This window comes from Dreissena polymorpha, chromosome 1 (genome assembly GCF_020536995.1).
Source record: "Dreissena polymorpha isolate Duluth1 chromosome 1, UMN_Dpol_1.0, whole genome shotgun sequence".
In the NCBI taxonomy this organism is placed as follows: Eukaryota; Metazoa; Mollusca; class Bivalvia; order Myida; family Dreissenidae; genus Dreissena; species Dreissena polymorpha.
In genome coordinates, this window is record NC_068355.1 from 204,905,922 (window position 1) to 204,978,010 (window position 72,089).

Consider the following 72,089-nt stretch of genomic DNA (forward strand, 5'->3'; position numbering starts at 1 on the left):
CATTATTAGGGGATACACACCATAATTGACCCCTATAAACAACCCATAAATCGTGCTCGCGTCTTATCAAATCTATTATTATGAACATAAAACTTATAAGAATTTGTCGATGCCAGAATGCAGACAACATTCGGATCAGAGCTTGAAATGGTTTGTAAACTTTGCAAGCATCGCGACGTCATTATCTGAAAATCAAGCGCCGCGGCGTAACGGATTTTGAAGTCCATGCACCGCGGGCCCGCTGTGCTTAAACCGTCTGGGGAAATGCCTGAATATATATATATATATATATATATATATATATATATATATATATATATATATATATATATATATATATATATATATATATATATATATATATATATCTCAAAACCGAACATGTTTGTGTTGTCCGCGTCATTAGAAATAATGACGTCATTTCCTGTTGAGAAAGATGGCTATGATGCCATTGTGCGAAAGCATCTTGCTTCTGTATTAATTTTCGTCTGAAATTTTCATATAAATTGTATTTATACCCGTGATAAAATATTTACCACATAACCAACAACATAAAGTAAAATATCTCTTTAATATTAGTTTTTATTGAGATCAGAATTAAAGAAATTACGTCGTATTGCCGCTCTTTATGTCAAACTGTCGTTGTGCCTCTTTTATTAAATTAAAAAAAATCCTATTTAATTTTACAAAGTGTAGACCATAATAATAGAAAATATAATATCATTGACAATTTAAATTACAAACTTAATAAAAAAGTGATATAACATAATATCTATATAACTCACAATTCGCCTTGGTAATCTCAAATTATATAATAAAGCTTAGATCTGGGAAAACGTGGTTTCATGCATGTGCGTTAAGTTTCGTCCCAGATAGTCATCTGTGTAGTGTGTAGTCATCCTTATCAGGGACGACACTTCCTGCGTTTATAGTATTTTTCGTTGAAAATAAGTATTATTTTATCTAAACTCAAATCAAGTTACGATGGAAAGTGATGTCCCTGACAGTTTGCGCACTTGCATTAAGACCCTTTTTCCCAGAGCGCGGCTCGTTTTAATATAGAAAAATATCATAAAGGTGGAAAGTAATGCCCAACATCAGGATGTGCGGACTGCACAGGCTAATCTCTGTGACTACTTATTACGTTTAAGGGGCCTTTTCACAGAATTTGGCAAGTATTGAAGTTTGTCATTAAATGCTTTACATTGATAAAAATTTTAAACATTTGATCTTAAAGGCTCCAGTAAAAAAAACAACAAGAATACAATTAAAAAAAAGGAAAAAGTTACCTTCATCTGAACCACTGAACCCTGGAGTAAGTCTATCGCTTAGACCACTCGGCCATCCGTGCTGATACAATTAGTGATTTATTTTATGCTTTATATAAGCAATCCTCGTATTGTCCCAAAACTAACGACAACAACAGAACTCTCAAAATCATTTAATCGTTTCGCGTTGCAACGCTTTATAATTTTCAGGTTTTTAAATCGTCAAAAGATGCATATAATGGATATTTTAGAGCATGGTTAATGTTCAGTAGTACTGTTCCCTCACAAAAATGATAACTACAATGAAACTTTGCGAATCTGAAACAATAAAAAAAAAAAAATTGTCACTTTACCGAAACTTGAACAGGTCCCTTTAAGCCCTCTTTACCTGGAGCAAGACTCATATATTAACCCATTTATGCCTAGCGTCCAGAAAAAATAGGCTTAGCAAACAGCGTAGACCCAGATGAGACGCTGCATGATGCGGCGCCTCATCACGGCCTACGCTGTTTGCTTTAAGGAATTTCTGTAAGCAATATTCTAAATATGGAAATAAATATACTAGACATCCCCAATTTTGAAAATACATTGATCCAATTTAGAAGGATGGGGGAGTCAATAAATGGGTTAAAGTCCCTGCCCATTCAGACTTCAAACAAACTTTACAGAAATCGCTTCTAATGGACATGATACCGTTTTCATAACATTAAAACACGTGCTGATCAAACAAAAAGATGGCGTGAAAGGCACAAATTCGCTCACCTCACAAAGACATAACGGAATTGACATGTTCTTTGCAGCCCAAGATAGCATTAGAACAAATGATGTGACCAAGTATCAAGAAAAGTGAACTATAAATGTAACTTTTAGAGTGCTAACAAGTTTTTTGCCATATAAGGAAAATTGCCCCGGACCCTAGCGTTCATGTTTTTCAACCAACCGGAACCATTTAGAGTTTTAACAAGGCAAATGTTGACGCTGCACAACGCAAGCCGGACTAAAGACGATCGCAAAAGCTCATCATAAGCACAGTGTGCCCAGGTGAGCTAAAAAAGGCTAGAAAATTACCAATTGCGAAGTTTCTAGTAAAGATCTCTCAATAAGCATTTTTCTGATGTTTATTGATATTTCTTGTTTCTATTCATGCGATAGCTGATGACGCTTCTGGAGTAGATCGAGTAAGTACAAGGAGTTCGTACCCTGCGTATAAATGGATATATATTCGTTTCGCACCAAGTTCTTATAAACACGAACATAACTAAATGTACTACTTAAAAATGAAAGAATTTTCAGTGACTAAGTGTCATATCAATCAATCGGAAATTATGTTTTTTTCGCATGGATTTTTTGATCGGTGTACATGTCTTTTAAAATACTGTTGATATGATACTGGCACATCAGTACATAAGAACAGAAGTAACTATGCGTATGTCTAAATTTATATGTATCTAGCCGGTCTGTCTTTAATTTCTGTATCTTTGTCCAACTGTCCTTAAACATGTTCTTATATTTCGCAGTGACTCAGTGGGAATGGTGTCGGCCTAGCGTTCGTCATATCTCTCTCAAGGAAACAATATAGAAACTAAAAACAGCGGAGTGCTATTGGTCTTTGCGTTGATAATTGAAAAAGGAGATTTGGACAAAGTAAATACAACTCAGAAAAAAGTGTTGTGGTTTTGTTTATCGCCATAACATGATTTGGTTCCACATACAATATCTACTGAGGATATATCTTAAGGAACTGTCGTCATTCTGAATTGTATCAACTTTTAAATGAGCCACGCTCTCGGAAAAAGGGGCGTAATGCAAGTGCGTAAAGAGCAGGCCCAGATAAACCCGTGCAATCCTAACATTCACTCGGTAATCACCGACGACACTTTCCGAAACTTGATTTCGCTAATAAGATACTTCGTGAAAACGAAAAATACATTAAAGCGATAACTGTCGTCCCAACTTAGCATGTGCTGCCAATCTGGAACGACACTTAACCAACATGCATTAAGTCACATTTTCCCAGAATGCGGCTCAATGGGCTGAATGACCGACATTAGGACACGTATTAAGTGTTAAAACATGGTACTTTGAATGACCGACATAAAAGGACACGTATTAAGTGTTAAAACATGGTACTTTGAATGTTATACAAAATATAAAGTATTATACATAAATGTGTATGTACATTGAATAAAATGTATAGAAAATCCACAAAAAATAATTCGACTGCACACGGTATTTCTTTAAAAAAAAATAGGCATTTCGTCAACATGAAGTGAGTATATACAAATCTTATGATATGGGTTTCGTAAAAAATTACTATGCTTTTATTGTACTATATATGTATCACGACGTTAATTCTATTTCCAGTATTTCAAATTAAGTATATACTTCATCGCGAGAAGACCTTACCTATTTAAAATACCTTTCTAGATTAGAATAACATATTATTTTCTAAATCTAAATGTGTTACTTTTCATTTCAAGAAAAAGGATGTTAAGATTTTGTTTTTCTGTTTTGGTACTCCTGACATAAATTTCCTGCAGTATTTTTCCGACGAAACAATTGATAACATTTTAGTTAACAATGTGTCGTTTTATTTTTTATTTAAAACCTAAGCTGAAGTACTATAGTTGTTGACATTTACAAAACAGATTTATATGCGGAATATTACGCTAGTCAATCGAGTGACTTGTGTAATGACGTATCACACGAGATGCGAGCCTCGAGTGTGACGCGAAATAGCACAAGCCACGAGACTGATACAGTCTTACTTGAGCCATCAGCGTAGTAACATCATTAAATAGTATAGCGCCTATAAGTATGTGTTATCACTATGATTATTCACATGAGTGAAATAATACATTGAACACAAGTTTAATATCAACTACACATAACATCAACAAATAAAACAATTACTATGCATGAAATGAATACACTTTCTTATGACTGTATCCTATCTTCCAAACGTAACAGAATATCCCTCTGACATCAGGGGAACAAATTAACTATTTAATATTGTTACAAAGTCTGCAATTTGAGACATTTCAGCACTTTTTCTGCCAACTTTACTGTATACAATGCATTGAACATTAGCAAGTATATTTATAAACAACGCTGAACATAAAAAAGGACAATTTGGCAGAGTTGTATCCTAAATAAATATGCCATTATCCTGAAAAAAGTAAACAAACTTCAAACAAAATGTTTATTAACGTGAACTTTTTGTATCATCTAAGAATTTAAAAAAGGTTACTCTATAAAATACTCTATATGTACAATTATTTATATAGATCCGAAACTACATAATCTAGCAACAAATGTATACAATAGACGGCAAGGATTTTGCAAACTGTGCATGATCGCCAAAAGGTCAAGTTTCAGTTACTGAAAAAAGACATTAATCGGATACATAAATTTCAAACATCAGGAAGACTCTGATTTCCGTATTCAAGCCCCCTCCCTTCATAAATTACTGTTATATGGCCTGTGGAAAGCATTGAATTCGTAAAAAAAATCTCGTACAACATTATGATGTTTAACACTTGCTCTGAATAATGCATGTTTGCAACATAATCTGACGTATCTTATTTGCATCTTGGCCATTTTAGTATTATAACAGTTTATATTACATCCCCCAAAAAATACTTTGATGAGTGTAGCACAATGTCTGCAACAATTATTTAATAGTGGATACTAAGTAAGGTGTTTTCACCTAAAAACTTAACAACATGTTACTGTAGTACAATCCAAATGCCCTGAACCAGTTATTGTCTATTCAATCAATCTTTGTACTGGCGGGCAGTAATATGTCTTGGTCTAAATGAATTATATGAAGATTTTGTGCTAGCTTGATCAAGCAGCCACTTTGCATGAATGATTCAACTGTCAATGTTAAATGTTCAATAGGAAAACCATGCTTAATTCGTGTGAGTAAAGTAAAGTGCCGGGTAGAAAATGCAGTCCTTATCAGTGACAAAACTCTCTGCTTTTAAGGAAATTGTGTTTAAATGTAGTCTTTTCCGAACGAGAAATCTAGTCTGGGCAAAAATATCGTCCCTGATTAGTCTTTGTGGACTGCCACTTAACACACATGCATTAAGCCATGCTTTCCCACAGACAGTCTATTTGCATTATACAAATAGCGGCTTGGCTTGATACACGTTCATCAACCTCTAACCCTTCATTGAAATACAAAAGCACCATCCTGCGTTTCTTCTGTACACTCCCTAGGAGCGACAACATCCACTATAAATGACTTCGACTCTAGCCGATACAGGTATGGCATTATTTCATTCATCATGTTTTCTTAAATCCTATTAACTTTCCTCACTGTCCATCCTCAACACACTTCTAGTCAGCATAACTTCTGTTCTGCTACACTTGCTTAAAGGGATCTTTTCACGCTTTGGTAAATTGACAAAATTGAAAAAAGTTGTTTCAGATTCGCAAATTTTCGTTTTAGTTATGATATTTGTGAGGAAACAGTAATACTGAACATTTACCATGGTCTAATATAGCCATTATATGCATCTTTTGACGATTTTAAAACCTAAAAATGATAAAGCGTTGCAACGCGAAACGATTGAATAATTTGGAGAGTTCTGTTTTTGTCGTTAAGTTTTGTGAAACTACGAAGATTGCTTAAATAAGGTATAAAATACGTCTACTAAGTGTACTCGGCGGAATAGCTCAGTAGGCTAAAGCGTTTTTACTTCAGGACTCTGGCAGGACTCCAGGGGTCACTGGTTCGAAACCTGGTCCGGGCAATGTTCTTTTCCTTTTTTTACTTTTATTCTTGATTTTTTACTGGAGCTTTTACGATCCAATGTTTACATTTATCGATATAAAGCATTTAATGAATAAGTTAAAAAATGCCAAAATCTGTGAAAAGGCACCTTTAAGGTTAAGGCGTTGAAAACTGTTGATGTACCTGAGGTTGTTTATTTTGTCTGGGTAGGTTTGATATCCACCATAATCGTTCCTTGCTAAGATTTCCTGCTCAAAAAGGTGGGTTCAATGTTTGTTCTTGAACGATCCAAATATTTAACGTAACCTCGTGATGTTGCTGGGATGCAAGACATTTTGGGCTCACTTTGCGGCAAACCGGACGGCCCCGGATAAGAGTTGATATTGCTACCATTTGGCTGAGGCATGAATTGGTCTTTTGCATTCAAGTATTTTATTTCCCTGCTGTGTTAAATGTTTGGGTTTACTAGCAAGTTTGGCTGCGGGTAGTTGCTTTCTTGGTTTCTTTGAAATCGATGTATCACGTTGACGTTCTAGATTAAGCATCCACTGCTTTTGATTTCAACAATAAAGATAATAAAACATGTCACTTTTCAATGAAATGTTGGCAATGAAATTACATTGATTTCTTACAAGTTTTAAAAACTATTTATTGCCATGATTCGCTTGTTCAGAAAATACAAGCGTAACTTCGCCTTGGTGATCTTTGATGCATGCGACAGTTTAATATGTTTCACTATTTACTTGACAATAAGAACTTATGTAATTGCACGCTTCAAAAGTGGGAAAGATTTACTGTCTGTTATAATGATGTATTTACTAGTTTCGAAAGAGTTGATGACGATCTAATCATAGTTTACGTATCGAGAGACGTGCTCGGCTGTAGATCATTGAAGCTTTACATGTGGTTATTGACCTATTACTGAATTCCGCAATTATAAAAACGCAAAAATTCTAAGACACACAACATGTTTCTTTAAAACAACCGATTTCCATCTATTTTGCATAATACTTGATAACAGACTAAGTGTCGAAGTCTTAGTTTGAATCGTCAACATTAACCAAGAGATGTCGCATAGGTTTCACATTATAGGAATGACGAGCAAGCGTGTGCACACGACAACGAAAACAAACCAACTTTTATTTCAACGACAAATCAGACGAATATCATATGCATTTATATGTCATTGATACTTGAGCTATCCGTTTCCGACAGACTAAAGTACATACATTAATGCGATGAAGAGAGGACGAGCGGAGTAAACGGGTTTGATAATGATAACTCCTAATTTATCAATTGCGTGGTATTTACTAAAGTAGATTAAAGCATCTGTCTGATATAATTTCCCGCCATAAACATAGTTTGACCTTGGCGTTTAAGCGTGATGTTGTTTACTCACTACTTGACTTCCCGTGTTTAAATTGCGAGCGTGACGATTGGTTGTATCGCTTCCGAATTGTTGCATTAACATTCCATATGCAGATATGACAAGCTGCATTCATAAATACGATTGAGCCGCGCTCTGTGAAAACGGGGCTCAATAAATGTGCGTTAAGTGTCGTTCCCGTCTAGCCATGCAGTCCGCACAGACGTATCAGATACGACACTTACCGCGTAAACTCGATTTTCGTTAAAAAGAGACTTCCTTTAAACTAAAAAATAACATCAGAGCGGAAAGTGTCGTCCCTGATTAGCCAGCGCGGACTGCACTTGTTAATCTGTGACGGCACTTTACGCACATGCATTAAAGCCCGTTTTATCAGAGACTGGCTTAATTGAACTTATGGCATACTAAACATAACCAGTGGGTAACCCGTTTTGTTTGGCATTCCCGGACATTCGGCACCCCGCAAATGGTTCGGACAGGACATTGGCACCCGATTATATTGCACATTTGTATGGTCGGCAAATTTATGAGCTGCCGATCGTTGGGTAATGCAAAAAAACGCATTGAGCCGATTGTCCGGCTGCCGTTGTTCCGGATACCTTTATAGGCTTTAGACTTAAGTGTTCTGTGTGTCACACATTTCCACTTTAAATAATGTAAACACGATTAGTGACACATTTGCTTTTTATCTAAATTTGTTCACTTCTGTAACAAGTTTTGAACTTTAGAATCCTTTTTGCAACTTTTAATAAACTACCTATGCGCGTGAAAACTGAATCTTAACTCGAGCGTTTGTAATCACGCATATCTATCATTCACGAAAGGTCGCTGGATTTATGTCCCATAGCTTTATGCTTCAGATCAGAGATCAGAGAATGTTCGCTCAGTTGCTGCTATGAAAAGTTCAAATTGCCAACATGCTATAGAAGAAAAAAAGTAGAATAAAAGAGACATAGGGTATGATTAATAATTTGCAAATACGGTCACATCAGTCGGGCGATCGCGTAGCCGAAGCCAGAGGCGTTGTGTTGCTGACTTCCTCTTGAGTTCTGATGCATTCAAGTGGCCGCAAGAATTATGATAATTATTTTCATAATGAGACCCTCGCTTCTTTCATGATTTTGTTTATGTATATGACACCTAAATGCTTATTAGATACACAAGAATCGTCGCTTAATATGCATGACACGTCGCTATCCCGGGGCAATACTATTTACTTGGGTTTGTATCCCTTTTTAGCTTTGAAAATGCCTAAATTCAGATGTTTAAAAAGATATTACGATGGTATTTGATGCGTTAGTATGATAAGGATGCTGAATAGTGAATGCTAAGATAAAGTTTGTATAAAAACACCTCCTGCATCGCAGTAGATATAGTTTCACTAAACTTAAGTGCACGAAAAAACAGTGATGCTACCTGGTTGCAAACGATAGCATCGTAGAAAACTTCGAAATCCGACAATGAAGTTATACAATTTGTGTTTTGCTTACAATAACGTACTCAATGGCCAAATAATGTGCATCATTCACGATTGGAGCCGAGTCATGCGAAACTGTGCATTGTGTGATATGCGCCAAGCGTAGCCCAAGACCAGTCTGAGCATTCGCGCCGTGTAATCAAGTGCCTTAAAGGGACATGTTCACATATTTTGGCATGTATTGAAGTCTGTCATTAAATGCTTTATATTAATAAATGTAAACATTGGATCTAAAAAAGCTCTTGTAAAAAAACAAGAATAAAATTACAGAAAGAAAAACAAAACCCCATAACTGGGCTCGCGTTTGGCGTACTCTCTGGTCAGTCTGTTGCGCGAATTCACTTAATAAACGACGACAGTCCTCCGTGGGGGATATGTTCATCCCCTCATCATATTGTGTGAAATGTTTTTATTCACTTTAGCGTCATGAAAATATATGTACATGCACGGATTCTAGATTACAGAAGAAAAACTTAATATATATTGATATATCTGTTTACTACGTAACGTAAGCTTTCTAGTGATATATAATTTGTCAAAATCGGCCGAGAAATGAAACTATAATTTAACAAAAGACGTGAGTGGGTACATCAAAATGTATAACCTCGGCGCTTCGCTGTACGCTAATCGTAAAAGATCGATAGCCACAACACGTTAAAACGCGCGGTGGTAAAACATAAAATGTGTATTTCTTGTGTTTAACTCGCTATAAATCCATTAATAACAACGGGAATATACTAAAAGTTATATTTTTTAAAGAGGAATTAATAAGCAACAAGATAACGTATAAACCAATAAAATCGGATGAATAGTTTTTGCATAAGATTGAATTTACTACAGTAAGGGTCAAATACTCGATTCATCTCCTGTCAATATACACTCCGTGGTACATGATAATATTGTTTACCACGAAAAACGTTCCTAACTTTCAAGGGGCCTTTTCACGTTTGCGTGAGTTGACAAAATTGAAAAAAGTTGTTTCAGATTCGCAAATCTTCGTTTTAGTTATATTTGTGAGGAAACCGTTAAACTGAACATTTACCATGCTCTAAAATAGCCATCATATGCATCCTTTGACGATTTAAAAACCCGAAAATTATAAAGCGTTGCAACGCGAAACGAATTAATAATTTGGAGAGTTCTGTTGTTATCGTTATATTTTGTGAAACTACGAGGATAGGTAATATGAAGTATAAAATACACATGTGATTGTATTCGGAAGGATGGCCGAGTGGTCTAAGTGTGAGATTTTTTTACACCAGGGGTCAGTGGTTCGAGCCCTGCTGAGGGTTACCATTTTTTCTTAAAAAAAAAAATTCTTGATTTTTTAGTGAAGCTTTTATATCCAATGTTAAAATTTCAATATAAAGCATTTAATGACAATCTTCAAAACATGCCAAAAACTGTGAAAAGGCCCCTTTAAAGAACGTATTTTAACATACAACGAAAATTGGCAGTTTTTAACAATTTTGTGTTTTACACTTAAACAATACCAACGACAAGATAGGGACATCAAACAAAGTTAATATAAAATGTTAGAAAATGCTATCGAGGTATAAAACAGTTGCAGAAAACGAAATTTATCATACTTATTAAGTTCCCTATTATGAATGGATACACGTTCAGCCTCGTTCTGGAATTCTGCGAGTAACAAACTTCGCGCCCTAATCAGTTTTTGCTTATTGTGCAAAAAGGTCTATAGCTGTAAGGTTATATAATTTACACAATGATATATCTTTATGCCACGAGACTTAATAATGATAACACATTGATTTGGTACTTCTCATGATCATGACAAAGCGAATGCCGAATTCTCACTACAGCAGTAGAATTTAAGATTAACAGTGCACTTTACGTTTTCTCTGATGCCTTGAAGTTGAGTTGGTTTGCTGTAAAAGACAACAACAACAACGTTAACACACGGTTGTGCCCTCAAAGAGTGTTGCAAACAATTAAGCAAATCAAAAAATTTCCATCTAAACCCTTAAATTCCAATAGGAATTGAGGCTTGAAGAAAGCAGACAGACAGAAAGACAGAAAGAAAGACAGAGAGATAGTTTATTCAGATCTTTACAATTGTACATTGTCTGCATGCTTAAATACACATACTATTCTCTGTCTCGAAACAAGGCAAAACAAGATAACATTAAAGAATAAAAATACTAATAAATACAATCGATGGTAAGAACACTAGGTTCTTTCAAGGCGGTACTGAAGTTTTATGAACAGTATTATTAAGTATTGTATTTCTTTTAACAAAAGCTTCTTTAATAAATCTACAAACATAAATTATTGATTTGTCACATGAAACTAGTAAGTTGTGGAATTTATATACAGATGGGTTTATATAAAATGAACGGCTTATACAAGTTTTTCTTAACTCAGTGGCATATACATATTAAAAGGGTATTCATCTTCTAAATCAAAGTCGTTACAACACAGAAATAACTTGTATAACTTAAAGCATACTACAGGAATAACCGCTGCAAGATTTGACGTCGGCAAGAGGTACAAAACACTTGAGTCGAGCACTTGGAAAACGGGGCCTAATGCATGTGTGTAAAGTGTCGTCCCGATTAGCCTTTAGGTCCGTTAAGTTATTACTTTACGCCACTTTTAGCCAGAACTGGATTTTCGCTGAAAAAAATACTTCCTGTAAACGAAAACTTTCGTTAATGAGGAGAATGTCGTTGCATGTGCTGACTGCACAGGCTTATCAGGGACGACACTTTACGCCTTGATTAGATTTCGTGAAGTAGTCTTCCTTGAAATGTAAAATGCAATAAATGCAGAAAGTATCGTCCTTGTTATCCTGGTTGGACTGCACAGGCTTATCTAGGACGACACTTTACACACATGCATAAAGACCCGTTTTCAAAGATCGCTGCTGAATTATTTTCATATTTAAATTCCTCCATTTGAAAGCCATATTTACGAGGCACGCGTAAACAGACTATCAATGGCGTTCCATGTTTTGTCTGTCCGCGTGTTTGTTTATTTTGGAATCGATTAAGCCTTGCAAATCTGGATTTCAAATTAAGCGCGTCGCTCTGGTCACTGCATTAGAGGCGCTTGATTCACGCCAATTAAGCGCCTGTTTGAAAACACACAAACCACGCGTCCCTCTAGATGTTTAACACGGACCGGAAGTATGTGAAGTAAAAAAAGTGAGTGAGACTAATTGTCGTCCATTTTCTGCACGTGCGCACCGGAGAGAATGTTAGCAGCCGACAGTTCGGGATCGAATGCGCATTGTGTTTTGATTTATTATTGAGCAGAACAATCGCGTACTTTGTAAAGTTTATACAATAAGAGGACAATGGTATGACATAAAAAATATCTCTTTAATCAATGAACAACATAACGTCAACGGTGTTCGTTTTCCTGTTACAGTCGAAGAAGTACTTGTTTGTTTGTTATCCATATCATAAATATATATCGGCCTTGCTCTATGAAAAGGGGTTTAATGCATGTCAATAAAATGTCGTTACAGATAGCCTGTGTAGTCCGCACAGGCTAATCATGGATGCCACTTTCCGCTTCTATGATTTTTTTCTTTAAAATAAAGTATCTTCTTAGCAAAAGTCCTGTTTAGGCGGAAAGTGTCGTTCCTGATTAGCCTATGCGGACTTCACTGGCTAATCTTGGACGACGATTTGCGCACGTGCATAAACCACTTTTCCCTAGAGCGCGGCTTTATTTATATATATATAAAGACCTACTCAAATACAAAAGCAAAACGCCAAACGCTCGTATACCGGTTGAGGTCACTTACCATCCAGGGCTACCTTAAATAAAAGACATCATTGACCGCCACTAGACCACAATCGAAAAATCAAGCAAGCTTAAACGTATAATTCCTGAAAAGCCCATTTTGGCATATAGAAGACCCATACTGTTACGTGCCAAAAGTACACCAACTTCCGAAGAAGCTGTTCTAGGAGAATCAAAACCATGCGTTGCCAAATATGCAACATGATGCGCCCATCAAATACATTCAAAGCCACATCTAGTGCCATTTCGTCCATTAAAGGTAACCACAACTGTAAAACTGCAAATGCCCCATACCTGATGACGTGCAGTATATGTAAGAAACAATATGTTGCGAAACAAAACTGGCATTGAACAAGCACACTTCAGCGAATCTGGCCACTCGTTTGACAATATCATTTTGTTTTGTATAGAAGCAAAAACACAATGGTCCGACGACCATTATATTATATTAAATATTTATATATATGTTTGTGTATGTGTATATATATATAAAAACGACATATAAAAAATAAAACAACTTCACACTAAATTCTAACTTCCATTTTAATCATTTAAATGTTTAATCGATATAATAAACATTGTAAGCGCCATTTTATAACACACAATTTTAATAAGTGTATGTACATAATCATAAAACGAAGAGTAAATATGACACAATACTGAATGCAAAACGTTCACTGCAAATTATAATATTTTTCATTATAACATCGATATAATTTATATTACGGGCGTCAGTCTTTAACACAATTTTAATATGCATAAATAAATAAATAAACAAGGGCTGTTTGTAAAACATGCATGCCCCCCATACGGGCTCTCAGTTGTAGTGACAGCCATTGTGTGAATAGGTTTTTGTCACAGTGACCTTGACCTTTGACCTAGTGACCTGAAAATCAATAGGGGTCATCTTCGAGTCATGATCAATGTACCTATGAAGTTTCATGATCCTAGCCATAAGCGTTCTTGAGTTATCATCGGGAAACCATTTTACTATTTCGGGTCACCGTGACCTTGACATTTGACCTAGTGACCTCAAAATTAATAGGGGTTATCTGCGAGTCATGATTAATGTACCTATGAAGTTTCATGATCCTAGCCATAAGCGTTCTTGAGTTATCATCCTGAAACCATTTTACTATTTCGGGTCACCGTGACCTTGACCTTTGACCTAGTGACCTGAAAATCAATAGGGGTCATCTGCGAGTCATGATCAATGTACCTATGAAGTTTCATGATCCTAGGCCTAAGCATTCTTGAGTTATCATCCGGAAACCATTTTACTATTTCGGGTCACCGTGACCTTGACCTTTGACCTAGTGACCTGAAAATCAATAGGGGTCATCTGCAAGTCATGATCAATCTACCTATCAAGTTTCATGATCCTACGCCTAAGCGTTCTTGAGTTGTCATCCAGAAACCATTTTTTCTATTTCGGGTCACCGTGACCTTGACCGTGTGACCTGAAAATCAATAGGGATCATCTGCGAGTCATGATCAATCTACCTATCAAGTTTCATGATCCTAGGCATAAGCGTTCTTGAGTTATCATCTGGAAACCATTTTACTATTTCGGGTCACCGTGACCTTGACCTTTGACCTAGTGACCTCATAATCAATAGGGGTCATCTGCGAGTCATGATCAATGTACCTATGAAGTTTCATGATCCTAGGCCCAAGCGTTCTTGAGTTATCATCTGACAACCACCTGGTGGACGGACCGACAGACCGACCGACCGACATGAGCAAAGCAATATACCCCCTCTTCTTCGAAGGGGGGCATAAAAAATAAAACGACACATAACTAAAAAAAACAAGACTGAAAGCCAATAAGTTAACCTCTTTTGTGCATTCGCACTGGGGAATCGTTAACTCATATCTGTATACACCCCTGAAGAAGACGTGTAGTCAAAAGCGCTAGGGTATAAGATACACATTTTTTACACTGTTTGAACAATTTCTTTCTATATATATATATATATATATATATATATATATATATATATATATATATATTGGCAGTTAACATTAAACAAAATGAGCTCACGGTCACGTTTTTACACCAGTTCAATAGGGGAAAGCTATAAAATTGATACGACAATCCTTGCGGATTTTATTTGTAAGGACAACAAATTGTCACTTAGCAATACTATTCCACGTGTATAACAATGTACTTTATTGAGAATGCAACATTACACTTAGATTGGGAAATACATATCACCAAAATAAACATGTTTAATTATTTACATATATCATAAAACAAAAACAACAGCATTAGTGATATGCGCTTTGTCTTAACAAAACAACCACAATAAAATTACGCACGAATATATAGACAATATTAAACTCGGTAAGCCAAACAATATAAACACGTTAAAATAAATGCAAAAGATGCCCGGTTATAGTTAAGATGCTAATTTATCTTTTAATATTAAAATCCTCTTAACAAGTATCTTTGAAGATATTTACACAATCAGACATAGGCATTAACAATCATGCAATAATTTAGAAAGACCCTGATCCATATGAGGTACACAAGCAATTAAAACATGCCTACGGATACTTTCCATAGACATGATTACCCTATATTTACTTATTTAAAATGATTATTTGGAGTATACGAACATATAAACACATTATAATTAAAATTGCATTTCATCCGATATGACAAATATAGCACAATTATATTTATACCAAATACTTAAATTTGTATTTGGAAACATGTGTTGTTTAGCTACCAATACAAGTTAATGCAAAATGTGTTTTTTTCTATATATCAATTTGATCTAACATGTCTCACAATTTACAAACATCAAGCTATTTTCAGCTTTTCAAAAACAGAACAAACATGTTTCATGCATTCAATAAAAGTTAAATATAAACATTCCCAAATATGAGGAAATCTGGTCATAAAACATGAACTTGTAGTGGAAGATGTACAGAAACTGGCCCCACTGAAAGCGAATAAGGGATTGTGGGAGGGTCAATTTGAAAGGTCAAACACGCTGTTACAAAACTAATAAAATGTCAAACTTTATCATAAGCAATATGTCAATACTATTCACGTTTAATATAAGCACATTCATAAGTGTCAAAAAAATTTGCAAAACAGACATCTTTGTTTTTATTTGTAGCTGGGTATTTTCGGAGAAAACCCGAGGTAATGTCATAGCCAGTTCGTTGTGTCGTCCGCCGTCCGTGTCGTGCTTAAACCTTAACATTGGCTCTAAAATCAAAGTGCTTCCAATTACAACTTTCAAACTTCATATGTAGATGCACATTGATGAGTTCTACACACCACACCCATTTTGGGGTCACTAGGTCAATGGTCAAGTCACTGTGACCTCTCAAATAAATTATGTCAAGCTTTCATTTATTCAAAACTGCACCCGTAGCCGAGCATGGCACCCTTTATGTGGTGCTCTAGTTTAAGCAAATTGTATTGCTCTGTTGTATTAACCATAAAGGCATTTGCACTTCTTGACTATTGTTAGCATATGGCAACACTCCCTTTTTTTTCATTGACTGATTTCAAATTACAAGGTACTATTTTTTCTTCAGATAATGTTAAACAAAATTAAACAAATTTTAAGTAGGTGTTCTTAATTAAAAGCATTTCATATAACAATGTGTTTCTATTGCCTTAAGTATATTTTTCTCTTCAGAAGTTGTTACTGTGCATTATTTTAACAGTTTAATACATATTTTAGCATTGAAACAAGAAATGTTTTTTATAACAATAGTTTGTACAAATTAATGTTAACAGTGCGTTTATCTAATAAAAATGGCAACAATACATGGATACATTACATTTAAAATACAATTGTTTTACAGTTGCTCTATGTATAAATGGCAAAATATACACTTGATACAGTGATCAAGATATCTTGATTAAGTTGCTCACTGATTAAAGAGGATACAATCTTGTCGTCGTTATGTACATATACAAATATAAAGCATAATAAACTATTATGTCCGAAAACAAATTTTAACACTTATGACCATGTTAGTATATGATAAAACAACACAACTTAACAATATTTTGCCATTTTTCATAAAACTGTAAAACAAATTTAATATTTATTTTTTAATTCACAGTTTCATTTAAAGCTTTTCAACAAGAGTCATACTCTACTCATTTAACAAACACTATCCATTGAAATCAACAAAGTACTAGTAGTAAATACAGAATCAATTATTTCAGGAAGATTAAATAATTTTGCCCCGAATTTATTTATATTCCCATGAAATACATAGTATGCTACTAAAAAAGATTCATGATAGAATACCGACCCGAATGAGCCAATTGACTAGTATTGTTTTCATAAGGTTGATTGACAAAAATCTGAAGCGTAAACATTTTACACCTTTCTGAACAAATACTTTTCATTAGCTAATCTATATTAACGGGTTAAAAACAGACAACTGAAACATGTCTTATAACATGAAAACACTCCAATGTTTTTTTCAATCTTGTTCAAGTTACCAGCATCATTTAAACAGCTTTGGCAATCTTAACAAATCTTTGATAACATTGTATTTCCCATTTATTTACCATCATGAGGATCAACATCTGTAGTGAAAGTTTCATAATACAGGCAAAGACATTGAATTGACATGCAATATGTGTGCTTTTAAAAATACTTTAAATGCTTTGCTAAACCAGGGACCTATACAAACAACTTGGTAGGTCACATAAAAAATAAAACGAAACTATTGTTTTTCGTTGAATACAACTTGGCTGGTCACATACACAATAGAGCATAAACTATTGTTTGTCTTTGAAAACAACTTGGCTGGTGACATACAAAATGTGGCTGTTGACATGACTTTCTGGCTTTCCACTTGAATTGTTGTGATGTGTCATTCTGCCATTTCGATCTGAACAAGGTCATTCATTTCCATCCGTCATAATATTCAAAGAATCAGAGTAAGTGCTGACCAAACCAGGCGATATGCAGAGACTAGCAGAACTAAATCAGTATTTATCTCTGAGCTTCTTAGGTTTGACTGCGGTCAATATGGTAACAACTGCTGCAACAGTCTGTGTTTCTGATCGGATGGTTTGATTTCGTCAAAAGGCATCTGAAAAAAAGACTTGTTACTGTAAATGTCAGTTTTTCATTTTATCTTTGATACCGATGGAAAAAAAGAACACGCGGAGCACTTGGTATTTCAGAATGATACAACTAATCTGATTTGAATCCATCGAGAAAATAATGGTCCTGAGACTACTCATAAAATAATAATTAATAATAAGTGATTAAATTAAAGTGTATTCTTTTTATTACCAAACCATTTGGATTGTGATTTGATGAATATACATTTTGCCGTCGGAATCAAACGTTTTGTTTTGAAGTAGTGAAAGGGTTTGCCACCATTCACCTACATTTTGCTTTTGTCTCAAAATTCCACATATGTCAAAGAAAACGAAATCAAAATACACAAGTAGGCAAGTTCACAGTATGGTTTGGAAAATATGTTAAGTTTAATCACACTAGAAACAATACTTTTCGAGTTAAGACTATGCATAAAAATCCAACAGCAGGATGCACGTATGGAGGGACAAAGGAAAATCTACATTCACCCACACATCTATGAACTTGGGGGCCTAAAAAAACATGCACATGACTTGAACACTCACCTGAGGTTAGCTCTGCATTTTGTTCACAGACTGAGGTCGTCCTTCACCATGGAGATTCCAGAATATCAAGATGATGACTGCTTCTGGTGCAAATGCTTCAAGAACAAACTCAACGCCTTGCTATCCGGGTTTCTGCAATTAAGTATGTCATGTATAAATTAAGACAACATTTTTTAAGACTTTATAAGCATTTCATTACCCTGGCAACACACTTGATACTCTCTCAAAAAGCCATTCATTAACTTAATAACAAACAAACTAGAGCTTTGTCACAGACGTGACGAATACCCCCACATGAAGAGGGGATGAAAGGTACTTGAAATAGGGAAAACCTTGCTAAATGTGTAAAACGCACCTGTGACCCCTTGACCTAGTTTATGGCCCGGAATGGCCCATGTTCGAACATGGCCTAAAGGTCATCTAGATTAAGTTTTCGACCAAGTTTGTTGAGAAGGGGATGATAAGTACTTGAAAAAGAGAGCGGACACCATACTGAATGTGTAAAACGCATTAAGTGACCCCTTGACCTAGTTTGTTTTCCCCAGAATGGCCAGTGTTCAATCATGGCCTAGATATCATCTATATTAAACTTCTGACCAAGTTTGATGAAGATCGGAAGTAAACTTCGTCAATAAGAGACAGAGAGCAGACACCATGCTCAATGCATTAAATGCACTAAGTGACCCCGTGACCTAGGTTTTGGCCCGGCATGGCCCATGTTCAAACTAGGTCTAGAGATCATCTAGATAAAACGTCAACCTAAGTTTGGTGAAGATTGGATGAAAATTACTTGAATTAAAGAGTTGACAACATGCTGAATGTTTAAAACGCACTAAGTGGCACCGCGACCTATGTTTTGACCCAGCATGACCCATATTTAAACACTTAATACGGACCGACCGACAGACAGACAGACAGACCGACAGACAAGTTCACTCCTATATACCCTCCCCCTAAACTAAAAGCTACGAACATCACTGATCCCTCTTCGTAATTCAATGTTAGTTTAAAAACCATACATACAGTTAATATGGAACCTGATTTTGTCAAGATTTAAAGAGTCAAATATGTTGGTACCTGCTCATAAATTGTTTCATGTTATTGTTGTTGTGGTTTTGAGTTTTAATGTAACTAAAGATGTTAAATTTAAAATGCAAATTTGAGGGTTTAGCTTGCAAGTTTTGCATTTTCTTCACATTTCTATATTAGATAAAGTAGTTTGTGGCTTAACCCTTAAACTTAGATTAGATAAACTGGTCAATTAATTGAAGAGCAGAAACCCCAGTTTGTATTGGGTTTTACCTATTGGGTATTTGTGAAAGCTTTATTGCATCAAAAGGTTAAGGCTATTACGACTGGGTCTCCTGAATGCTTTGCCACAGTGGCCCCTTTTGCAATGGCAAGGTGACTTACCTATTGAGATGCAGAGTTTGATAATGTGAACATCACTCACTGGGCTTGAACTTATGAGTATAAGACCTCTGTGAACAGATAGAAAGACCTTAGGGCATCCCAGGAATGTGTCCCTGTAAACAAAATTATTTAATGCATTCTGAAATGGCATCAGTTATATAAGAAGTCAATCAATGTTGTTTGAGTAAACAAATATTTAAGAAATAAATTATGTTTGAAGGATCTTGATACAAATGGGATATACATTAAACACTTGATACAAACATAGCCTTCTATATATTGTACACTTGATATAAACATTTTGTGTCCCTCAGGAACCAATATTTATTAAATTACATGCAACACTAAAAGGTGGGTCAGACATAAGGATGAAAGTAAGGACGGGGAGAATTACAAACAAGGACACATGTGTACGCCCCCCCAACTGAGCCCTTTCAAGGCAATACAAATGGCGGCTATTATAAATATTTAACACTTACATAAATGATTTGTTTAAGTTAGCAGCCAGGATAGAGTTTTATCAATATTTAACACAAACTGTTTAAATTAAAATTTGGAGTTAATCACTGCACATTATAAATGGTTAATTACATGTACATTACCAACCTACCTTATTGACAAGGTAATCTTGGCCGCTGGCCAAGAAAGTATGGAGCCCCAGGTTCAGAGTGGCTCCACCCTGCAGGTAGGACTAGTTGAGCATTTGCCCCAAGGTCCTGGGCCAGGAAGTGTCACTGGGCGTCTGGGCCCAGCTGACCAGACAGCCTGTTGTTCAGCTAGGTACCGATCTATGATTGCATGGGTTCCTGTAGGAACAGGCTATTAAAACAAAATCCAAGAATTTAAATAAATATTGAAAATACATGAAGAAAATAATTTTAAAATGAGCTGAAGGCTTTTACGTAATTATTTTAATAAAATTAAATATAATTTAAAAATTATATTAAAGCAGATTTGTATGCAAGGATTAACTTTTGGTTCAGGGGCTGAATGTCGGTCGAAAATATACAAAACTTAATGCCCTGACCTTCTATGATTAAAATTGATATCAGATCAAGTGCTATTTGCATTGTATTTACTAAGTGTGATCAATGTAAAAGCACATTATTCCCATTTGATGCTAGGAACTTTTCAGGCACATAAAATACTGATGTTAAGTGTAGTATATAAGCCTCATTCTGGGAAAATAGGGCTAAATGAATGTGCAGTCTGCACAGGCTTATCTGGGATGACACTTTAAAGGACTTTATGTATGAGCAGTCTGCACAGGCTAATCTGGGATGACACTTTAATAGGACTTAATGTATGTGCAGTCTGCACAGGCTAATCTGGGATGACACTTTAATAGGACTTAATGTATGTGCAGTCTGTACAGGCTAATATGGGATGACACTTTAATAGGACTTGATGTATGTGCAATCTGCACAGGCTAATCTGGGATGACACTTTAATAGGACTTAATGTATGTGCAGTCTGCACAGACTAATATGGGATGACACTTTAATAGGGCTTAATGTATGTGCAGTCTGCACAGGCTAATCTGGGATGACAATTTAATAGGACTTAATGTAGGTGCAGTCTGCAGAGGCTAATCAGGGATGACAATTTAAGCACATACATGAAGCCGCATATCCCAGAACACCGCTAAGATACTACTTATTGTTCTTGTTGCTGCTGCTGCTGCTGCGACTGGGCCATAGACAGAGATGGAGTGAGTCCCGACGCCGAAGTCGCCACCCCAAACCCAAGAATTGCCGACAACAACTGTTGTTGAATGGCGTCAATCGCATACTGCTCTCCAGGCCTAAGGTTCACATTTTTCGAGAACAACATATCGTGGTCAGTCACATTAACGGACGTGTCAGGCAACGCCTGCTCTACCTGTTGAATCAGATCGTTTCAGTTCGAGCAACTTGTCCGGCCTAATTTGTCGACGCAATCATCCAATTGTTGCTAAGCGACATCGATGCCGAGACGGAAGTCGAACTCACCAAGGCTCTGCTGTTGGAAGTGTTGATGTAGCCAACATGGGAGAAGATATTGATAGGAGGCTTGGTAGTCTGACGCAAGACGTCTCCGTGCTGAATTTCTTAAGCAATTGTAGTATTTGTGCAAGAAGGGGGTTGTCATCGACTTTCACTTCAATGACGTTAGTCATGTTTGCTAGTAAAGTTCACTGAAAAGGAAATGGAAAGTAAACTAAAACCGGATTGTTTAGTGACACATGAATAAGCCTTGCAACACCTTACTTTACAGACCTGTTTTTTAAATGCCAAACATCGTGCCTTTAATTGATATTTAGAATATTGCAATTAATTTTTCACCAATTAGAACTCAGAATAACGTAGTATCAATGTTTTACATGCACCAACTTGAAATTGGAATTTTTGTGTTTGTAGCAAGGTGTTATATTTATTTTTGTAAATCAAAAACAGGCATTACTTGAGCAATTAAGAATGTGAGACTGCACACCTTTAATTGTGTGACTATAGAACTTTAAATGTGAGGCTACATAATTTTAAATGTGATACTCAGCAGCTTAAAATGTGAGACAACACAACTATAAATGTTACAATCTACATATTTAAGTGTGAGTCTGCACACCTTTAAATGTGAAAGTTTATGACTTATACCTGAGACATAACAACTTTAAATGTGAGACAATACAACTGCATTGCATTTAATAAGAAACAATAGATGTGAGTTCAAAATAGTAATTAAACTTAGTTAAATAAGCAAACTGGAGCTGTGTCACAGACGTGACAAATACCCCCACATTACGCATTGAAACATAATATTTTGCATGTCGTCTTCACAAAAAACAGCGGACACCATGCTCAATTTTTAAAACGCACTAAGTGACCTCTTGACCTAGTTTTTGACCCAGAAAAGCCCATGTTTTAACTTGGCCTTAAGATCATCTCCATAAAACTTCTGACCAAGTTTGGTGAAGATCGGATGTAAACTAATTGAATGAGAGAGCGGACACCATGCTGAATGTTAAAAAATGCACAAAGTGACCTGGTGACCTAGTTTTAGGCCCGGAATGGCCCATGTTCAAACTTGTCCAAGAGATCATTTAGATAAAAATTGTGACCAAGTTTGGTGAGGATTGGATGAAAACTACTTCAATTAGAGAGCGGACAACATGGTGAGGTTTAAAACGCACTATGATACCCCATGACCTAGTTTTTGACCCAGCATGACCCATATTCCAACTTGACCTAGACATCATCCAGATACAACTTCTGACCAATTTTGGTGAAGATGTGATGAAAACTACTTGAATTAGAGAGCAGACAACATTGTGATCTTTAAAACGCACTAAGTGACCCCATGACCTTGTTTTTGACCCGGCATGACCCATATTCAACCTTGACCTAGACATTATCAAGATACAACTTCTGACAAATTTTGGTAAAGATTGGATAAAAACTACTTGAATTAGACAGCCGACAACATGGTGAGGTTTAAAACACACTAAGTGACCCCGTGACCTAGTTTTTGACCCAGCATAGCCCATGTTCGAACTTGACCTACACATCATCTAGTTACAACTTCTGACCAAGTGTGGTGAAGATCGGATTTAAACTATTTGAAATAGAGAGCCGACACCATGCTCAATGTGTAAAACGTACGAAGTGACCCTGTGACCTATCGTTTGATCTGGCATGGCCCATGTTCGAACTTGGCATTCAGATCATCTAGATAAAACTTCTGACCAAGTTTGGTGAAGATCGGATGAAAACTATTTGAATAAGAGAGAGGACACCATGCTGAATGTTAAAAAACGCACAATGTGACCCCATGACCTAGTTTTTGATCTGGCATGGCCCATGTTCGAACATGGCCTTTAGATCATCTATATAAAACTTCTGACCAAGTTTGGTGAAGACCAGATGAAAACTACTTGAATAAGAAAGAGTACACCATGCTGAATGTTAAAAAACGCACTAAGTGACCCGGTGATCTAGTTTTTGACCCAGCAAGGCCCATGTTCGAACCTGGCCTTAAGATTATCTAGATACATCTTCTGACCAAGTTTGGTGAAGATCGGATGAAAACTACTTGAAATAGAGAGCGGACAACATGCTGAATGTTTAAAACGCACTAAGTGACCCCGTGACCTAGTTTTTGACCCGGCAAGGCCCATGTTCAAACTTGGTCTAGACATCATGTACATACAACTTCTAACCAAGTTTGGTGAAGATTGGATGAAAACTACTTGAATTAGAGAGCGGACACTTAATACGGACCGACAGACAGACCGACAGACCGCCTGACCGACAGACCGCCTGACCGACAAGTTCACTCCTATATACCCCCCTAAACTACGTTTGTGGGGGTATATTTAAGCCAGTTATTTTGGTTAAAAAACTTTAAAATGTGCTATAACTAGGGGCTAGCTCTGTGCAGAGTTTATTTTAACCATTTTTGGATTGGGACACTTCGTAAAAAATCATAGTGTTTTGAATTTAATTGGGAGAATGGTTGTAGTTATTGCTAAACATAATTTAAAAATTGAGAATAAGTGTTATCAAGATAAATTGTGCTAAGGTTCAACTTATAGAGCTGCATAAGGAAACAAACTCAATTTGTAACCTATTAAAACATTGTTTGGGGTCAAATCTTGAATTGAGAACTTTAGTCAGTGATTATGGAAAAAATAAACTGTTTAAGATTAGGAATGGGACTCAATTTTGGCCCCAATTTCGACAAATGAATAACACTGTATGATCTCACCTGAAGCTCAAGAAGCTGAGCTGATATGCTGGCCTCGCTGATATTGCCAAAGGCTGAATTTGAGTTCTGATTAACTCAATGTTGCAACCTATCAAAACATTCTTTTTCTTCCGGGAAACCATGAATTGAGAACTTTAGCCAGCAATCATGGATATAGACTTTATGAGATAAGAATGGGGCTGAATTTCGGCCCCAAAATTTCAACAAAATAATTAACACTGTAAGGTCTCACCTGAAGTTCAAGAAGCTGAGATGACATGCTAGCCTTGCTGATATTGCTAAGAGACGAGTTTGAGTTCTGCTTTCTTCAGGTTGCGAGTCGAAGGGCGTACTGGACCACACAACAAAACTGCTGTTATTTTCCAAAGCCTTCTCTTGCATCAATTTAATGCGAGGCCTTTTGGGCTTGGAGTGCTATGTGCTCATAACAAAACCAGACGTGTTCACTTTAAGAACCTTGTTCACAATAGTGGGCGTAATTTGCGGCTGTGGCACACCCCATGGATGTATGGATCTCTTAGTGTTTACAACAAAGTCTTTACTGCCTGTCTGTGTCAGCATGGATGTATTGTGCTCTGGGTGTTTACAACCAAGTCTTTACTGCCTTTCTGTGTCAGCATGGATGTATCGTGCTCTGAGTTCACAGCAAAGTCACTACTGCCTTTCTGTGTCAACAAGGATGTATTGTGCTCTGTGTTCACAACCAAGTCATAACTGCCTTTCTGTGTCAGCATGGATGTATTGTGCTCTGTGTTTACAGCCAAGTCATTACTGCCTTTCTGTGTCAGCATGGATGTATTGTGCTCTGGGTGTTCACAGCATAGTCATTACTGCCTTTCTGTAACAGCATGGATATATCTTGCTCTGGGTGTTCACAACCAAGTCATTACTTATTTTCTGTGTCAGCATGGATGTATCGTGCTCTGGGTGTTCACAACCAAGTCATTACTTCCTTTCTGTGTCAGCATGGATGTATTGTGCTCTGGGTTTTCAAAACCAAGTTATTACCGCCTTTCTGTGTCAGCATAGATGTATCGCGCTCTTGGTGTTCACAACCAAGTCATTTTTGCCTTTTTTTGTCAGTAACATTGCCAAAAGTCTGTTCTATTATGATATTTTGGCCGCTGAGAGGACAATCTGGGGCAGTCCGTAACCCTACTGTTGTCCAAACTATCAACAGCAGACTAGGAAAGCTCACGCTTTTATTGTTCCTTGATTCTCTCCTGTTCAATTTCTGTTTGTCCCATAAAGATTGGAACAAGTGATTGAACTTTTTATTCTTCATGATATTTGTTGTGAATGTCCAACAGCAACAACTGACTGTTAGCGTTACCATAACTACTGCTATAACTTTTCGTGTCTGTAACACTCGTCCCTTTCAGGCCCACGCGGAACTCTAGCTTAACAAAACTACCCAGGCTTATGTTTGGAAAACGTGACGTGGGCATTGCGTTTGTCAGAACAGAATCACCCTAAGAATTTCCTGCAGAACAGAGTTGTTCAACGATGCTGACTTTTTGAGGCAGGAGGTCAAGGGGGAGGAGTTAGAAGTCAATGGAGGGGGAGGGTCAATCTGGACTGGGGCTTCTGCAGGCGGGACTGGTGTGGTTGCTGGGCCAACTTGATATCAATGCTGGTGCTCTGCTGAAAACAACAACAACACAGTGGGTGATAGGAACTTGTAACAAAGTATTTTACAATCTATAACAAACTATGCCTCTTGACTGGCTGTGAAGGTTTTCAAAAACATGAATTTCTAATCTGGCATTTTATTGGTTCCTTGTCCTTAATAGCAAAAACATAAATACAATTAAGTCATTTTGTATTAAAACAAGCAAAGTGTTGGCTAATGCTATACTTATCTGTAAATTTATATTTATAATCTTTACTCCATTTCCAGAAATGTATTTTCATAAGCCAATATGCGGATCACTAATGTTAGAAAGTGTCCTCCCAGATTAGCATGTGAAATTCACATAAGCTAATAAGGGAGGGTACTTTCTGACTAGACTGGATTTTCATAAAGAGGATAATTTGTTCAATAAAAAATACCTTTAAGAGGAAAGTGTTGTCCGTGAATAGCCTGTGCGAACTGCACAGGCTAATCTGTGACAACAATTTAAGCACATGCATTAGGCCCCATTTTTCCACATCACAGCTTATTTATCTATTAGCCAATTTTTTGCTGCATAACACAAAGAAGGAAAACCATCTGGTTAAAAATTTAATATTTTTTTATTGTACTTATTCTATGAATCACATTACTTTTAAAATGCCATTAGATATGTTTTATTGTTATTATATGTTTCAATAAATGGGAGGCAACAATATTAATATTTAATAATAATATTAATGTCTCACCAACGTTGCAAAAAAACACACACACATATTATTTTACCTTGCTTTTACTGATCTTTGATGGTTAAAATCTGTTTAAATTCACACTAGAAAACAGTTTTAAAGTCAATTTACATGTAAGTTGTAAGACATTATAAAAACAAGAGCACCGCCTTGCGGGTGCAGACCGCTCATCTATTTTCTTTTTAAAGGTGAAGGGACTCTCATTTTCAATCACAAAGGAGGGAGGAGTGGAGTGAAGAGGGGTGTATAGTGTGGGGTTGTGGACATTTATAACATTATCTTCCAAAAAAGCGAAAAAAATAAATAAATAAATAAATCGGGGGGGGGGGGGGGGGGGGGGGGGGGGGGGGGGGCGATGGCGATGGGGGGGGGGGGTTTGGTTGCGATGGTTGGACGGTATTTCAAACATAACAGTTTTAAAAACAAAATGGGAGGGGGGGGGGGGGATAGTGTGAGGGTGTGGTGGTAATTTGTGAGATGATCTTAAAAAAAAAAAAAAAAAAAATTAGGGGGGGGGGGGTGGGTGGGGGGGGGGGGTGGGGTGGGGTATAGTGGTGTGAGGGTGGTGGTGGTCATTGTGAGATGATCTTAAAACAAAAAAAAAAAAATTAGGGGGGGGAGGGGGAGGGGGGAGGGGGGGAGGGCACGGGGGATGGTTTGGGTGGAGTCTATTGTGGTATGTCAGGTAAGAGTAGTTTCATCAAAGTATCAATCAAATCTAATCATAAATAAAGAAGTTATGGCAATTTTAGCAAAATTTAATAATTTGACCTTGAGTCAAGGTCATTCAAAGGTCAAAGTAAAATTCAAGTTGCCAGGTACAGTAACCTCATGATAGCATGTAAGTATTTGAAGTTTGAAAGCAATAGCCTTGATACTTAAGAAGTAAAGTGGATCGAAACACAAAATTTAACCATATATTAAAAGTTACTAAGTCAAAAAAGGGCCATAATTCCGTAACAATGACAACCAGAGTTATGCAACTTGTCCTTTTACTGTACCCTTATGATAGTTTGTGAGTGTTCCAAGTATGAAAGCAATATCTATGATACTTTAGGGGTAAAGTGGACCAAAACATAAATCTTAACCAAATTTTCAATTTTCTAAGTATAAAGGGCCCATAATTCCGTCCAAATGCCAGTCAGAGTTACATAACTTTGCCTGCACGGTCCCCTTATGATAGTTCATAAATCTTGCAAGTATGAAAGCAATAGCTTTGATACTGTAGGAATAAAGTGGACCTAAACACAAAACTTAATCAAATTTTCAATTTTCTAAGTATAAAAAGGGCACATAATTCTGTCAAAATGCCAGTCAGAGTTACATTACTTTGCCTGCACAGTCCCCTTATGATAGTTAGTAAGTGTTGCAAGTATGAAAGCAATAGCTTTGATGCTTAAGGAATAAAATGGACCTAAACACAAAACTTAACCAAAATTGTCAATTTTCTAAGTATAAAAAGGGCACATAATTCTGTCAAAATGCATGCCAGAGTTATCTAACTTTGCCTGCCCAGTCCCCTCATGATAGTAGTAAGTGTACCAAGTTTGAATGCAATAGCATTGATACCTTACTGAGAAAAGTGGAACTAAACGCAAAACTTAACCAAAATTTTCAATTTTTTAAGTATAAAAAGGGCACATAATTCTGTCAAAATGCACGCCAGAGTTATCTAACTTTGCCTGCCCAGTCCCCTCATGATAGTAAGTAAGTGTACCAAGTTTGAATGCAATAGCATTGATACTTTCTGAGAAAAGTGGACCTAAACGCAAAACTTAACCGGACGCCGACGCCAACGCCGCCGACGCCGACGCCAAGGTGATGACAATAGCTCATAATTTTTTTTCAAAAAATAGATGAGCTAATAAATAAAACATTAAACAACTTAACCCTTAAAGCGCTGGAGCCGAATTTTAAAGGCCTTTGCAAACAGTTTGGATCCAGATGAGACGCCACAGAACGTGGCGTCTCATCAGGATCCAAACTGTTTGCTATTCTGATAGTATTCTTTGAAAAAAAATCGAAGAAAATGCTAATTTTAGAAATTCTGCAGACGACATTTTAGCAGAAGACAAATTACCCAGCATGCAAAGGGTTAAGGGCAACAACTCACTGCTGGTGCAGATCTACAGTTCTCTCCCTTGTTAGTTTCAGCTTAAATGTCCTTCATGTTGCAATACGAGGACTTGAAAGGCTGTGTCACCCTCACATCGCTGGACTTTGATTTGGCTGAGCCTTTCACTACTCCTATGTCTTCTGTGCTTAGCAGTTGCTGTAACATTGAGAAAACCAATATGAAGTCTTTTGAACTAGTAAATTAGTAATACACCAGCAATTTTTTTGCCAAATTGAAAAAAGTATCTGTACCACACCAATGAGGAAAATAAGCGTAATAATATCAAACATCAGGAAAATTCTATCTTTTAATTTGGGAATAATAGGTCTTTTTAATTGCATGGAACTTAATTGCACAAAGCCAATCAAAATATATTATTTGACATGCGTTTGTGTTGAAAAATTCAGTTTCAGTGCTCATTTTATCAGTCCACTTGCATATAAGGAAGTGCCCATTACGTGTACTTTATAAAGATGGAAAGAAAAGGCTTTTTTTTCACATACACCTTGGAGTAAAAATTATGTTACAGGCCATTTGCCCTTAATAACTATCATATTACAATACTAGCTTGCCTGTACTTTGACGACGCCCATAAATCTATATTTTCACAGTTACCAATAACAAAACAATATTTTGTCCAAGTTATTTTCAACATTAACTGTGTTTGATATGATATTTTGTGAACAAAATACGGCTCAAAATTTTCAATTTTATGAAAAAATGAGTTGCCAACTCCTTTAAAATGGCAAACAATGTTAAAGTGGGAAATTGTGAGCTACTATTAGAATTGCTCAATATGTATGTTAAATTTGCATTTATATGTACACCGATGTCTCAATTACCAGTTTTTAATCATAGTGGTTTTTATACCATATTTGTTCTAATCAGAATTTACAAATACCAACAGACTGGAAGCAGACTAAACTTGAGCCATATTCAGGACAACTGGGCTTAATGAATATGTAAATTACCACATTAGCCTGTACAGTCCACACCGACTAACTTGAGATGACACTTTCCACCAAGACATGATTTTTGTTTAGAAATAATTTCTTTAAAGCGAAAATTTCCTCAAAAATGGAAATCATTATCCCTGATAATTCTGAGTGCGCACTGCACAGGCTAATCTGTGGATGGTACATAAAATGCATTAAGCACCCTTTTCCCATAACAAGTCTCACCTGGTATCATCTTGTACAACTCTGTAACAGACTGTAGTGGGGATTTACTTTGAGCCTCATTCCGAGAAAACAGGGCTTTATAAATTGTGCACTAAGTGTCTGCCCAGATAAGTCTATACAGCCACACAGGCTTATCAGGGACAACACTATCCCCTAGACAAATTTCTTTTACTTTACCTTCAATTGGAAATTTTAGGAAGTTGTTTGGGAAAAATACATAGTTCCAGCATTTGGTATGGGGCCGATTTTGGCCCCTATAATTGAGGGAAAAAAAACACAGTATACACATCAAGAACTTAACACCTCCTTGCAAACAGGCTCTATTGAACCAAGGAATTCAAAGCTTAACTAAATATCTCACAACTTTATACAAACTCAACATGGTAAACATGATACATAAAAGAAAAGACACAATTTTAACTTCTATGAAATCATATTATATTCTTGTCCACTTCATATTTAGCATTTTTAATACAGAGGTAACACTGTAAAACCATTATTATGCATTTGGGGCTATTTTTTGTTGATTTTAAGGTTTTACCGATCCACAAATTTATCACAAACACACGGGAAATGAACTGACACAAATTCCTCATTTATTTTTCCAAACTGAAGAATCCCCACATTAACTAATAATATGTCCATGAAATACTTTTGTAACCACCAAAATTTGATGAGGAGGAATATCAATGATTTTGCAATATACAAAAAATTTAAGAGGATATTTTACCATATGTAATATACAAACAATTACAAACAATTTAAGAGGATATTTTACCATATTTACAATATACAAACAATTTAATAGGATATTTTACCTGATGTAAATTCATTATGTTCTTTACCACCTCATCTTTTTGCATTCTTAATAAACAGAAAATACACAAGACGGCGCGTTCCTGGTGAATTTATGGGTCTGTAAAACAGACCCATACCCAAAGCATTTTATTTGTTTTTAAATAAGTGCCTTACATGTATTAAAATTACAGTGCTTTCAACAGGAATTTTTTCAGATGCCCCGGGACCATGGGGGGGGGGGAGGGCTGCACCCTACATATGTGGGTTTGTTTTTTTTCAGAGTGAAATGATGTTATGACGGTGCGTTATGACTCTTCAAGAAAAAACAGCAATAAAGTCATTAATAACGAGATTTAACAAAAACTGTTTTAACCCTTTTCTGCATAGATACCCATAATCGCTTCTCGATTGATTCCTTAATACATCCATATGAAACCATACTTTTCATCTATTACTGCCAACTTACTACTTTTACCGTTGCTACTCATTACCCGATACTCCCGAATATTCCATTATTAAAAGGACGTTCTGATAAAAATTAACGATAAAAGTGCTCAAAATTTCCAATAAACACAAACATTCACCATTTGTTGTCAAATTTTGGCATATATGTTACTGTGTAAAGATGTGATAAAAACGTCCAATCGGGGCGTTTTTTCCACTAAACACGCCTAAATTGCCTGACGTGATGTTCCCGTTTTTATGCATTATAATTTTTATATCTCAATCAAATTTCACTTAGATCTATAAAAGTATATAACTATCATAAAATGATTTTATTCATATAATTTGATATATTAGAAAGAATGATATTAAATTAGTTTTTCCCAAATCAATTGACTTTTCACAGGAAAATATTCCAAACCCACAATGGCATTTTTTCCCAAAATGACAAAGAAAAGGTCTGACAAAGGGTCTATGTTACCTTCTGCGTATTCAGGTCATCCTTGTCCACCACATCCTCAGCATCGTTGACTCAGCAGCGACTGTAGCAGCAGAATAGCTTGATGTATTTCTTGTATGTATATTATGGACTCAAACAAATTTATAAAAAATGTAATTAACACACACACGTTTATATAAATATAATTAAAATCAATAACAAATGTTCAACAGCATAAAACATGGCAAATTAATAAATATTACATCAAGTGTTACCTTTCTGTAAACATTGCGTACAATATCAATATATACTCCCCCAAAGATTACTTAAACAATTTCATATTTTATAAAAAAAGTATACATCCATGTACATTTCTTACATGGCATCATAGTGTTTATAGAAATGAAAGTCTAAAAATAGCCTCAGTTGCTATGTACATGTGCATCTATGTAGAAATATTACATGTTCAGTTGAAATTCTTTGTTTTTTTCATGCAAGAACTTTAGTTTATAAGAACTAAATTTTAGGACCATAATGACACAAACATTATGGCAACATAACATAATATGCATTAGATCTAATGTTCAAACAAAAACCCTCACATTGTGTAATCGGATAACAATACATATTTGTATCTTAAACTACACACTTAATTTTGTATTGTAACATCACACACTACTATGTTGGTATGCTAAACAACACATTGTAATTGAAATACTAATCACTAATTACAACAACTAATGCTTACATGTTCACACTATTCCACTCTGAACACCAGGATGTTGTCGTCCCTGTACAGTCCCACAATGATGGATGATGCGGTGCTGCTGTAGCAGACTGACCATAGGTTCCTCACTCCATCCTCCTCAGTAGCAAGAGTAGCCAGCTTACTCTTTCCCTCCCAGCCCACCTGTAGTACAGTGTTGGGCCAGCTGTTAATACAGACCAGCACCTGGCCTGCAGGGGTCACATGTAGACCACGTGGATAGTATAGTGCTGGGTCTGTACATGTAGCCAGGAGTGTGCCATCCCTGGCCAGGGTGTGAAGCTTGTTGTCCAGCCAGAGGCTGGTGATGTACAGCCTGTCTCCTGTGGGACTCACAGCACACTTGTATACTGCAAAACAGAGTAACATCAAGATATTGAATTACTGTAAATATTAAATAATCTTATTAAACATACTGCAGTGATATTGTATTACGCATATGTTGCTATAAAGAGGCCTTTACACATCTAAAATATATGCATACATTTCAATGATTCAATAGTTAAGCGTGACAATAAACTTCAGTAGCAGAGCTATTGTGTAAATGTTTGACATGTTGAAATGCGACTGGTGAGTAAGATATGAATTGAAGCAAAATTACACAGTCTATTCGATTGAAAAAATTACACATACAGAAACAATTGCTCAGTTCAATCAACATGTTTATACCATGTTACTATGTGCAGTATGAATATGAAATTAGTGAAATTGACCAAAGCAGACATAATTCATGTGCTGTGTTACAACGTTATTTGTGTTTTTCAAGTGTTTATAACAGGAAAAATAATATTCAAAACAACAGTTATTGACACTTTTCTAGCTAGTTAGATACAAAACCAATTTCAACAGCAAAATGTTTAAATGAACATACTACTATAATTACAATGAAATTAATACATACATTTGAACACTTCATAAAAGAATACAACCACAAGAGTACCTATGCTTTAAGGCGTTATGAAATTATTCAATTTAACAAACATATTGTACATGTACAATCATTTAAAAACCACAAAATTAAGACAGGGTCAGAAAGTGTCTCTTTCCCAGGAACTCAGTTTCTATTTATAGACATGCCATGTAGTGACAGTCAAAATACTTCATTACTCATATTTATAAATCAATATTTCTGAATCTTGTTTTGGCTACAATGTACTGTAGTATTCAAGGGCACATATGAATTATAGAACAAATATTTTATAATACATCAGCTGGTTTTCTGCTATGACATCTGAATTTTATTTTATTTTCATCTCACAAAGTTTATAACTATAATTTATATGATTTAAAAAAAAAAAAACAAGATCAAACCTTATGGGTCAATATTTGTTGATTAAAAAAATAAATCCCAATTCGGTTCATTAAGTCGATAAAACTTTCCAAATTTGTCATTGTATGGATTTAAAACAAGAGCACAGCATAACAGGTGCCAACGCTCGGCTGCAAAAGCTTGTCAGATTTTTTTTAGAGGTCACAGTGACCTTGACCTTTGACCTAGTGACCCAACATTTGGTGTGGCGTGTAGAACTCATCAAGGTTCATCTCCATATGAAGTTTCAAAGTTGTAGGTAACAGCACTTTGATTTAAGAGCCTATATTAAAGTTTATATTAAAGGTCACAGTGAGCTTTGACTTAGTGACCCAAAATGGGTGTGGTGCGTAGAATTCATCAAGGTGCATGTACATTTGAAGTGTCAAAGTTGTAGGTGGAAGCACTTTAATTTTAGAGCCAATGTTAAGGTTAAAGCACGACGCCTACAAAGAATGTTAAGGTTTATGTTAAAGTTTTATATTATAGGTCACAGTGACCTTGACCTTTGACCTAGTGACCCAAAAATGGGAGTGGCGTGTAGAACTCATCAAGGTGCATCTACATATGAAGTTTCAAAGTTGTAGGTGGAAGCACTTTGATTTAAGAGCCTATGTTAAAGTTTTATACAAGAGGTCATAGTGACCTTGACCTTTGACCTAGTGACCCCAAAATGGGTGTGGCGTGTAGAACTCATCAAGGTGCATCTACATATGAAGTTTCAAAGTTGTAGGTGGAAGCACTTTGATTTTAGAGCCAATGTTAAGGTTTTAGCCAACGCCTACAACAGACGACGAGCTGGCTATGACAATACCTCGGGTATTCTCTGAAAACAGCCGAGCTAATAACAAAATTCGACTAGACTCCTTTTCCCATAATGGCTAGAAAAATCCCTGTACATATTACAAATGTTATCAGGATGGATTCACCATGATTCTTACCTTTATATTCAAATGACCTATAGAGACTGCAGACCTGTTTGCCATTCAGTGTGTATTTGTACAGTTCTTCACTAGAGATGACAAAAAGGACTCCTTGGTGATGGTCAATACCACTACATTCATGTTGTAACTGAAACTTCCTGCCAGGAACGAGCTTTCCCTGGTTGACAGTGATAAACTGGACCTCATGTATCTTGCTATCATGGTCATTCACAGCTACTGCAACCTCACTGGGTGTGATCAAACAAATGTCAACTGGCCGAGCATTCACATCCCAGTGACTCACCACCTGGTACTGCTGGTTCAGCATCTTGACATTCTGATTTGTACAGTCTACAACCAGTACATGCCCATCGGGAAGAACACATATGCCACCGATATTGCATATACGTTTATCACTTGGTATTCTCACATTGTGCTTAGTAATACTCTGGACATTAAACACCTTGCTTGACTTTCCTAGCAGAGTTAATGCCTGCTGTATTATATGCTTACATTTTATGCTGGCTATAAGGCAGAGCTCCTTATTATCTCCAATTTTCTGAACAAATTCATGGAAATGTGACAAGTCATTGTGAAGACTGGTGCATTTATGAATAGAACTTGTAACTGACCCTTTTATGCTTATAACTTCATCTCTCATCTCGTTTAGTTCCTTCACAGTAATATTATCAAATTCATTCAAGATAAAAAGAACACTCCTACACATCTCTTCTTTTAAATATTGCTCATGTCCGCCTGATGTACCCACATAACTATTACCACACTCATCTATATCATCTATATTAAAATTTAAATTGCCACGCATTTGTTCTATCATGACTGCCACATGTTCCTTATATGTTCTTAGCAATGCCTGAACACTGAGCTCCTGACTGATCTGAAGGCTTTTGATTTCTCCCAGAACAGTTTCCAGCTCCACTGACAGTCCCTGTAGGTCTGTGGGCTGCATGTCAGTCAGCTCATTAATTGGAGTCACTTTACTGCACTGGCTGAAATAAACAATCAATACATGTACATACCAAGGAATAGTCAGTGATATTATGTAATGCTTTAAACAAATCTACACATTTAAACAAGGGCTGTTTGTAAAACATGCATGCCCCCCATATGGGCTGTCCATTGTAGTGGCAGCCATTGTGTGAGCACGATTTTTGTCACTGTGACCTTAACCTTTGACCTAGTGACCTGAAAATCCATAGGGGTCATCTGCGAGTCACGATCAATGTACCGATGAAGTGTCATGATCCTAGGCAAAAGCGTTCTTGAGTTATCATCCGAAAATCATTTTACTATTTCGGGTCACCGTGACCTTGACCTTTGACCTTGTGACCTCAAAATCAATAGGGGTCATCTGCGAGTCATGATCAATCTACCTATGAAGTTTCATGATACTAGGCAAAAGCGTTCTTGAGTTATCATCCGAAAACCATTTTACTATTTCAGGTCACCGTGACCTTGACCTTTGACCTAGTGACCTCAAAAACAATAGGGGTCATCTGCAAGTCATGATCAATCTACCTATGAAGTTTCATGATCCTAGGCGTATGCGTTCTTGAGTTATCATCCGGAAACCATTTTACTATTTTGGGTCACCGTGACCTTGACCTTTGACCTAGTGACCTCAAAATTGATAGGGGTCATCTACGAGTCATGATCAATCTACCTATGAAGTTTCATGATCCTAGGCGTATGCGTTCTCGAGTTATCATACGACAACCACCTGGTGGACGGACCGACCGACCTACCGACCGACCGACCGACATGAGCAAAGCAATATACCCCCTCTTCTTCGAAGGGGGGCATAATAACAAGAACTATGGAAATGGAAACTAAATGAAAGCATGATATTTTGAGGCTTAATATGGAGGGAGAGCTTATACTTGCACATGCCTGTCTGTCCTTCCAACAGTGCAACTTTTATGTCACACGTTACTCAACAAGTATTCCAGACACTTTACAAATACAACTAAAAATGGCACGGCAAAGGCCGACGGGTATCCCAACGCGGCACGTATTGCCATAAAAGAAGTTCAGTATCAATTAGAAGTGAATCGGTGTAGAAATGAAAAAGTTAATGTAAAATAACCTAAACAAGTGCTGTCAGAGGACAGCGCGCTCGACTATTCGAGTGCTTGACAGTATAACGTAAGCCATCATGGGGTAATTGTTCAAATAATTCAATAAGATCAAAGTAATATATTCCGCAATGTATTGAACATTTGTAAAGACATAAAACAAAGTAATAAGATTTTATTTCAAATTTTATAGTAATAGCTTGGGTGGAAAGTTTGGACGGTCCTTCAAAAATAAAGTAAACAAGGCAATTGTCAAGCAATCTAGTCCCCTACTGGCTCCACCATTGTCAGAAATTCCACCATTTTCAGAATGTTATTTCATTTGGTTGCCATAGCAACCACAATTTTTGACTTAGGAACAAAATGAAATGACGTGCATAATGTCCATATTTCCATCTATCCATGTTGCAAGTTTCATGAAAAAATATTAAGAACTTTTAAAGTTTTTGCAGGATTCAGAAAAGCGTGACAGACTCACAGACAGACACACAGACAGACTCACAGCCAGACACACAGAGCGCAAACCATAAGTCCCCTCCGGTGAAACCAGTAGGGGACAATAAATATTTGTATTTTAGAGGGGGTATAATGTGGGGTGTGGTAATTTATTAGATGATCTTTCGAAAATAAAGAATTTTTTTTTGGGGGGGGGGGGTTGGGGGTGGGGGGCAGGGATTCTGGGTTGGGGCGTGGGGTATTATTTGGGTGGAATCCATTGTGGTATTCAGGTAAGTGTTGTTTTGTCAAAGTATTAATACAAGTTTATCATAAATAAAGAAGTTATGGCAATTTAACTAAAATTTACTATTGACCTTGAGAGTCATGGTCATTCAAAGGTCAAGGTGAAATTGAACTTGGCAGGTACAGTACCCTCATGATGGTAAGAAAATATTTGAAGTTTGAAAGCAATAGCTTTGATACTTTATAAGTCAAGTGGATCTAAACACAAAATTTAACAAAATATTCAGTTACTAAGACAAAAAGGGCCATAATTCTTACAAAATGCTTGATACAGTTGTCTGCTCTTGTTTATAGGTTGGGGTCATGTTGGTAAAGAAGTTTGCAAAATGTGAAAGCAATATGTCAAGGGACATTGAAAATATTTGAGGTGGTACGTAAACTTTAACATAGATTTATCAAAAATATGCATATTCTAAGTAAAAAAAGGGCCATAATTCTTACAAAATGCTTGATACAGTTGTCTGCTCTTGTTTATAGGTTGGGGTGATGAAACATGAAACAAGAGATGTGTTTTTCAGAAAAACAATGCCCCCTATTGCATCGCGTTGAAGCCATAAATTTGACATTTGACCTTCGAGGATGACCTTGACCTTTTACCACTCAAAACGTGTAGCTCCATGAGATACACATGCATGCCAAATATCAACTTGCTATCTTCAATATTAAAAAAGTTATGACCAAACTTTAACGAAGGTTAAAGTTTAAGGTAAGAAAAATAAATGATATTTGACCTTTGACCTTGAAAGATGACCTTGACTTTTCACCACTCAAAATGTGCAGCTTTGTGAGATACACATGCATGCCAAATATGAAGTTGCTATCTTCAATAATGCGCAAGAAATCAAACTTTAACCAAGATTAAAGTTTTGGGACACACACATACAATGAATGAATGAATGAATGATGAATGAATGAATGAATGAAGACAGACAGACAGACAGACAGACAGACAGACAGACAGACAGACAGACAGACAGACAGACAGACAGACAGACAGACAGACAGACAGACAGACAGACAGACAGACAGACAGACAGACAGACAGACAGACAGACAGACAGACAGACAGACAGACAGACAGACAGACAGAAAAGTGTGACAGACTGACGGACTCACAGCTAGACTCACGGACACACAGAGCGCAAACCATAAGTCCCCACCGGTAATACCGGTAAGGGACAAAAACAAATAACACCTAGAGTAAGGGGAATTTTGACCCCAGCGTCAATCTTCACGCTAATTTTTTTGGCAAAATAGACCTTCGGGCTAATCAGATGGAATTTTGAATAGCCCGAAGACATGTTTGATAGCCCGAAGAGGTCAATATAAATTTTATGACTTTTTTGGCCAGGAACACCAAAATAGTTATTAACAATCAGAAAATCTACTTCCATTAGTAAAAACAGATGCATGTGATTACAGTAATAAAGGATATTTTGTTTCCTGTTGAAATGCATTTTATACAAAATGCACCAGATGATTATGCTGTTTATTTTAACTTTATTATTACACATGTTCTCATTCAATGATTCCATTAATCAGTTTGACCGGTGTTTGGTTTTATTTAAAGCAAATTGATTATTATTGTATTATTACTAGGACTATCGCCGGTAAATTTCCGAATTGTCGGCATGTGGCTTCAAAACAAAAAGGCCACCGTTTGTGTTAATTGCCCAATCTACCAAATGACAATGTCTGCTTCTTCAATTTACTCCTGATGTTTTGATAAGCATGTGTCAACCGTGAAAAGTATTGTATATTCGTAAGCAGATTATAAGTAGCAAAGTAGGTCACGTAGCAGAAAGAGATTACAGAATAAACGAAAGTTCTACAATTATTAATAATTAGTTGAAAAAAACGTCTCCTAATATGCAAGAATAATTGAGTAAAACATATGGAAATCTATCTGTATTAAGGATCAATTTATTTGTAAACCAATGCGTACAATATCCCTTACAGACTCTTTTATTTTTATTGAAAAATTACTTCGTTCATTTTTCATGAATTATAAATACATTTTCGAAAAACACTTCTAAAATTAAATACGCTTCTAGATTAGTCATTATTTTAAAACATTACGAAGTGACCGATGCGTTAACATCCCGAAACGTGATCTACGCATGGTCAGTTTGAATAATCTCATCTCGATTGGGCATCATCATTACTTTAAATAGCAACATAGCCGGATGTTTACACAACAGTTAAAAAAAATGGCGGCCGCATGTGTTCATGCAATTCTTTAAAAGTATAACGTCATTTTAGGCATTTAAATAGCGAATTTAATCGTGCATCTTAAAAACGGGTATAAATCAGGTTATTGATATAACGCTCAAATATTTAATCGACCTGTCGGGCTATTTTATAAGCATTTAGGATCGACCAACTGGCCCAAGAATCGACTTGGGCTTCGGGCTTGTAGGCTTATTCGAAGACTGCCCCAGCGTCATGATTTGATCAAACTATGTAGAGGACCACATAATGATGTTAAACACCAAACATTAAACCCCAGACCCTTGTGGTTTCTTAGAATACAATTTTTAAGGTTATTTACTACATCAGTCTAATTAAATCATTTGACACATAGGCTTGGTTAGTTTTGACCCCAGACACATGATTTGAGCAAACTTTGAAGAGGAGTACCATACTTTGTTACACACAAAATATCAGTTTTAGAGAAGTTTTTTTGTTGAGATAAACAATAAAGGTGTTTATACATCTGATCACTTGGGGTGGCAAGTTTTGACCCCATCAACATGATTTGAAACAAACTGAGCAGAGAACCACTTTAAGTATTACATGCAAAATAACTAACAATCTAGGACCCTGTGGTTTCTTAGACGATTTGGTCAACATGTATATACTCACTGACAGATCAACTGATCAGAACAACCTCACAAAATGCTCACAACTCTTGCATACCTGACTAAAAAAGTACATGATATTGGCTTACATGTTTCAGATATCTACTTTTCACAAAGTATTAATAACGTCCAGAAGAATCATTAGACCATTTAATTAACATAGGTTCAGTTGTTCATGAAATTGTGTGCAAACACGAACAATTTCATATAATATTGTCTCACTTATTGTTAACCAAATGGCAAATAGCTCAATGAAATTTAATCAAAGCAGATTTTTTTTTCTGTGTGCATGTCCCTTTATGGTATATTGTAACTGTTTGATAATAGGTTAACATGTCAACCCTTAAAAAGGGTTTCAACTGTTTTGTCAATTCTGATCATTATTTTCTGAGGTCTAACCTAGAAACTAGTTACTAGTCAAACAGACAAAAGGATGGGCAGACGAGCATGGAGTATGACAGATATAATTAGCAGAGAATCTTGATTTACACACAAGTTAAATCAATTCCATCGAAACACGAAATCAAACTTTATATTGATTATCAATAAAGTGATACATTAAGCTCCCACCCGGTTGGAGAACATAAAATATATACATTGATAAAAAGGTTGCCGTGGTGTAATGGATATGGTGTCCGCCTAGCGACTGGGAGGTCACGGGTTCGATCCCCACCGTGGGAGCGTTCTTTAGATCTCCCCCAAAGACACCAAGTACTGGTTCTAGGCCCAGGAAACGGACTCGAGAGCGTTTATATAAGCCTTAGGCTTTCGATGCAATCGAGCTAAAATAAATAGGTTTAAACTAAAAAGGTTTATTGTTTAATATAAGAAGTGGCCTGAAAGCCAAGTCTGCGGACTGGTCATTAAGTAACTGTATGTAAATTTGTTCTATCTGCAAAAATGTCATAAATCAAAGTTGATATTAGTTGACTGATTTTGTTCATTTATAGTTAAGGATAACATTAGAATGGGACAATGATTTAAGTTTTCTTGAATTAAGTTATTGAAGATTTGAATTACATCTGTATAGTTATTATTAAATTGATTTAAAAATGGCATTATATTATAAACATCTTTTTTAAACAGTAAGTAAATTAAAAGTTGACCAACAAATAACACGCATGTAATCATTAGGAAATAAAAGTAAAGCAACTGCTAACAATAATCTCAATGACTGACTATGGACGCTGGTAATTTCATCATACAATTCCAGTATTTATAATACTAATAAACAACATAATTATTCATTATCAGGTACCTGTGATTAAGCTCAACACATCTGGAGCAGCACAGCTCACTATGGCCATTGCACAATGCTGTTATTGTTTCATCCTTGTGTATGTTGCATGTTATGAGATAATTCTCCATTTTCTTAGAACGTGGCCACTTCATTATTTTATCCTTTCCATAAGGAGATTTTTTATTAAACCACCAACCATGCTTTCTATGAGAGTGAATACATGGTTTGCAGTAATACTTGCGACATTTTTTACAGTAAAATTCTGCATCTATTTCTACAGACCGTTCTTTCTCGCAGATTGTACAACAATAATATTTAACCAAATCAAAATTTCTAGAAAATGCAGATGTCGCCATTTTGATGATTCACTTTCAACAAACAAGATTATACAATCTAAAATCAATTGAAATATTTATGTCCAAGTATTTGTTTACAATAAATATCCCAGAAAACACACACAATTATTATTTAACACAGGCAAGTAATATGAAATTTTGAACTGAACTGAACAGCAACCAAGTTTGCTGTCAAATGACACTTGTATGATAGGAGCAAACAGTGTAACTATGTATACTGTCACCTGACTATTGGGTAATGAGTGTCTTGATTACTTTAAACTGCACAAAGAAGCTGTGTAGATAAAAACTTTATCCCAAAGTGTTTAACACACCACATTTTTAATTGCTCTAATAAATGCCATGTTATGAACATAGAATTATAATGACAATAAAGTAGGTTCTTACATAAACCAATTTTAGTATTATATATCTGATCATTTTCCTCAAACAGTATTTAAAACTGACAGTTAATATAATGATGTACATATATGGAAGGGAATATCGGCCTGTACATGCATGCTGTTAGTTGATATTCTTATTTTAACTACTGGCATATGCTTTCTGATACATGGCAGTTGCATTTTTCCTAGTTATCCACACGCTTTTTGAAAATCTCCGCCGTCTGTCTGTCCGTCAGTCTGTCCTGGCCACTATCTCCTCCTACACTATAAGCATTAGAACCTTGAAACTTACACACATGGTAGCTATGAGCATATGTGCGACCCTGCACTATTTGGAATTTTAATCTGACCCCTTGGTCAAAAGTTATGGGGGTTGGGGTGGGGCTGGGTCAGAGATTTTCATTCATTTTTTTTTAGGTTATTTTACATTAACTTCTTCATTTCTACACCGATTCACTTCAAATTGATACTGAACCTCTCTTATGACAATAGGGTCAATCTCAACTATGCATGGCCCCCATTACCAACCCTGGAGCGCCCCACCCACATAGACCGGACTCACCCAAAATTGCCTTTTACTATAACTTCTTCATTTCTACACCGATTCACTTCAAATTGATACTGAACCTCTCTTATGACAGTAACGGTCAATCTCAACTATGCTTGGCCCATTAACCCTTTCCTTGACAGGTACGCGTTTCTACGACCCTATTGATTCCCTGTCAAATACGCGTATCTACGCCTGTATCGATTCCCTGTTATCTACGCATTTATACTACCCTATCTATTACCTGATATATACGCGTTTTTACGCGGCACGATTTAATTTGCTATTTAAATGCTTAAAATGACGTTTTTAGTGTAACAGAAATGCATATACACCAGTGTGTTCATCATTTTTCTAAACTGTCGAGTAAACATCCGGTAATGTTGCTATTTAAAGTTATGATGCAATTGGCGACCAATCAAGACGAGGGTTTACCATTTGACATGCGTAAATCACGTTCCGGGATGTGCGCGCTTCGGGCATTTCGTAATGTCCTAAAATAGCTGCTATTCTTGAACCGTATTTAATTTGGATATTTTCCGAAAACGTCTTAATAACTTGTTAAAAATGTTGCAAAAAAAAACCCACGTTCCATAGGGATATAATATGACTTGGGTGTAAATCGATTTAATTCTTATTGTTGTTTGATTCCATAATATCGTAAATGTTTGTTTCCGAGATCATATACGAGAATTACATCGATATGTTTAATGGCATGTACACTCAAATGTTTTTACAAAGACACGTGCTTATCTAAAGTTTGTGTTTAGTAATACACAGGATATTGGATTATCGGTGCTTGATTGGGCAATAAAACAAAGACGCAGTCGGCTGTCTTCAATATGCCTTTGAACTGACCAACATAATAATTAATAGCGCACGTGCTAATCTAACATTTAGGGATAAGAAACACGGGTTCTAGAAACTTTGAACAAACATGTTTACCGGACGCAGCTGAGTAGTCTTCAGATGACGTTGGCGCGTGCCATGTTACCTCGGCGTTTTGTAATTTTGTACAAGAATACACGGGTTTGTCGGCGACTTCTGGGTTATATGTTGGCGATCAGATTATAAACTGGAGTATTTGATAATAAAGTAGCCGCTTAAAATTGGAATTTTGCGAATAAATACACAAACTGAAGACTTATTGAAGACGCCGACATTGCTGGATTTCGATCGGTAATAAAATGCAAAATGCAAATTAATTATATGAATATTCATGGCACATTATGCAACATCCAATTAAATTGTTACCGGTATCTATAAATGTTTATAAATCATTTGGTGAATTAATGTAATAGAAATACCAAGTATTGTACGAATTTTATAAGAAATAATACAATTGATTTTGAAAATACACGAAGTTGTTTGAGAAACTCTGTGTTTTTCTATAGTTATTTATAAGAATTTACATGAATTTTGAGGCTTGCAGAATGAATTTATAAAATAAAAAAATCTTCAAGAAAGAAGAATTGTAGTTTGAAAAGTAAGAAAAAAAAAAATATTCCAAAATATAATTATTTGTATTTGATTCAACACACCAACTTCGCAAAGTTTCTATATGAGCTGGAAAGAGATTTGCATTTAAACCCATTAAAACACACAACGGTCAACTTTACATGACTATAACTGATGAATAAAATAATGTAGAAACATAAGTTTACACCACAGGAAAGGAAATTGTATTAGCTAAAACTTTCATTTTGAGTGTTTTTCAATAATATTTCAACTTTTATGAGAAAATCAGGCAATAACGGTTGCGTTACCAAAGAGGTAGATTTGCATTGAAACGCAGTAAAACTCACAACGGTCAACTTTGCATGACTATAACTGACCAATAAATTAAGGTTGAAACATACAGTTTACACCACAGGAAAGGAAATTTTATTAGCTTAAACTTTCATATTGTGTATTTTTCAATAATATTTCAATTTCAGCGATTTTCCTCCTTCTTTATAAAGTACCGGTAAACGGCACTTTCCCAATTACGAAAAAAATACAAATTTCCCAATTGCTGTCCTTAAATTCCCAATTAAAGGTAAAAAAAAAAAAAAAAAAAAAAAAAAAAATTTTTTTTTTTTTTTTTTTTTTAAGCAACATTTAGTTAGTTTCCCTTTGCAGCTCTATAGCTTGAACCTAGGTTTATATAATATTGACAGCTTGAAAACACTTGGTTATCAATTTTAAAGTATTTGGGAGCAAAAAATCAAATACACCAATTTCCCAATTTGAGGTTTTCACGACTCGATTTTTCCCAATTTTGAGGTTTTCACGACTCAATTTTTCCCAATTGGACCGGTACAGGTACTTTTCCCAATTGGACAAGGAAAATCGCTGAATTTTTATGAGAATATCAGGCTCAAAAGCAATGAGGGTCATAAAACAGCGTTTTTCCAATAGTGCCTGTAAAGATGGGGTACTGATATTGATAAGATGGCTATCAGCCACTGGTCAGCAGGCAGCTAGGTCTTGTGGTAACTGGAGAGGCTTATATTGGCTAAATGGCTGTCAAGGAAAGGGTTAACAACCCTGCGGCGCTCCGCCAACATAGACCACACCCACCCAAAATTGCCTTTTACTATAACTTCTTCTTTTCTACACGGATTTTCTTCAAATTGATACTGAACCACTCTTATGACAATACGGGTCAATCTCAACTATGCATTGCCCCATTATCCACCCTAGGGCACACCGCCCTCTTAGACCACACCCACCCAAAATTGCCTTTTATTAAAATTTCTTCATTTCTACACTGATTCACTTCAAATTGATACTGAACCTCTCTAATGACAATACGGTCAATCTCAACTATACATGGCCCCATTACCAACCATGGGGCTCACCGCCCACATAGACTACACCCACCCAAAATTGCCTTTTACTATAACTTCTTCATTTCTACACCGATTCACTTCAAATTGATACTGAAGTTCTCTTATGACAATACGGTCAATCTCAACTATGCATGGCCCATTACCAACCCTGGCGCGCCCCTCCCACATTATGCCACACTCACCCAAAATTGCCTTTTACTAAAACTTCTTCATTTATACACTGATTCACTTCTAATTGATACTGAACCTCTCTTATGACAATACAGTCAATCTCAACTATGCATGGCCCCATTACCAACCCGGGGGCGCCCCTCCCACATAGGCCACGCACACCCAAAATTGCCTTTTACTAAACTTCTTCATTTCTACACTGATTCACTTCTAATTGATACTGAACCTCTCTTATGACATACGGTCAATCTCAACTATGCATGGCCTCATTATCCACCCTGGGGCACCCCGCCCACTTAGACCACAACCACCCATAATTGATTTTACTAAAATTTCTTCATTTCTACACTGATTCACTTCTAATTGATACTGAACTTCTCTTATAACAATACGGCCAATCTCAACTATGCATGGCCCTATTACCAGTAACCCTGGGGCGTCCCTGAGTCAAACATGCGGCATGGAGTTACGCGTCGGCCTCTGCCACGCCATTTCTAGTTACATTTGATGTGCAAACATTCAATCTTCTTTGCCACATATTGATAAGTTTATAATCACTTCATAATTTATCTATCTTTACTTTGTGTGTGTTATTGACAACTGAAGTTAAACTTTCGAAATTTGTATTAATGCTATTTCTAAAGATGTTCTTTGTTCTTTGTTTTACTATGTGCATTTGGCTATGCTGCTACTGAATTTAACTATCTGTTAACATCTTTGTGGATCTATAGTACTTCTTAAGTCGATTGCTATTGCGTCTCTGATTCAGAATCAGTCTTCTTTTCTGCATACACAGTCATTATAATATATTTCACGTTACAAAAAAGGGAACCAGTATTAAAACCCCAAAATTCCAGCACAAATTACTATTGATGGGTGATCACTCTTAACATCAAAATAAGACCTCCGATATCAACCGTGATACAGCAACTATATCCGAAATCCTCCGGAATGCGGTGAGCAAGTCAAAAACGTCCCCGTCTACATAGTGTCTATTGTTTTGACCAAAGTGATTTAAATCCCACTCTCAACACCTTATTCTTGTCAAATTGATTTGATACTTTTGATAATTGTACTTAGGTACACTTATGTAATTAGTATTATATGGCTATTGTATATCTTTGTTTTGAGCAATTATCGATGTTAAGATAATGGGTAACTCGTATTCTCCAAAATTTGCATTAGCGAAGGAAAAGACCATTACACATTCAGCCTCGTTATGAAATCCTATATAGCAGAATTACTAATAAATCATTATTATTTGAACTTGATTTTAAATAGACATCAAAATCCATTGAAGCTATAGCTTGTGAACTGATATTATTATCTGATAAGAGTATTCCATTTTATAAACAGTTATTTAGGTGGTATATCGATGATCCCCATTCAAAATGCTGAACCTACATTTTTTTTTACATATCGTGATTTTTGCACTGTATAGGGCAGGAAATCAGTGCGCACATGCCCAGAAAATGGTGAACCACCTAACCAATCAATACACCCCAAACTGGCCATATGATAAAATGCTGAACTGTGATTGTGGAAATAAAATTATGCAAACATTTGAAGCTGATACTCAAAAATGGGAAGCTGAATATTATTGTAAAATGCGAAGCCGAATAATTTTTAACTGCTGCTTTTTGCATATAGTTATGAAAATGAAAAAATAGCCCTCCTAGAAAGTTGTGTTTTTTAAGTTCGACATTTGAAATGGGGACCATCGATATGCAAATGTGAAGTTTACAGTACATATCAAACTAAAAATAGTATAAATTACTTTTAAATAAGCAAATTGACTTTCATACATTGAATAATTCAGTTTGTACAGCAAATTATACATTAAAAAAAACGTTACCGTTAGACAACAACTAATATTATGATATATTATGTTCAAGATGTTTACCATCGGTGTTCTAGTTTTTCATACAAATTTTATCCCCCACCAATGGCAGAGGGATATAGTTTTGACGTTGTCAGTCTGTCAGTCCCTCCATCCGTGTGTCACAAACCTTTTAGTTATAGCCGTGGATATCAATTCAACGAATTCACTTGTTATCCCCCGCCAAAGGCAGAAGGATATAATTTTGGCATTGTTTGTCCATCCATCAGTCCGTCCGTCTGCTGTCAGCCCATCTGTCAGACGGTCAAACACTTTTTAGTAATGGTGGAGGATATCAAATCAACAAATTTGCTTGTTTCAAATTGCTCTCAGTGTATCAAATACCTATCGCAATACTGGTTAACAGTATTCAAATATATTAAAATATGGATTTGCTGAATTTTTTTGCCCGTTCAAATTATAAATCAGTAAATTTTAAAAACACGAACTACGTTTGTGAAACACAATGCCTTCTACTGCACTTTGAAACTGCACAGCAGCTAGATCTATTATAGAGAAAAGTTTCAAGTCCAAGTCATGTTACTTTGTCAAAAATCTATGTTCAAGAACGAAACTCAAAGTTGATCTGTAAGTCAATTGGGGGTTTTCCTGCTATGTATAATAGGCTGGAAAACAGACCCGATCCCAAAGCAAACGGACCCAATCCAAACCCGAAATTATAAAAAAAATACCAATTCCCCAATCCCCCCCTTAGACACTTAGAAATAAGTGTCTTATGATTATTAGACTCTATATCTCAATTTAATTTTTTAAACATCCTACATGATATATAAATAAAATCTATAAAATGTTTTCCCAAAATGGCCAGGAAAATAAATGTTGTGCCAATATTTGATGATGAAAAAATCCCGAAATGGTCCTTTTTGTTGATACAAAAAAATCCCAAATTTGCCACTTTTCTCGATAAAAACAAAACTCTATATAACCATATTTCTTTTGCAAAAACGGCTAGAAAACTCCATGGTAATGTAGGTAGACTCGTAGAAAACTTAGGTCAGTGTCTGAAATAGTTTAAAACCGATTCCAGACAGACAGACTGACAGACAGACGGACTGACGGTGAACAGTGAGACTGCCATATGCCACTCTATTGGGGGCATGTAACACACAATAATTATTGTACATTCGCCAGCTGTCAATCAAACTCAAGCAATACGCAATCAGATTTCCTTTATTGCGGCCACAGTGTACGACAAACAAAGACTGTCGGAGTAATGGATAAAGCGTTTTATGAAAACACAACTCAGGGGGCGTTGCAATCGCGTAATTGGCGACTGGTCAATTATTTTTAATTTGAAAGTTATTTTCATTTTAGTAACCTTTTAATAGGTATAATTGAGCTTGCATTGCCATTTATCTGAACGGAATTCACTGGGGAGAGATATCATGTTTAATATATTCAAGGTGTAACGGCTCTCACCAAGTACGTTTCTTTAATTCTCAATGACAGGATCAAAGAAGCACCGATAGCTTTGTATGAAAGACCTATTAAAGAATTATACATGCACTTAAACACTAATGGCTGCTTTTTGTATGATATAATATCTTTTTAAATTTCAATTTAAAGTTACAAAGTCATTTGAAAGTGACATAAATTCAATTAATTTGTAAAACAACTTAGTAAAACAATAGTTAGTTAGTTACACTAATTACGATAACAATTAAGGACCAATAATGGATTAATAGGTCATGTTATCAATATAATTATAAAAACTAATCATTATCGGTCACATGCTTCTTATTTAAAATACTCAAACATATTGAAAATCCACAGATTATAACAAACAAGATGGTCTGAAAAGCCCAAATTCGCTCACCTCAGATACAAAGGAACTGACATGTTCTGTCAAGCCGAAGTTTCATGAAGAGTGAACTATAAATGTAACTTTAATAGCGCTAACAAGATTTTAATATAGCCATATAAGGATAAATTGCAAGCCCCCCTTGTAGCCATGCCTTGGCGAAATGTTGTTCATGATTTCATGAACACTTCAAGCCAATCAGGAATTGTTCTTGAACCGTTCTCAAAAAGTTCCTGATCTTGGTTCATGAACTTTTGGACATGAACTGTTCTTAAGACACGTTCATGAACAGTTTATGAATTTTTGTTGAACACTTCAAAGTTCATGAACAGTTCTTCATCTAACCATAAATACTTAGTAATGAACATTTCATGAACAATTATTTCTGATGACTTTTCTGAGACAGACTTTGAGGATCCACCATGAATAATTCATGAATTCCTTTGTGCTAGATGTTTCATAAATACTTTTGAAAGTAATATTGAAATGTCTAGCATACTAATCTTGTAGATTTGTGAAACCTGTGAAGTTAGTATGAATATGCATAGTATTTTCACCGCTGTAAGTAAGAGTTCTTGACCTGTTCTAGAGAATTTTAAGATCATTTGTACAAGAACTGTTCAAGAACTGCCTTCAGGAACAGTTCAATAACTTTTTAAGGACCTTTCCTGTTCTTGAATTATTCTTAAACTATTCTTGAACACTTTAAGAACTTTTTTGAACAACATGTTTCCTTCTGATGTTCTTAAACAGGTCTACACAATGTTTTTGAACATATGATGGACTTTATTAGAATCCAATATGTTCTTAAAAGGATCTGTCATTGTTCTTGGAAGACTTAAAAGACAAGTTTAAGAACGTTTTAAGGACATCTTATTTCAAGAACAGTTTAAGATGATATCAAGAACTCAAACATGTACATTGCATTGCTGTTTTTACAAAGGAAGAATATTGTGTGCACAGAAAGTTGAAACGGAAGGCACATGGTTTATGTTATATTTGAAAATGTAAGTCTTTAATAAATTACCGGCTGAACTGATCAGCCATTGGTTCCATTTCAAGTCTTTGTCACTGTAAGTGTAACCATTTCAGGGAAACCATTGATCAGTAAATGATTCTTGAACTGAAAATGAGACTATTCATAATCTTTTCAATACATGAATTATTCATGAACATATAGTGCAAAGTTGTATTATGAAATTTTAAGAGTATTATCAAACCACTTGTATCTCAGTTATTAGTGTTATATTTAAATTAGTGTTATATGTTGCTATCAATATGTTAAGAGCTAATACAAGACATGTTTCTTCTTACCCTGACCTGTTTGTTGAGCTTTGGTAACACTTATGATAACCTTTGCATAAATTGACAAATTCTTGTTCATGAATAGTTCATGAACACTTCATGCCACCTCAGTTCATGAACTCTTGAAGAACTATGGTTCATGAACTATTCACTGACAGTCCATGAACAGAAAGTGAACCATTGAAAAATAGAAGAAAAATGTTCATGAACTGTTCATGAACAGCAAAACCCTGAACAATTTTTCAAGAATTGTGTTGTTCGTGAACTGTTCAAGAACACTTCATGCCATTGGTGTTCATGAATAGTTCATGAACACTTCATGCCATAATGGTTCAAGAATAATTCATGAACACTTCATGCCATAAGGGTTCAAAAATAGTTCATGAACACTTCATGCCATTAGGTTTCAAGAATATTTCATGAACACTTCATGCCATTAGTGTTCATGAACAGTTCATGAACTAAAATTTCAAGAACATTTCACAGACGTGGCTCATTTTCTGTTCACTGACTATTCGTGAACAATTCATGAACTCAGTTCACGAACAGTTCACAAATTATTCATGAGCTGCAGAACAACATTTCGCAGGCGTGTTTTTCAACAGACCAGAACCATTTTCAAACTCATCCAAGATATCATTAAAACAAATCTGACCAAGTTTCATGAAGATTGGACAATAAATGTGACTTTAAGAGTGTAAACAAGTTTTTACCAAAACCGTAATTATAAGGAAAAATTTCCTGCCCACTGGCAGCCATGTTTTTTAACAATCCGGAACCATTTTGCAACTTGACCAAGATATCATTGCGAAAAAAATTCTGACAAAGTTTCATGAAGATCAGACAATAAATGTGGCCTTTACAGTGTTAACAAGGTTTTACGAAAGAAATATATAGCCACATTAGGAAACAAGAGTTCCGCGGTCGGAGATGACCGCATTGAAGCCGGATTTTTGATTTAAATGACAGGAAAGTACCTTTCGTGTTTTTGTCAATGCAATACTTAAATTACTGAAATATTGTTCAAAGGTCAAAATGAAATGTAAGTACTTTTCAAGGCATGAGCAAACCTTGTGTTATGTTTTGAATGCATGCATATACATGAACAACAATAACATTTAAGGTCACAAATATAAACTTGAATTGACAATTAGGAAAGTTTTATCTCAATTTTTTTATTAGCAAATTAGTAACATATTGTTTGAAGTTTCCATCAATTTCATTATCAAATGTAAGAAAATAAACTTAGATGAAATAATACCAGTGGTCATCTAAGTGTGCTTGCAAACCTTCATGTCAAGTTTGAAGACTCTATGTCCAAGCATACCAAAGTTATAACAATTTTAACATTTTAACATTTAAGGTCACAGTGACCTTGACCTTCAAATGAATGACATTGAAATGACCAGTGGTCATCTTCTAGTACTGGCCAATCTTTATTTCAAGTTTGAAGACTCTAGGTACAAGCATACCAAAGTTATAACATGAAATAAGAACTTTAACATTTTTACATTCAAGGTCACAGTGACCTTGACCTTCAAATGAATGACCTTGAAATGTCCAGTGGTTACTTACTAGTTCTGGCCAACCTTCATGTCAAGTTTCAAGACTCTAGGTCCAAGCATACCAAAGTTATAACAACTTTAACATTTTTACATTCAAGGTCACAGTGACCTTGACCTTCAAATGAATGACCTTGAAATGTCCAGTGGTTACTTACTAGTTCTGGCCAACCTTCATGTCAAGTTTCAAGACTCTAGGTCCAAGCATACCAAAGTTATAACAACTTTAACATTTTTATATTGAAGGTCACAGTGACCTTCACCTTCAAATGAATGACCTTGAAATGACCAGTGGTCATCTGTTAATCCTGGCCAACCTTCATGTCAAGTTTGAAGACTCTAGGTCCAAGCATACCAAAGTTATACCATGAAATAAGAACTTTAACATTTTTACATTCAAGGTCACAGTGACCTTGACCTTCAAATGAATGACCTTGAAATGACCAGTGGTTACTAACTAGTTATGGCCAACCTTCATGTCAAGTTTCAAGACTCTAGGTCCAAGCATACCAAAGTTATAACAACTTTAACATTTTTTATATTGAAGGTCACAGTGACCTTGACCTTCAAATGAATGACCTTGAAATGACCAGTGGTCATCTGTTAATCCTGGCCAACCTTCATGTCAAGTTTGAAGACTCTAGGTCCAAGCATACCAAAGTTATACCATGAAATAAGAACTTTAACATTTTCGAGCACGCCGCCACCCCGCCCGCCCCCCCCGCCCGCCCGACAACATCAATCTATAAGCCGAGATTTTTTCGAAAAAAATCCGGCTAAAAAGCCAACCAAAACCATCTTTCTTACTCATCCAGGATATCAAATATTCTGATAAGTTTCATGAAGATTGGACAATAAATGTGACGTTTGAAGTGTTAACAAGTTTTTACTACGGCCATACATGTATTATGAAAAATGCCCCAACCCTGGTGGCCATATTTTTCAACCAACCAGAACCATTTTCGAACTCGTCCAAGATATGATTGGGACTTCTGACCAAGATTCATAAAGATAGGACAATTAATGTGGCCTCCAGAGTGTTACCAAGCTTTTAATAAAGCCATTTAAGGTAAAATGCCCAGCCCAATGGCTGCCATGTTTTTCAACCAACCAGAAACATTATCGAATTCGCCCAAGTTATCATTAGGACTAATCTTCTTACCAAATTTCATGGAGATCGGACAATAAATGTAACCTCTAGAGTGTAAACAAGGCAAATATTTACGCCGCACGACGCCAAACACACAACAGACAAGGCAATCACAAGGTGAGCTTGTGCTCAGGTGAGCTAAACATGTACTTGAGAACCTCATTATTATCAAAGATGGACCACGTTTGACCAACTCTTTGCCAAACACTTTTTAAATAACTTAAGTGTTCCTCAATATTGAAATTATGACACTTCATTTGAACTTGCATATGCAATAAAATCACTATTTCACACCAATAACTCTAGCCCCTACTTCAGTTATATGCAAGTAAAAATCTATTAGTAATATTGAATTTTTTTTACTATCTGTAAACGTGCAATTAGTTCAAAAGCTATTATTATCACTATGACGACATTACCAAAATGTTGATCTTAAATGGATTGTACAGATTGCACATGATTTAAGTTATTCAGAGGAACAAATATTTCTACATCAGTGAAATTGACTTGAGCTTTGGCCAGACCAACACCAAGTGCAATCCACAGTGCCACTTTAAAAGCATACATCGATCTAAATTTATAGAAAGAAAATCATTTGCGTATTAAGAGTAATACTCTTTAAATTTACCATGAATTCAGCCACCAACCCAACATGAATTTATAAGCAGGATCATTATATAAGGTTTCTAAATTTCAATGAATAAAGTTGCTTAATTTGTTGCAATTGAGTTATTCCGGATTTTCATAATTCCGTCTTGACAGAGTTGTTGTTCGTGCCGGACGGTATACCTACTTCTGGTTTCAATATAAACACTAGGAAAATACTACTGCTGCATCTTTGAATGCCACAATTTTATAAGCAGAGTCAGTACATTTTCTGAAAAAAGAAAAAATTACCAAAGGACTAATATAGTAATTATACAAAAACAGACTGGGAAAGAGCAAATAGCCAGAAGAATTATATTCCAATGTTTTATAGACAGGTTTTTTCAGACCACTTCCCAGACGGTATCATGCCAAACTGTGTTGACCTAAAGAATCTTCAAAATGAGAATTTACCTCAACAAAGAGTTTTACTACAGCATGAACAAATCAGTGTTAATTTCTACAACCCCATCCAGAACTTTAAAACATTGTTTGTCTTAAATCATGATGAATTATAACACAAATTGGGACATACAATTATGATTTCAACAAATAAGCATCTTGGTTGGAACACAGTTTGAATGAAAAATAACGAAATTATAACGATATATGTATTTGATAGTGACATATTCTTTTCAGAGAAGTTGACATTTCGTTATAATTTGATTATTATTTTTTCAAAATGATGTTTTCACTAATTAATATCATTAATTCACACGCCACCTGTGATTTGGAATGAGTATATACCAATGTGCAAGTACCGGTAATTTTTTTGGTCATATTTTCATTCACTTTCGAGATACACTTTAACCGTCAACAATGATGAAATTAGTAAAGGAGTGAAATAAAGTGTTGTAAAATATGTATTTTATATTGTACTTAAATTAAGCAATTTCCAACAGCCTTGCTGTTTAGCTAGCTGCTTATAAGCGACGCAGCTAGAGTTTCTGGTTACCACTTAGAAGACCGTGGTTCAATCCCCGGTTGGAGCTCAGGAATTTTCACTTTACTATTATTAACTTTCTACATTTGAATCACAATAATGGAGTTTTTTTTGCAACAAGATGAACATGAAAGTTATTTTTTAATGTTTTTGAAATTTTGTTTTCTCTTTAGAACATTACATACATACGAGCATTGCATATAGTAATATGTATTTTATATATTAGTTTGGTATTTTACATACAGAGTATTTCATGTGCAGCTTCTTGATTGGTTCATAAATAATTGTCTTCTAACATTATTGTAAAAATCTAATTTTTATTTCAAGAATTGTACAAAAATCTACCTTTTTACATACGAATTAAATTAAGTTTGAACATAAGTATGTATAGCATTTATAAATAAAATGTTGCATGCAGTGCTCCAGATAACATGCGTAAAGGCGTAAAAACGAATTAAATTTCTTAAATAACGATTTAGATTTAAAATCTTTGCGTTAAGTTACGCATTTAAAAAAATAAAACACTAAATCGAAATTTTCGAACATGCGTAAAACTTCCCGTAGCAAATTATGTATGGTAAACATTTCATCCCGGTTCTGGCTCGTCTAGGCGCTCAATTAAAACTATGACCTTTAAGGTTATATTACACTAATTCCAATTCCCATAGGGTCCCATTATAAAACTGACAACTTTCACAGCATTTTTCTTGCCTTTTCGACGTATCAATTCTTCCGAACCTGGTATCATTTTAAAGATGGATCTGTCCTCTTCCAATAATTGCAATCAAAAACATACCGTCTTGCAACTTCTAAGAAAGTAAATCGCTGTTGAATGAACCCACCGTAGAAAAACGTGTTTCGGAATCCTAATTTTGACAAAAGCCCCACACAATAGAAAACACACCCTCAAAAGTCCATCTTTTAAGTTAGCTTCCAATCCAAGGCATTTAAGTACTCCAGACACATACAGGATATTACAAATAACCACAAAAGACATGTCTCACATTGTTAAATGGCTTATATTCAAGAAGAGAAAAGGAACTCTTTAGAAATAGGCACTACAATGATTTAGTGTAATGTAACCTTAAATCAACGTCACTCAAGCGTTTGCTGTGAGGAAGAGCCACACCTAAGAACTGTCGAAAGGCCAAACGGTCTCGATTCTGTTCTCCTAGATTTGCAGGCGAGTCATAACTGTTTATTGTGCCTTTTTAATTACACTTATCGTAATTTTTATACACAAGTAATATTATGTATACCTTTTCAAAATGCCATTAAAATTAAATGTTAAATATAGTTTTTGATATGACTTTAACGGCGACCAACAGGCCATATGACCTGTATAAAGCCGAAGTGTGAGTGACCGTTTTACAGAAAAAATCTTAATGGCCGACTGAAGCGGTGCATTGAAGCGTGGAAGGCAAAAAAGCCATTTCAGTGTCAAAAGTCCTCGCTGCATGCATTTTTTCAATTAGATTCAAATACCCAAAGCATGGTTTCGTCAATAATTGATGAACTTATAAGCTCTTGTGTACATGACTGCGAATATAAAGCACTCAAAATTATTTGGTTATATATTGTTTAGAATTAATTTTATAAATAGGGGGTAAAATAAGAATTAATTTTTGAAATAGGGAGTAAATAAGAATTTGACCAAATTTTTATCTGGATCTCTGGTTGCATGTAAGAAAAGTAATTAGAAAGTGCTGAATTAAATTATCTAATATGTTATGATTTGTTATATCATTATGGGAGACATAAGTAAATATTTTAACAAACTGACCAGACCCGTAATTGTTCATCTGCTTTAATTGTATTGTGTATACCGGTATGTCAAATCTGTGTTTAATACTATTTACAAATCTATACTGTGTAGGTCTTTTAAATTTCCTCTTACATTAAAATATATACAGTCAATCTCTAGCCACAATGTATTTACATGGCTTAACACTAAGGCATGTCCGAACGATATTCACTGCCTGTACCTAAGTCCGGGCTAGCCAATGTCCCAGTAACATGCCCGACCGGTCGTGTGTATTTTGGGCGGGATTATGTGTTCTATATCAATAAACTGTGTTTTAAATAAGCTTTTCAAAGATGCAGAAATCTTAATACGGTATGATCAGATCGATGACAATTAAATCCCAGAGTGAAGTTGGAGACAAAAAACGGATCGTATTTCGAAATATATTTGGAACCCCCTGATTGCAATCAAAAAGAGGCCGACAATTCAGAAAATCCTCGACAGTTTTCCTGGTAAAACACGTCAGTACCTATTTTTAAACAGAATTCCGCTAGATACGGGTTTTGATTGGTTTTCTCGAAGTGACGTGTTTTCTCGAAAAAAATACGCTTTAAACTAAAAGCCGGGATCGCCCAGGATCGTCCGGGATCAATGAAGGTATAACACTCGACATTAACACAAAGTTACTATAAAATTATTAGTTATTTACTAATTTTAAATAATTTGAATTTGTTTGATCGATTAGAAGTGTTTTGACAATCTTTTTTATGCAATTCAATTAGCAAAACTAATATTAATGGTTGATCCCGGCCTTTAGTAGAGAGTTAACCCTGTACAATTGTTACGTCTACCGTAACACGTTATTTTGCAACACCTAAGATTCACTTACCATTTGTCGTCAGATGGCAACCGCGGCAATCTATGTAAAAAAAATGTCGTTGTTTAAGTTTGGCTTTACGGGTGGGGATGGGGGTTCCTTGGATAAGAAAAGAAAAGGGAAGGAGGAAAGTAATAGAAAGTATGAGGGGAAAAAAACACAAGGAAATTTCTCCCGAAATGGCGTGAAGATGACAAATAGATGTCTTAAGTTGATGAATATTGAATTTATTAGCATTAGTAAGGCAAGCTAATAAAAATGATTGAATCATAATTGGGCATCTCCACGCACATGAAAATACAAGTTGAATGATAAATATAAAGGTTTTGATAATATTTGGGTCAGGGCACATGAAAGATTGGTCAGGGCTAGTAGGTTCTGCATTTACTAGCACAAATGGGTTAGTTGAAAAAAAAAGTTAAGTGTTATGCCCTGGTTTATATCAATAATGTTTATTTCCCCCAGTCTTTATATATTGTGTTTGCCCTGTCAGTTTGTTTGTTTGTTTGCGTCAAACTTTAACATTTGCCATAACTTTTGCAATATTGAAGATAGCAACTTGATATTTGGTACGCAAGTGTATCTCATAGAGCTGCACATTTTGAGTGGTGAAAGGTCAAGAGAAACCTTCAAGGTCAAAGGTCTAATATGGGGGGGGGGACATAGTGTTTCACAAACACATCTTGTTGGATTTGTAATACCAAGTATTATTTCCTTACATTTAATATGAATAGGTACTGAATAGTATGCTTCGTCTACTGCTATAATCAATCTCAACAAACAATGTAACATTCTGTAAAAATAACACTTTAAAGAAGTTTATAATTTCCCCATTAACAATACTGTTTTCAAGTCTTATTATACAATACATTACATTATTTAAGGCTGATGGCCATGGTGCTTAATATTTTTCCAAAAATAACTTTTTCAATTTTAAACAAATCTTTATGTTTGGGGTGCAAAGATAGTATTGGTTTATTAAAGGATTGTTATGAATACAAGCAATATTATTATTATATAAGGATTTATTAAACAAGCTGACTCTTTAACTAATTTCCAAACAATACATGGATTTTACGACGTTTTTGCAGACAGTTCTAAAAAATACAGGATAAAAAGATATTGCTCTTTTGAGAATGTTCACCTTTTACCCAATTAATTTCCTACCACGTGTAATCTATTTCTTATTTGAATTTTTTAGTTATATAGGATCTGGCACGAGTTGTCATATCATACCATATTTTATTAAACGAGTTCTGGAATTTTGTTAGTAAGCGAGCCTTTGGCGACCTTACTAACGAATTTCCTGGACGAGTTTAATAAAATATGGTATGATATGACAACGAGTGTCAGATCTGTTTTATCACATGCTTTTAAATGAGAAAATTAAATAAATATTTATGCAAACATAATGATAAATCTTGAATATTGTTTAAATTTCCTGACGTCTTTTGGAATGCCTTGGCTACAAAGCAAAATAACAAAAGGCAATTGGTCAATAAACAAAAACTAAGCCCATGAAAACGCTTAAAAATGTTGTATTACACATGTGTCATATACAAAAATATGTAATGGTTGTATTACATTGGAACCAGGGTATAGCATGTGATAAAATAGTTTAAGAACATTATCTAGACACCTGCTCCTTGTGTTGTGCAGACATCATTTGAACCATATTACTGAATTAAAAAGTAAATCATAAAAGACAATGACTTCTTTTGTTACAATGTTTACAATACTTACAAAAGCTCATATAGACTTGCAATAAATGAAACTTCCCCTAGATGTGCAGTTTAAATTTAAAATGTAATATTTTTTCAAATAAAACTACAATACAACAAGGGACAAAATTGTCACAAAATCAGGTTTTCAATGTGAAAAAAAGTATGATATAGGGAGACAACTCAAACTGAACTGATTGTTTATAATTAATCCCATATAATTCAAAATAAATCTTTTTTTAGTCGTGGTGACCTTGACCTTGGAGATATTGACGTAATTCTTTCGTGCGACACACCGTCCCATGATGGTGAACAAATGTGCCAAATGATTTTAAATCTCACAATAAATGACATAGTTATGGCCCAGACAAGCCCATTAATAGCCATTTTTGACCTTTGAACTCAAAGTGTGACCCTGACCTTGGAGATGTAATTCTTTCGCGCGACACACCATCTAATGATGGTGAACAAATGTTCCAAATGATTTTAAAATCTCACAATGATCGACAAAGTTATGGCCAGGACAAGCTTGTTCCGCCCGCCCGCCAGCCCGCCAACATTCGTCAATCTAATAACCAGTTTTTTCCTTCGAAAAACCTCGTTAACAACGATTATCTATTTATAGTTACACAGTATGTATGAAGATTGGAGTACAATAATTCGGAAAACCTGGTTAACAACGATTATCTATTTAAAGTTACACTGTATGTATGAAGATTGGAGAACAATAATTAAAGAGACACTCATTCTTCATATTCATAAAAAAAAAGGCAAGCAATTTGAGTTTACTGATTAAATCATTAACAGTGAAAGGTCTTAAATATTAACGGACTGAACACAATCATAACATTTAAGCAAGCAGATGAATAATGCACTTGCTAAAAAGATCAACTCTTTTTTTAGGGAACAAAATCTTAATGATCTAGAATAAGTGCTGTATCCCAAGAAGAACTCGGTCAAATAACTTGGTCAGTGGACAATGTCCACTGGACATTGAAAATAAACAAAAGAACACTGAACTATGACCAATCACAACACTTTTACACAGTAATCAAAATAAAATATTTAAACCAGTAAACAGTTCAAAACAGCATAATTTATTAATCGAACAATCAAGAAATTTGCACTAAACTGGTATGAAAATTGCTGTTAAAACTAATATTTTAAGAAACTGATAGTTAAGAGTGACAGTGACAGAAGAATATCCATCAATATTTAAACTAGAAACACTGGTTATGAATGAATGAAATACTTTACAGTTCTTCTCAATGGACAGCAGGGAGGGCCTCTTCAGGAGTCAGGACATCAGTGAGCATTTCATGAATTTGGAACCAAAAATAATCTCTAGTTTGTTAACCGTGTAAAATTTTGACAACGGACAATGCATGTTTAACAATGGGCAAAATGTCATCACAAAAGCTAACAGTCAACACATTGTGTTAGTGTTAGCTAAGAATAACATATTAAGCTAGGTGCATATGTGTATGAATTAACAGAGCACTGTGAACAGAGTTTTTATTCAACATATTAGTAAATAGGCTGTTTCACTATAATAATACAATCAAAAGTGTACACATTTAATCTTCTGAAAAGAAACTTGTTGACTAAACAGGGGTTTTTATTTGATAAAAGCAAAATACTTTGTCAAGTGCATACTCACAAAGAGGGTATTGTTCTAAGTCTATATATGTTTCCGACATCACTTAGTTAGGATTGAACACTTCTCACTATCAACAGACCAGCTGTCAATAATCTTCCTTGTTAAGAAGAACACTAATGGTTTTGAAGCAGCGGTTAAAGTGTGCCGACATGACTAAAGTATTAAAATCTTCCTGCTGCAGTACGTAGATGGTGTATATGTAGAGGATGAATATTAAATTCTTACAATTGTAATGTTATCATAGCAAATTCAACTAAAAGCTTCTATATATTTTACAATTTCGGTGTTTTAAACTTCAAATTTGCATTGATAAGTCAATGTTAACTTCATAATGTAGTATCCCTGTTTTATGCAAAGTTACTATTGATGAAAATATTAAAATAAGTACATGTAATTTCCATGTCAGTCAGCAAATTAGAATTTTATCAAATAATATATTACGTTAAAAGGTACTACATGTTGTGTATAGATGATTGCTGCCGAATGTAGTTTAACCCTTTACCACTTAGATACGCATTCAAATTGACTCATTTGAAGTCCATTTGAAAGTTAAATTAAATACAATACATTTCTTACTAGTTTTAAGTTTTAAAGGCTTCATTTCCAACCATGAGCCACTGATAATCAGCAAACTGCATAAAACCTGAAGAGCATGCGAGTTACTTGCAGGCTGTTCAGGTTGTATGATGGTTGCAAAAGCCATTTCCACTTTGCTTCTTATTTGGGAAAGGGTTAGCAACACCAAGAACATTACAAAAACATAACCTAGCGGAAATATAATTACAGAACAAGTTCATTTTTCTGGTATTATACATGATAGAAAAATGCTGTAGTATACTATCAATAACATAATGATTTCAGCACATTTTAAATATATTGCGTCAATAAATGGTATATAAAACTGTGTCCACTGGGATCTCTTTTATTTCAAGTGGCATGATATTAAGACACTTGATTGAGGTTTAAAAAATATATTATCTAGATCTCTGATGTACGTTTCCATAGATGTGACATTTACTCCTCTTTTGTTTTAAATGCAATCCTCTTTTTCTATCGCGTTCCTACCACATAATCAGGGCTCGCGCTGTCGTTCGCCACTTGAGCCATTTGCGAAAATATTGAGAATTTGGCTCAAGAAAAATCCGATTTGCGAAAATGCTAAAATCTCGTAAAATTTCATTGAAAACAGCTGCATTTTAACCTGAAACTGGTTTTCTATAATTTTCTCTTTGTTTCACTAAAAGTATTCGCAGTTTGAACAGTGAACGAAAACCGGTCTGCACATGTATCTAGACATCGTTTGACCATATTGTTATTGAAGTGCGCATGGTAGCTGGCCAATCAAAACTGAGCTCGCTTTCACATGAAATGACGTTGAATGAAACGTAAAAATGGGTGGAGCTTTGAATAAACAGTTAATATTGTCGTCTGCAAACAAAATAGCGGCCGGTCGCAAATGTCGCATTATAAGATTAAAAATGAAAATAAGCGTGACAATAAATTAATTATTTCCAAGCTGACTATCGATCTCAATTAAAGAGTGATAATTACATAATTAGTTCTATGTCGTTGATGTTACAACTTTCTGCCGATTTTCGATTGAAATGAAAAGGTGATAATTAATTAATTTGATCGTTTTACTCGCACACTATGCTAACTGACAGCGGCGTATTTTAATTAAAGAGAAACGTGAAAAACACGAGCGGTTTAATTGTATTTAAAGTAAAATTAAAGTATCGAGTTTGTAACACTTCGGAAGAGTAATTCATCTAGTTGACTATAAAAATGGAAGTAACCACTTTGTCCGTACAGTCGCTAACATGGCTTCTTTAACATTAAAGCGTCCTTTGGACGAAAAAGAGTCTGAGCAACCAAACAAAAAAAAACAATCCCACAAAACTAGAGCATTCCAAGAGTCTTGGAAAGTTGATAACAATTGGCTACGCTTTGACAATGAATCAAAATTAATGTACTGTGACTTATGTATTAAGGTGCAGAATTCCAACACTTTCACTGTAGGTTGCAATATCTTGAAAAAAGACTCGGTGACGAAACATGCAAAGTCTAAAGGTAAGAATTTTGAAGATGATACAAATTTAAATGTGAAATTACTTTGAAATGCTAAAGTCTATTATGAATATCTGCAGATATACTTTGTATTTATTATTTATTTTTTATTTTCAGATCACACTCATGCCGTTGATGCCAGCAAGCAGTCGGTGTTCATGAAGTCCGCCTGTGACGTGGCCACAACAAAAAGTGAGGCAGCGGTAACTGCAGCTCTAAAGAATGTATACTTTGCTGCTAAGCAGAATCTTGCTAGTTCTGTGATTCCTGCCCTAAATGCTCATTGCATAAATCAAGGTGTCTCACAATTATGTGATCTAAGGGTTGACGGCCATACCACCTATGAGCACCACCAATCAATTAGCGAGTTCCAAGAATGTATAGCTGAGTCTTTGCATTTAGAATTGTTGGACATATTGAAACACTCTCCAAAATTCAGTCTTATGTTAGATGAGTCAACAGATGTTTCTGTGTCACAAAATTTGATATGTTACGTTAAAATTCTGGACAGTGATTGTTTTGGAAAAGTCTATCCTGTGACACACTTTTTAGGCATATCAGATTTATGTAGTGCTAATGCTGAGTCAATTTTTGATAAGGTGTGTGACATTCTGTTGAGCAAAGGGATAGACATTGCCAACTTATGTGGTGTCAGTACTGATGGGGCATCGGTCATGGTCGGACACAAGTCGGGGGTAGTCACAAGGTTAAAAGAACGTGTCCCTGGCATCCTTGCTACACACTGCATTGCCCATAGGCTAGCCTTGAGCTGTTGCAGCAGTGCAGATTCCATTCCCTATTTGGTCAAATTTCAGGAGACATTAAATTCAATCTACAAGTACTTTAGAAACTCCCCCAAGAACATGTCAAAGCTCTCTGCTATCCAGTCTATTTTAGAAGGTCAAACTCTAAGGTTCAAAGAGGTCTTCCACACACGTTGGTTAAGTTTTGAGGGTGCTGTTGATGCCCTGGTCACAAACTACCCAAGCCTGGTTTCTCTGTTTCTCGAAGATAAATCTGGTAAAGCCCTAAGCCTGTACAAACCCATCGCAACATACAAATTTCTGTACACTGCTCACTTTATGTGTGATGTGCTCAAACCCATAGCCATTTTGTCAAAAATGTACCAGAAGAAAGACTTGTGCTATTCTGAGGTTACCCCCCTTTTGACAGCCACTATTCAGACTCTTGAGCACCTGTCAGAGACTAGGTCAGGTCCCATGATGACAAAATTTCTGAAGGTCACCCCCCAAACACCATAGTTTGATAAAGATGGCTTGTGCACGTTTGATTATGAAGGTCATACCATCACAGACAGTGTCAAACAAAGAACTGAAGCTGAGTCTGTGTGCACACAGTTTCTTAACAAAATGGTCAAAAGTCTCAACAGCAGGTTTTCTGACAACAGTGATGGGTCTGTCCTTACTGCCATGAGCAATCTATTTGACCCCAGTATTCCAGTCACTCAAATACTGTCAGACATTGACACTGTCTCTGACTACTTAGGGACTGTAGGTATTGAAGGCTCACAGTCTGAACTGCTCTGCTTTGCCAATTTTGCAAGAGCCAGCCATAACTCTGGTAACAAGTCAGTGACTGATATACACTCTGCAGCAAATTTGGCAATTAAAAATGTGAATTCCTATCCAGCATCAGCAGAAGCTGCCAAAAGATTGCTAGTGTCCCCAGTGTCTACAGTAGATTGTGAACGGGGGTTCAGTAGACAGAATGTTATTAAAACAGATTTAAGAAATTGTTTGAGTGTTAAAAATTTGGAAAATCTGTTGAAAATCTCTATTGAGGGAAAAGATTGTAAAGATGTAGACTTTAAAGGGATCTACAAACTGTGGGCTGGAAAAAAGCAGCGCAGAATACTAATGAAATAGAATTGTACTGAGATATGCTATGACTTGTGTTCACTGTATATGTATTGATGTGTTTGCAATGTATTTTGAGATTGAAATATGTGCTGATATTTTACATGCCATTCAACTATTTTGTCAAAAAATTTGCTGATTAAAAATTGCACTATTACTTTGTTAATTTTGATTGAATGTACATCTATTAAATGATGTATGTTTTTTTTTTGACAAGTACAATAATCATTATTGACTATAATATTGAAAACTGTATGTTATATTATTATATGTGAAATGTGCTTGCTGTCATTAAAAGAAATATAAAAAAATCAATAGTATATATTATTATTTGATGACCAGTTTTCGCGTGTCGACACACGAAAACTGGGTGGCTCAAAGAAATTATGGGCCAGCGCTAGCCCTGATAATAACTCAATGGAACGAGTAGGCTATGTCGTGGAAATGACTAACTAAGTCAAGAGAAAGCGGGAAAAAAGAGGGATGCAAAACTAAATGATGAGTGATGGAATGAAAAAAGAGCAGTGCATTAAATAAAGGAGGATTGCATTAAACAAAATACTGCACTCCTCTTTTATTTAGTTTTGCACTCCTCTGTTTTCTATCTCGATTTTTTCCCTGTACTAAGTAAGCCGTTCTCGCATAGCTAACTCGTAACATTCCCACGAAAAATAAGTCGATCCCTTCAGTTGGTTAGCTGACAGGCAAATAACCACATTTGCTAAAACTATTTTTAGAGGACCAAAATACAAGATGAAATGAATATATTAAAGCAAAGAATATTTAACAGTCATTTTGTTATACAAATTATGTCAACCTCTTTTTGTGACCAGCTTATACAACTGCATTCAAATTTAAACCACTGTTGTAGAGAATCACTATGCATTTACAACATTATAAATAAATTTGCGAAACCTAAGTGACAAGCCGGTTCAGAGTATAACAAGTTATAAGTAGTTTTGGTCTAAGTGTTTAAAAGGATGTGGTTCATGGAGTGCGAAATGTAATCTAGACTTCAGGATCATAACTAACATTAAGGATGTTAGTCAACATAAAAAATAATAAACCTATTGGCTTTGCATGTTGGGGGCACTGACGGTGCATAGTATGTTAATATTTATAAAATCTACATAAACCATGTGACCCTTAACCATTCAGACCAAGTTTCATTTGACTATAACAAAATATAGCATTTATAGTGTCTATAAGTTTTTCTAAGCATTTAAATGGTAACCTAAGTTTTTAATACACTTAACTTAGAATTGACGGTTTTTATGATATTGCGATGATACAAATTCAGACCAATGAATCATAAGGGTAGCTTCTACAGTTTCAACAATTTTTGCGTAACCTTTAACCTGTTGACCAGTTTTTTTTATATCCATTGACCTAAATTTTACCGAGACCTAAATATTTTTCAGATAAACAGTTTTATTTCTATAGTGAAATTATGTGCATGAATTCGCTTGGAATATGTTTTAATTTGCCATATCTTAATATCGGAGTTTGCTTTACTAGATCTGTACTGTAACTGTGATCTACTTTTAGTCATTTTTTTTACCCAATTGGGAACGGGTCCGGTACACATGCCCTAGGGAATTTTTCGCGTCATGAAATCATCAGATTGGGAAAAAATGAGTCGCAAAATCTTCCAATTGGGAAAATCAAGTTGTGAATTGTACCAATTGAAGAATGGTATTTTAATGAATTTGCCTACACCATCTTCAACTTGTCCCACTGTTTCCAGTGTTTCATGAGCACCATTGCTCAGTGCATAGACTTTGTCATCAACAGTCTCAAGTATTATAGGACTTGTACAAATAGCTTCGTCATGTTCGTCGTCAATCTGCATTTGGCTACTGTCATCTTTGACATTTTTTGTTGCAGTTTGGGTGTGGAGTTGTCATGAAAACACATTTATTTATGCAAAATCAAAATACTTGTAGAAATTGTAAAATTATGTTTCTATGCATAGATATAGTACACTATTAATATATTTTCTTAGGCTGGGCACATTGCGTTCAAAAAATAAAATCATTGGCGTCGCTCTGGAGAGGCGACTAGTATGTAATGCATTTTTTTTTCGCTTATGGGAGAAGTTATTTTACGGATCAATGTATGTATTTTTGTATAAAGAATATCTTGCATAGTGGTGATTTTTTGTGTAAATTAGTGTAAATAAGTACTGCATGTGTGCCTATTACATTTATTACAACATTTATTGCCAATATTGCAAAGCCTATTGTTTTAATTAATAACTGATCCACAACTGATCACAGGGGAAAGATCACAGGGACTGGGCAATTACGCGAAACTTTCTGGTTTTGTATAAAACAAAACATATTCAAAATATATTTATTTTGTGTTTTTTCTAATTTGCTTATTTAGTGGAGAATCAATGTAGTACAATATTTGACGAACTATCCCGCAAGCAAATTATTGGAAGGCGTAGTGGTACGAAAACGTACAATGTATTAGTTTATTAAAAGACATATACTAACGATCCCTAAACACAACTTCACCAATTTTATTATAGCAGTACATAAATGATGTCAGCTGGAATAGCTCAGTAAGTGGGAGAGTGTTAGACTGAAGTTGTTTACGCAACAATCATCTAAAGGCCACTGATTCAATCCCGGGTTCCGGCACGAACGGAACAGTTCTGCGGCAGACATTTTTTTTTTCAGTCAGGTTAATAAATATAATAAAGCTTTATTTTATGTAGACATTTTAAAATCCATTTTACTACAATTGAACATTTTTATTAAAATTAATGGATGCCGCGTGGTGACAACGTTAATTAAAATTTCTTACATCACTTAAATATCTTTAAAAAAATACATGTGTTTTTATATTAACAAATAAATGCAAACGACACATATATTATCCATGTATTTTTATGATTGTTTATCATAGGCCCTTATAAGTACTTTCCCTACCACATATAGAGCGCAAAGCGCTACACGTAGTATTGATTGTAACAATGAGTTGCGATAAAGGAAGCAGCCGCTTATCAAGGAGGAGCTGTGTCCCAGCAACCCGTTTCCCTAGAGTCAAACACTCCTTGGAGTGTTTTTTTTTTTAAGAACCACATTTAGAGCGCGAAGCGCTACACATATTATTATCCAGGTGGTATGGGCCCTTTAGCATTATCCGGCCATAATGTCCATAGTTTTCTTCCTTAGAATTTGAAAAATTTTGAAATCGTTGTTCGAAGTCCAAAATTTTCATCCGATTGTTCCTAAACTTGCACAGGTTTTTTTTTATCAATGAGGACCCAACCCAAACTCTCAATATGAGCAATATCGGACCATAAGTCCAGAATTATGTCTCTTTGAATTTAAAAATAAAAGTGAAAAACTGCTTGGTTAGGTGATTATGTCAACATTTTTCATCAGATTATTTCCAAACTTACAGTGTCATATCAATTAGCATTTTTACCTGATTAAAAATGAGAAACATCGGGGCAATAAGTCCAGAATTTTTTTCTATTAAATTTGACAAAATTAACAATTTCCACTTGTTTAAATGATTTCACAACTTTTGTCTGAATCTTTCCAAATTTGTTAAGAGTTTTTATATCAGTATTACTCGAACCCTATTGAAAATGATGAATATCGGAAAAATAAATCTATTATGATCTTTTACTGAATTTTAAAGTATTGTGAAATGCAGCTTCTTTATGCAGTTTACAGTTTTCATTCAATTTGTTTTCAAACTTTTACAGTGTTTTCATATCAATGATTACTCAACCCCTATCCTAAATGAGCAACGTAAGAATAAGTTCAGAATCATGTCCCCTTGAAGTTGAGAAAAATATCAAATTATGCTTACAAGATGAAGCAGATTTTTTAAAACCTACACAGTTCTGTTCCATTAATGAAAACTGCACACGGATGCCAGTAAAACAAGAGCACCGAGGGGGGGGGGGGACTGGGGGGGATTTTTGGGTGCGATGGTTGGACGGTATTTCAAACATAAAATATTAAAAATAAATATTTGTGTTTTAAAACCGTTTCAAAAAAAAAAAAAATTGGGGGGGGGGTGGGGTGGGGGTAAAGTGTGAGGGTGGTGTGGTGGTAATTTGTGAGATGATCTTAAAAAAAAAAAATTAGGGGGGGGATTCGGGTGGGGGGAGGGGGGGGATTCGGGTGGGGGGAGGGGGGGGGGTGGGGGGATTCTTGGGTGCGATGGTTGGACGGTATTTCAAACATAAAATAATAAAAATAAATATTTGTGTTTATTAACCGTTTCAAAAAACAAATTGGGGTGGTGGGTGGGGGGGGGTATAGTGTGAGACGGTGGTCATTTGTGTGATGATCTTAAAAAAAAAAAAAAAAAAAAAAAAATAGGGAGGGGTGGGAGGGGGGGAGAGGGCACAGGGGATGGTTTGGGTGGAGTCTATTGTGGTATGTCAGGTAAGAGTAGTTTTGTCAAAGTATCAATCAAATCTAATCATAAATAAAGAAGTTATGGCAATTTTAGCAAAATTTAATAATTTGACCTTGAAAGTCAAGGTCATTCAAAGGTCAAGGTAAAATTCAACTTGCCAGGTACAGTAACCTCATGATAGCATGAAAGTATTTGAAGTTTGAAAGCAATAGCCTTGATACTTAAGAAGTAAAGTGGATTGAAACACAAAATTTAACCATATATTCAAAGTTACTAAGTCAAAAAAGGGCCATAATCCCGTAAAAATGACAACCAGAGTTATGCAACTTGTCCTTTTACTGTACCCTTATGATAGTTTGCGAGTGTTCCAAGTATGAAAGCAATATCTATGATACTTTAGGGGTAAAGTGGACCAAAACACAAAACTTAACCAAATTTTCAATTTTCTAAGTATAAAAAGGGCACATAATTCTGTCAAAATGCTCGTAGGAATTACATTACTTTGCCTGCACAGTCCCCTTATGATAGTTAATAAGTGTTGCAAGTATGAAAGCAATAGCTTTGATACTGTAGGAATAAAGTGGACCTAAACACAAAACTTAACCAAATTTTCAATTTTCTAAGTATAAAAAGGGCACATAATTCTGTCAAAATGCACGCCAGAGTTATCTTACTTTGCCTAACCAGTCCCCTCATGATAGTTAGTAAGTGTACCAAGTTTGAATGCCATAGCATTGATACTTTCTGAGAAAAGTGGACCTAAACGCAAGACTTAACCAAAATTTTCAATTTTCTAAGTATAAAAAGGGCACATAATTCTGTCAAAATGCACGCCAGAGTTGTCTAACTTTGCCTGCCCAGTCCCCTCATGATAGTTAGTAAGTGTACCAAGTTTGAATGCGATAGCATTGATACTTTCTGAGAAAAGTGGACCTAAACGCAAAACTTAACCGGATGCCGACGCCAATGCCGACGCCGACGCCAAGGTGATGACGATAGCTCATAATTTTTTTTCAAAAAATTGATGTGTTTAAAAGGAAACCAATGTAAATAAAATGAACTATGAAATATTTGGGGGTTACAACACAAAATCATAGATAATGTTTTTTTGGGAGTTATAACACAACATCATAAACGATGGTTATTTGGGAGTTATAACACAAAATTATAGATAATGGTTATACCAGCAGGGGTGGCGAAATCAAATGTCCGAGTTGCCCAAGTCATACATTTGCTTGTCTGGGCAACTGATTTTTTTCAATTAAGTTGTCCGTGGAAAACCAGTTTTTTAAAAATCGGGTCGATGAATACAAAAAAATACATTGTATTCAAGCTGTAATTAAGTTTTACAAAACCAGATGTTGACACGCGATTACTTTGTCAGTGCTAATTGCGGAGCAATCAAGCTAAAATACGGGCACTCTCCTGCGCAGTGATCTCCATTATTCTATAAGGGACCGGGAGAATGCCACATTTTCAGCATTCGGCCTGACTGTTAGACATTGTACAGACTGGTTTCTTTATTTTTGCAATCAGACGGAAATAAAAGTATCAAACTAAGATATCCAAAACACTGTCTAGCTTGTTTTTTCAGACGACTTTTAACGGTAAAGATGGAATGTTTTTAAAAAAATCGTCAACAACGGAGCAGAAACCCGAGCTTTGAGCAGTCCACCCCCCAAAAAAACTAAGAAAGATTATGATATAAAATATGATCTAAATAAAAGCACCAGAACTGTTCAAGAAAGTTGGCTAAAAGATTTTCCATGGTTACGAGTTGATGCTAATCAAATTGCTGCATCTAAAATATGTAAACAGTTCCCTATTTTGCCCGATAAGTGTGGACTTTACACTGGAATGACTCTTAATCGTAAGGACACCTTGTCTGCTCATGAAAAAAGTGCCTAACACACGTCTTGTCAACTAAAAAGAGATCGAGAAAAGTTTGAGAAAGTCTTAATATTGTTTATAATATACTGCTATAATGAATGTACCATGGAAATAAAACTGAAACTAAAACAAGCAAATTATACTCATTTTGATTTATTCCACATTATTTTACATTACCGGGTAATCAATAAATGTGTTTATAATTTATAAGTAAAAACATTAACGGACAAGTGTAGTTCAGCAACAGACAAGTTAAATTTCGTAAACGGTTGTCCGTGGACAAGTATAGATTTTTTAGATTTTGCCACCCCTGACCAGTATCTTTTTCTATTTTGTTTAAAATAATCGGCCAATATATTAATATTTACTGTAGAAAAAAAATCGTTCCATGTAACTTCCTTGAGTGCCTTTTACACTGAAATTCTCGACGCCCTTTGATGCTTTGCAGCAATACTTATCTTGTATATCATATGAGCAACATTATGCTGACAGGTGAACTGTATCGTCAATGATCCATAGTCAATACTTTTGACAAACATTAA

At 35.4% G+C, this 72,089-nt stretch overlaps 1 protein-coding gene and 1 long non-coding RNA gene across 5 annotated transcripts; both read right to left on the minus strand.

Moving 5' to 3' along the window:
* Positions 1–17,377: 17,377 nt before the first annotated feature.
* Positions 17,378–32,605, minus strand: LOC127864737 (uncharacterized). 4 transcript variants are annotated; one of them, XR_008042252.1, is made up of 9 exons: positions 32,535–32,605; positions 31,829–31,889; positions 28,922–29,080; positions 24,680–26,091; positions 21,361–21,880; positions 20,315–20,523; positions 19,705–19,817; positions 18,292–18,423; positions 17,378–17,732 (listed from the first exon to the last, which is right to left on the minus strand). It is a non-coding gene; the product is annotated as an uncharacterized LOC127864737 (long non-coding RNA). The 4 variants fall into 4 exon arrangements; XR_008042253.1 differs by having other exon boundaries at positions 19,771–19,817; positions 20,315–21,880; XR_008042251.1 differs by having other exon boundaries at positions 20,315–21,880.
* A 33-nt stretch (positions 32,606–32,638) lies between these two features.
* LOC127866011 (uncharacterized) lies at positions 32,639–42,322 on the minus strand. Its single transcript, XM_052406204.1, has 4 exons — positions 41,741–42,322; positions 34,803–35,794; positions 32,795–32,875; positions 32,639–32,718 (listed from the first exon to the last, which is right to left on the minus strand). Exons 1-4 carry the CDS (start codon positions 42,076–42,078, stop codon positions 32,639–32,641), a joined length of 1,491 nt encoding a protein of 496 aa, XP_052262164.1. The 5' UTR covers positions 42,079–42,322.
* Between the last annotated feature and the right edge of the window lie 29,767 nt (positions 42,323–72,089).

What these genes read in the sequence shown, in the direction of transcription:
- LOC127866011 (XM_052406204.1), bottom strand. Translation starts at nt 42,078, where the DNA reads ATGGCGACATCTGCATTTTCTAGAAATTTTGATTTGGTTAAATATTAT. An exon ending in TGTGTTGAGCTTAATCACAG is followed by an intron (nt 35,795 to 41,740) that starts GTACCTGATAAT and finishes TGTTTATTTCAG; the next exon opens with CCAGTGCAGTAAAGTGACTC. An exon ending in TGGCACACTCCTGGCTACAT is followed by an intron (nt 32,719 to 32,794) that starts GTACAGACCCAG and finishes CTGTATTAACAG; the next exon opens with CTGGCCCAACACTGTACTAC.